Below are 72,089 nucleotides of genomic sequence, written 5' to 3' on the forward strand. Positions count from 1 at the left end.
ATTCGGGATTTGAACCGGTGACTTGGGACACCATAAATATCCCAAGTGGTGACTCTGAATCTTTAAATAAAAATAATCCCATTTTGATTGTCCTTTAATTGGAAAAACTCCCTTATACCCTTTTGGGGTAGGTAAAAGGAGGTGTGACAGCTCTGACGACTCTGCTGGGGATCGAACCCAGAATCTCTGGTTCAGGGTTCAGAATTCGAGCTTAGATGAATTGTTATATTTGGCTTTATTTATTATCTGATTTTATTACATGTTTGGGCCTAATGTGCTAAATATTGCTTTTTACCGCTTTGATATTATCTGAACTATATATATAAACTGCTACGAAACCCTCTCTTCTCTCTCCCGAGGAGTGCACGCTGATCGTGACTTCTTTCTGTTAGTGTCATGTCCCAATTAGAATGAGGTTCGAACAAGTTGCAAAGTCGGATGATCTTTTGGTTACCGGTACGCAGCCCCCCCTCGGCTCGAGTTGTCCACTCAGGTATGCCAGGTCTAGAACAATATACCCAGGTTTTAAATCTAGAATAACTCAGCCTCATGTCGAATCCCTAGTAGGAACGTTTGTTTGCATCATGTGCATTTGACTTTGGAGACTCAACACAGGGGTTGAGTCTGTCTAGGACAGGTGTACTCGAAATGAAAAGACCATCCTGATGCACCCTACTTGCTACTTGTGCATTTATTTGCTTCGGATTTGCATGTTGACCGTTTTATAGGGTAAAGATTGAGAGAAGGAAAGTCAATGTGAGGGCTAAGAGAGATAATTTCTTGTTTTTGAAAAACCGATGTCCCAAAATATACTGAAACTCTGCCAAACTACGCCAATTTTGTTTTGTCAAAATTGCCCGAACTACGCCAGTTTAATTCTCACATCGTGTGGGCTACGTAGGCAACCCTCATCGGGTCCAACTTCCCTTTTGCAAAAATAGCCCAAAAGAACAAAAATTTTACTTTTATTTGAAAATATTTAGGGTGATGTCATTCTTGTCAAAAATAGCCGAATGTCCCTAAAAGGGCGCCGGAAGGCTGCTTTTGCAAGAACAGCCGCCTATGGTCATTTTTCAAGGTTTTTGCCGGTTAGCCAACACAGCCTTAAAATCTTCGTCTTCGAGGTGCTGAAAGGCCGTATTTGCAAAACCAGATTTTAGTTTAAATTTGAAAAAAGTGTCAACTTTGTCTTTGAGTCAAATGAGTCTTGATTTTTGCATATGTGGTGGGAGGATCTGCGAAAATCAGAGCAAGATAAGGTCAGTCTACATTTGGGAGGTCTCACCAGGTTGTTAAAGATCAGACCTAGAGGAGATATCATAAAGGCTTTGGTTACGTTTTGGGATCCGGCCCATAACATATTTCACTTCTCGGATTTTGAACTCACCCCAACCTTGGAAGAGATAGCAGGTTATATGGAAAGTACTGAAGGGCTGAGGCATAAGTATCTGATCTTTCCAAGAGCCGTTAACTCTCACAAATTCATGGATTTGCTAAAGATAAGCAAGGGAGTCCCATACTCCGAGTTGGAGGGTGGTTTTTCCACTCTACGTTTTAAATACCAGAGGTACGGGCATGTAGAAGGGTTCAACGATCCGAAAAGCGGGGTTTGTAGCAAAGGAAACCAAACAAAATGGGATGAGCATAGGCGTTTCGCCTTCATGGTAGCTTTCTTAGGCCTTGTGGTGTTCCCCCGAAAAGACGGGAATATCGATTTGCGGGTGGCTGGAGTCGTCAAGGTCCTGATTACCAACGTCAAGAGCACTCTTGCCCTTATGATAGTGTCTGAGATATACCGAGCTATCATAGCTTGTAAAGCTAGGACAGATTTCTTCGAGGGATGCAATTTGCTATTACAGATGTGGATGATCGAGCACCTGTGTCATCGCCCTCAGTATATGAGTTACGGATCCACAGAGAAATGTTGCATTGAAGAGTTTGACACAAGGATTTTAGGGTTCAAGCTGCCAGAGGGGTTTGGAGATTGGGTATCCCGCCTTCGTTCCATCACTACGGGACAAATAGAATGGACACTGGGTTGGCTTCCTGTTGAAGAAATTGTGTATATGCCCGCCACTAGTCCTTACTTCCTCTTAATGGGTCTGCGATGTATTCAGCCCTACACTCCTAACCGGGTGATGAGACAGTTGGGAAGGTGTCAGGTGATGCACCCAGATGAAGATCTTAGTGTTTATACGATCGAGGTTAGTTCCGACGGCCAATTTCATGAAGAAACAATTCGTTCTATTTGGAACGAATGCCAGTATTTGACGGTGAACACTTGAGTGCGTGACCTATCTAGAGGCGAAGTCTCACCCGCCTATCTTGCCTGGTATAGAAAGAAGAACACTGCAAGGGCCGAACCAGAAAGACCAGCCAAAAAGTCTCACATTCAGGAATTCGTTGAGGCATCGCAAGAACAGTGGGCTTGGTTGGCCAAGGAGAATGAGTACAGGGCCACAATAGGAAAGTTGGAGAAACAAGTCAAAGAACTTCAATTCGAGAATAGATTGCAAGCCACGGCGGACGAAGGTGAAAAGAAAAAGCTAGCCAAAGAAAACGAGGCCCTTCGAGCCCAAATTCAGAAAATGAAAGTAGCGGTAGAAAATCCCGCCCGAAGTGCCAAAGATGAAAAACTTATAGATAACCTGAGGCAGAAAGTGAGCGAATACAATTTTGATCTCAACAAAGCAGAAAATGAACTAGTCAGGGCTCGAAAGCAATTGGCTAAGAACGCAGATGAACAAGCACGCCTGATTAAGCAATTAAAAGAAAAGTATGACAATGAGGTTGTGGGGTTAAAAAAGAAGGTCATTACCGCGGAGAACAGAATGATCAAACATGCGAAAGATTTCAAGGCTGAAAGAGAACACTGTTATACAGCATTGGCACAATTAGAAATAGATTTACAACAACTTCAGGAGCAGAATCATGTGGCCGAGCAAACTTTGGAAGCCAGGTCCCAACAGATCGGGCGTTTGTTGCAAGAAAAAGGTGTCATAAGAGAGAGAATTAGAACCATCGCCGATTACATTGTTGTGAAGTTCCAAGCCTGTGAGAATATGACCCGCACCACCTTCTTCGCGGCAGTAATGACATTTATTAAACAAATAATGAGTGACTTGGATAGACTTCAAAGGGATCTTGCATATAGGTCCGCGGCGAGACCGAATGATGTCCCGCGGGCACCAGGAGCATTAATGTATTCATGATTTTCAGTTGAGTCTGCATTTTCTTTTGTTGGATTATGATAGTTTATTTTTAGAGTCTGTATTGCGTCTTTTCATCAGAGTCTGTTAGTTGCTTTTGGAGTTTGTTAGTTTTGAGTCTTTGTAATCAAAACATTTGCTTTTTATGAAAATTGAAAATCCCAAAATATTTTGTTATTTATTTCTCTAGAACTACGCTCGGTCTGAGTAATGCGGGGTTATGATACGTAGGCAATGTCCATAGGATTCGACCATAACTCAAAAGAAATAAAAAAAGTGATAAGTAAAAAAGATGAAGAAGAGAAAATGAGAGAAAAATAAGTGCGAAAAGAAAAGGAAGAGAGAAAAAGAAATCGTGAGAAGGAAACAATGACAAAACAAGAGAGGGATATGAGTGAGTAAAAAGGAAATCAAGCAAAGGAAGGAAAGAGAGAAAAAGATAAAAAAAAGAGAAAAAGAAAAAGAGAAGAGAAAAAGAGAGAGAAAAGAGAAGTTGCAAATGGAAATAACGAAAAGCTGGAATGACGCAAGCAACCGATCAAATGCATAATAGAAACGGTTAACTGCTTAGGTGCATTCACTCCTCAAATGTATGGTTGCCTATCTGTTAAAGCCCTAATCGCTAACAAGTTTGTTATTGATGAGATTGTCAGTCAGGTAGGTAGTTAGTTTGATTGGCATTCTGGCAACTCACTCCTACAACACCCAGTCCAAAACAAGCTGAATATGGCCAACCAGGAACTCGAGGCAAGTATTGTCAATCCGTCAAAAGAGGTGGAAGAATCAGAGGTTAATCTGAAAGATGAGTTGTACAAACTGAAGTAGCAGATGACTGAAATGTACCAAGCATGGGCAAAAGGGCACCCACCGCCAGTTTACCCCGCCAACCCCGCTTTTATCCTGCCATTGGCTCAAACCCAGGAACCTCCCACTGTGAACTCATCTCCACCCTTTCCCCTCTACCAACAATGCTATGGCACCACTTCCCATACATCACAATCTCCACCACCCAAAAAAGTCCCGCACCCTCCTCCAACAATCACTCATGTTTTTGTGGCACCTCCACCTGCTGCATTATACTGATCCTCTAGTAAGCCTCTGTTCCAGACTCACGGCCCAGTATTACCCTCCGAAGCCCACTTTCAAGGTTCCCGAACCCTATTCCTACACTCTTCATTTTGACCTCCCTGCGGAAACTGAAAAACCATCTAAAAATCCCAAACAGGAGGAGATGTTCAGGAAAGTTAAAAGCCTGGAATAGTCATTCAGGGACATGCGGGGTTTGGGAGATCAAGTAAGTGTGGCTTACAAAGATCTATGTCTATTTCCAGATGAGCAATTGTCGGCAGGGTTTAAGATGCCCAAGTTTGATTTGTATGATGGGCACGGTGACCCAGTGGCGCATTTGAGAGGTTTCTGTAGCAAAATGAGGGGAGCTGGCAAAAAAGACGAGCTGCTAATGGCGTATTTCAGTCAAAGTCTGAGCGGATCAGCGCTAGAATGGTATACTCGGCAAGATCACGGGAGATGGTACACATGGGGTGATCTAACTCAGGCATTTGCTTGCCACTTCCAATACAATCTCGAGATTATTTCGGACCATCTATCTTGACAAAACTTGAGAAAAAGCACAATGAAAGTTTCAGGGAATATGGTTTTAGGTGGAGAGAGCAGGCAACAAGGGTTGACCCTCCAATGAAAGAAAGTGAATGGTGGATTATTTTCTGCATGCCTTAGAACCTACTTATTACGGTCATCTGGTATCAGCTATAGGCAAGTCCTTTAATGAAGTGGTAAAGATGGGAAATATGGTAGAAGAAGGGCTCAAGACAAACAAAATCATGAGTTACTTGGCTATTAAAGCAACCACCCAGGCCATTCAAAGCGGAACTAGGGGATTAATTGGAAAGAAGAAGAAAGAGGATGTAGCAACGATTGATTCAGGAGCTTGGTTCGGACCCAGGGGTCCATCACATTACTATAACCAACCTCTACCTCACCACCAAACCTACCCTCATACCCCATATAGCCCACCATGACACTACTACCCACCACCAGTCCCCCATTTTTCTGTCCACCATGCCTAAACATATAGCCAACCTCCGGCCCACGCACAATGGCATGCTCCAGTCCCACAAAATACATACCCAGCTCCACAAAATGACTATCCATCCCCAAGAGCATACCGAAATCCTCCTGAATCAGGTTTCTAGCCCAACCAAGCATTTAAGAACGAGAGGTTGCAGAAGAAGAAAACATTCACTCCATAGGGAGAATCCTATACCAGTTTGTTCCACAGGTTGAGACAATTAGGTATGCTGAGTCCGATCGAGCCGAAACTACCAAATACTCCCCCGAGGAATCTTGATCACTCTGTGAGTTGCGAATATTGTTCTGGTGCTCCAAGGCACGACATAGAGAAATGCTGGCAATTGAAAACAGCTATTCAAGAGCTCATTGATACTAATCGGATTGAGGTCCAAGCTTCGGAGGCACCTAATATTAACCAGAACCCATTGTCGGCCCATCATGAGACAAATATGATTGAGATAGTGCATAAGGAAGGGGAGCCTAACAAGCCTTCGCAAACTGTTATGATGATTCGAACCAGTGAAGCCAGGCCGTTCGAAAAGTCAACAAGTGAGAAGTTTGTGATCAAGTTTAATGGGGAAAATAGTGAACCATCTATGGTGGTCAAGAAGGGGTCCTCAAGTGACGTTGCAGGGAAACATGAAAGAGCGAAAGTGGTTGTGCCAGGAGCGGCGAAAAAGCCTGTTGTAATTGTGGAAGGTGCCCACATAGACCCTGTCATTATCAAGCCGGTAACTCAATTACCAATAGTCAACAGCAGGGCGGTCCTATGGAATTAAGAACGAGTGACAGTGACTTACAAGGGGAAAGAAGTTAAAGAAGAAGTATGTGAGACCCATGGTTTGACTCGATCAGGGAGATGCTTTGCCCCCGAAGAGTTGAGAAAAGCTAAAAGCTCCAAAGACAACCCAGTGCTAGTGAAGAAAGCTGTGACCGAAGAAGAAGCAGAAGAATTCTTGAGAAAGATGAAAGTGCAGGACTATTCCATTGTGGAGCAGTTGAGGAAGACACCGGCTCATATCTCACTATTGTCATTATTGATCCATTCAAATGAGCACCGTCGGGCTTTTATGAAGATCCTGAATGAGGCCCACATTCCTGACAAAATCTCAGTAAACCACCTGAAAAAGATAGCTAACAAGATATTTGAGGTAAAGAGAGTCACTTTTTCTGATGATAAGTTGCCCATGGAGGGTACTGAGCACAATAGAGCACTCTATCTCACGGTGAAATGCGAAGATTCTGTGGTTACCCGAGTACTGGTCGACAATGGTTCCAGTGCGAACATTTGCCCTCTCTCCACTTTGAACAAATTGAAGGTGGATGATGAAAGAATTCACAAGAATAGTATCTGCGTTCGGGGATTCGATGGTAGAGGGAAAGATTCAGTCGGGGACATAGTGCTTGAGCTTACAATAGGGCCTATTGAATTTACCATGGAGTTCCAGGTGCTCGATGTGGTTGTTTCTTACAATCTGCTGTTGGGTCGGCCATGGATTCATGCTGCAAAAGCGGTCCCGTCTACTCTGCATCAAATGGTCAAGTTTGAATGTGATAGACAGGAAATTGTTGTGCACGACGAGGATAATTTGTGTGCCCACAGTTGTGCCATTGTTCCGTTCATAGAGTTTGAAGACGATAAAGGGCCATGGGTTTATCAGGTTTTTGACACAGTATCAGTAGAGAAAATTCCAGAAGGGAAATGCTTTCTAGCGCCGAGGGTAGTCGTTGCAGCAGTCATGGTAGCCATTGAAATGTTGAAAAATGGTTTTGTACCAAGCAAGGGTTTGGGTGTATCTCTGCAAAGTATCGTACAGCCGGTGTCTCTCCCCAAAAACTTGGATACATTTGGTTTGGGATTCAAGCCCACAGTTGCGGACATAAAAAGAGACAGAAAGCTGAAACAGAGGGCATGGGTCCTTCCAAAGCCCATCCCACGTCTATCCAGATCATTTGTTAGGCCCGGCGCCAAAAAACGCCCAGCAACAACAGTTCCCAGTCCTATGGTTGTTCCTGATAAGGAGTTGCTTGAAAGGTTTAGAAATAATTCGACGAGGTGAACATGGTGGCAGCTGGAGAGGGTTATAGCAAGGCAGATGTGCAATTTGTTGGGCCCGGTGCAAATATTAACAATTGGGAAGCTACTCTTATCCCCACCAGGAAGGAGTTTTGGTAGTTTGCTTTGATTTTCTTTCAGTTTATCTGGATTATTCCAGAGTTGTAATTCAGATTCTATGTTCTGTCTGTTTGGATGTATAAACCTTGTTATCTTTTAATTTCAATGAAATACAATTTCCCTTTTCCTCATTCCTGACAGTTTTATTTTCTTTTCTTCCTTGTACAGCTCTTTTTATGCTGGTTTCAATAACATGACATGCATGAGGAATCTTCGGCCCAGTCTTAAAAGCAGGTCTAATTCGGAAATAGTAATTCAAGAAATAGAGTGTGATAATGAATCAGAATACGACGAGAATGAGGCCTTTGAAGAGATTAGTAAAGAATTAAGTCATTTTGAAGAAAAACCCAAGCCTAATCTGAGTGATACATAAGCAATCAATTTAGGGGACCCAGACAATATCAGAGAAACTAAGATAAGCGTCCATCTTGAACCTCAACTCAGGGAGGAGATAATTAAAGCATTGGTTGAATACAAAGATATCTTTGCATGGTCATATGACGACATGCCAGGTTTAAGCACTGATTTGGTGGTTCACAAATTGCCCACTGACCCAGCATTCCCTCATGTCAAGCAAAAGCTGAGGAAATTTAAAACTGATATGAGTGTGAAGATCAAAGAAGAGGTTACCAAGCAGTTCGATGCAAAAGTTATTCGGGTCACTCGGTATCCCACTTGGTTAGCCAATGTAGTACATGTGCCAAAGAAGGTTGGCAAGACCAGGGTATGTGTTGATTACCGTGATCTCAGTAAGGCGAGTCCCAAGGATAACTTTCCACTGCCAAATATCCACATTCTGATTGATAATTTTGCCAAACATGAGGTTGGGGTCTTTCGTGGATTGCTATGCGGGCTATCACCAAATCTTAATGGATGAGGAAGATGTAGAGAAGACGGCATTCATCACGCCATGGGGAACATACTACTATAGGGTCATGCCATTTGGTTTGAAAAATGTTGGGGCAACTTACATGAGGGCAATGACAACCATATTCCACAACATTATACACAGAGAGATCGAGGTCTGTGTGGATGATGTGATCATAAAGTCTAGAAAGCAGCCTAACCATGTCAGATATTTGAGAAAGTTCTTCCAAAGGCTTCACAGGTACAATCTTAAGCTCAATCCTGCAAAGTGCACATTCGGTGTGCCGTCTAGAAAATTGCTGGGATTCATAGTCAGCCGCTGAGTTATTGAATTGGACCTGTCAAAGATTAAAGCTATCCAAGAATTGCCACCTCCAAGGACCAAGACTGAAGTGATGAGTCTATTAGGGAGATTGAACTACATCAGCAGGTTCATTGCTCAGGTTACGACAACCTGTGAGCCTGTCTTTAAGCTGTTGAAGAAAGATGTCGTGGTCAAGTGGACAGACGAGTGTCAAGAAGCATTTGATAAGATAAAAGGGTATTTGTCAAACCCGCCTATGTTGGTGCCACCAGAACCGGAGAGACCTTTGATTCTGTATTTGACGGTCCTAGACAATTCCTTTGGTTGTGTATTGGGTCATCATGACATCATCGGTAGGAAGGAGCAAGTCATCTATTATCTCAGCAAGAAGTTCACGTCTTACAAAGTAAAGTACACTCACCTTGAGAAGACATGTTGCGCCCTAACTTGGGTTGCACAGAAGTTGAAGCACTATTTGTCCTCTTACACTACTTACCTCATCTCTCGTTTGGATCCGTTAAAGTATATATTTTAGAAGCCTATGCCTATAGGGAGGATCACAAAATGGCAGATCTTGCTCACAGAATTTGATATCGTCTATGTGACTAGGACTGCGATGAAAGCCTAGGCATTGGCCGATCATTTGGCTGAGAACCCAGTAGATGAGGAAGATGAGCCTTTGAAGACTTACTTCCCTGATGAAGATGTCATGCACATTGATGAGTGGGGACCAGTTGGGGAGCCAGGGTGGAAACTTTTCTTTGACGGAGCTGCTAACATGAAGGGCGTTGGGATAGGAGCCGTACTTATTTCTGAAGCGGGGCATCACTACCCTGTTATGGCTCAACTTCGTTTCTACTGTACTAACAACATGGCTGAGTACGAGGCGTGCATTTTGGGTTTGAGATTGGCTGCAGACATGGGTGTCTAGGAAGTCTTGGTCACTCGGACCTTCTGGTGCACCAGATCCAAGGGGAATGGGAAACACGGGATTTAAAACTCATACCGTACCGGCAATGTTTGCATGATCTTTGTCAGCGGTTTTAGTCAGTAGAGTTCAGGCATATTCCAAGGATCCATAATGAGGTTGTCGATGCTTTGGCTACTCAGGCGTCAATGTTACATCACCCAGATAAGGCTTATGTTGACCCTTTGCATATTCAGGTCCATGATCAGCATGCTTACTGTAATGTGGTGGAAGAAGAACTTGATGGTGAGCCTTTGTTTCATGATATCAAGGAATATATCAGGATGGCGTGTATCCAGTACAAGCCACAGGTGATCAAAAGAGAACAATTAGGCGGTTGGCAAGCAGCTTTTTCTTCAGCGGAGGGGTTTTGTACAAAAGGACTCCAGATCTTAGACTGTTGAGATGCATAGATGCAAGGCAGGCCACAACTATTATGACCGAAGTACATTCTGCAGTCTGTGGACCGCACATGAGTGAGTATGTACTGGCAAAAAAGATTCTCTGGGCAGGTTATTATTGGCCCACTATTGAGCGAGATTGTATCGGTTTCGTGCGTAAATGTCATCAGTGCCAAGTGCATGGAGGTTTGATTCATTCTCCACCATCTAAATTATACACAATGTCTGCACCATGGCCTTTTGTTGCGTGGGGCATAGATGTCATTAGGCCAATTGAGCCATCAACATCAAATGGGCACAGGTTCATTCTAGTGGCCATCAACTATTTCACCAAGTGGGTAGAGGCTAAAACATTCAAGTCCGTAACCAAGAAAGCGGTGGTTGATTTTGTGCACTCAAATATCATTTGTCGGTTTGGGATACCAAAGGTGATCATTACAGACAATGGGGCTAATCTCAATAGTCTTCTGATGAAAGAGGTATGTCAATAATTCAAGATTACGCATCGCAATTCCACCCCTTACCGTCCCAAGGCAAACGGAGCAGTTGAGGCGGCCAACAAGAATATAAAGAAGATACTTTGGAAAATGGTGGAAGGTTCCAGGCAATGGCATGAGAAACTGCCTTTTGCATTGTTGGGTTATCGCAAGTACGAACAACTCCTTATTTGTTGGTATATGGCACTGAGGCGGTGATACCTGTGGAAATTGAAATCTCGTCCCTTTGGATTGTTGTTGAGGCCGAAATTGATGATGATGAATGGGTCAAAACTCGCTTGGAACAGTTGAGTTTAATTGATGAGAAAAGATTAGCAACAGTGTGTCATGGCCAGTTGTATCAATAGAGAATGGCAAGAGCATATAATAATAAGGTGCGTCCACGGAGGTTTGAAGTGGGTCAGTTAGTATTGAAATGTATCCTTCCTCATCAGGCTGAAGCGAGAGGCAAGTTCGCCCCAAACTGGCAGGGGTCGTTCATCGTGACGAGAGTGTTATCCAATGGTGCTTTGTATTTAACAGATATAGAAGGCAAATGTGTAGAAATGTCCATCAATTCTGATACGGTCAAAATATATTATGTATGATCTCTTCGGTTAAATTGCGTTTGTTTGTAATTGGCATATTTTGAAGATTGGAATGATGAAGGCATTTTGTTCTGCTATCTAAACACTTTACCCTTTGTTACCCCTTTGAGCCTTATTTATTTTCTTTCACACCCCTCTTTTGGAATCAGTAGCAAAGATCAGAAACGCAAGCGTAAAAATAAGTAAAGGAAAAAGAGAAAAGTAAAAGAAGAAAAAGAAAAAAAAACAACAACAAAACAACAAAACAATAAAAAGAGAAAAAAAAACAAAAGAGGAGAAAGAGGAAGAAAAATAAAGAAAAATCATAACAACAAAGTAATTCCTATGACATGAACTACGTTCGACCTAATTCCTTTTAAGGATACGTAGGCAGCCTCATGGTTCGGTCTCATCAAAACAAAATCCAAAAGTCCCCGAGCAAGAAATTGGGGAAGAAGTTATGGTTGTTGTGAGAAATCTAATTCTGAAAGTTGTAATTTTTAACCTATTTGAATTGTTTCGAGCCTTTGATACCCTTTCTTTCTAACCCTATCCAAAATCCTACATTACGGTCCAAAGAAAGACTTTCTGATCAGTCTTCGAGAAATGCCAAGTCGAGCAGGTAGGGGTGATTCATATCAGGGGCAACACTCTGGTCCAAGCAGAAAAATAATGAAAATAAGAGAGTCTTATTGGTGAAAACTCTCATGGGCACCGTAAGGCGACGGGAGCTGAGAGAAATCAAAAATGAGAGAGTCTTATTGGTGAAAACCTTCACGGGCACCTTAAGGCAAAAGTGAGTTGAGAGATAAACAAATGAGAGAGGTCTATTGGTGAAAACCTTTCAGGGCACTGCAGAATGAACAAGGTCAAGGTTTGGGTGAAGAAATAAAGTTGTGGAGTTCCGGGGCAACAAAGTATGGAAACTAAAAGTTGATCGGTTAGACAGACTGGGCTGATTAATCCAAAATGCATGTCATGATCATTGGTACCAGCTGTTCTGCTCAGATAAGTCTCTTTTCTTTTTCCCTTTTTAGCAGTCACCCAGTTTTGGATTCTTCTTATCCTTAACTCTCAAAGTCATTGCATTTCATTTCTTTTGGGGTTTATTTTTTCTAAGATGTTTCAATGTCAGTCTTGTTCAAAGCAAATGAGAAAGGATTTCAAATCTCATTACCAACTTCCAAAATTGCGAAGCACATTTTGGCCAGAATATACCAAAGGCAGCATGATGTAAAGTGGGATACAAGGAATCACCGGAAGTTTCATTGGTGGAATGATTTGGTAATGTCATGGGAGATGCAAAGGTTCAGATAAAGGAACTAGAGGTGTAAAACAACAGTATGGGTATAGAACACTCGGGTTGTCAAAGGTCATGGGGTTTGAAAGTCAGACAGAAAGTCAAGCGGTTCAGGGCCAGTTAGGGAAAGCAGGTCAAAACAAAACATGGCAGCGGAGAGACCTTCAACAAGAATGCCATCAACTAACCACCATTTTAAACTGACAAGATTTTCCTTTGATTGAAACAGGGGTAGAAAAATTCGTTTGTTTCGGAGGAATTCTCTGTAAGGGAAGAGCAAGCACTAATCAGGTTTGACCGTAAACTCTCAGGACCTTCCTGGAAAATGTGGCTTAGTTAAAATTCAAAACAATCATGAATAGCATAGAGGAAGGTAAGTTTGTTTCAAAGTTTGCATGTTTTAGATAGGATTCAATTAGGAGTTTTCAGGACCCTCCTGGAAAATGGACCTAGTTTAAAATTCAAAACAATCATGAATAGCATAGAGGAAGGTAAGTTGGTTGCAAAGTTTGCATGTTTTAGATAGGATTCAATTAGGAGTTTTTAGGACCCTCCTGGAAAATGGGACCTAGTTTAAAATTCAAAACAATCATGAGTAGCATAATCTAGCATAAATGTACCCCAAAGGAATATAAGTTGGCTTCAAAGTTTGCATGTTTAAGATAGGATTCAATTAGGAGTTTTCAGGACGCTCCTGGATTATGGGATGTAGTTTTAAAATTTGCTTGGATAACAAGACTTAGCATAAGACATACCTTCAGAAGACATAATTTAGCTTTAAAATTGTCATTTAAATAGGAGTTGTCAGAATCCTCTTGGATAACGGGATCTAGCTTTCAAATTCTTGATAATGTTTGGTAACATGATTCAGTTTAACACTTACATATGTGCCCAGATACCAAACTGGGGCAGAAAATTTTCTTTGTTTTTGTCTATTTTGTTGAAGTCAGGAGCCCGCCTGGAGAACAAGGGAATACATTTCAAGTCAGCAGTCAGGAGCCCGCCTGGAGAACAAGGGAATACATTTCAAGTCAGCAGTTATGAGCCCGCCTGGAGAGCAGGGAATACATTTCAAGTCAACAGTCAAGAGCCCGCCTGGAGAACAAGGGAGTACAATTCAAGTTTTAGCTTTCAAGTTCTTATTGATATTTGGTAATATGATTCGTTTTATACTTAGATATATGCTCAGATACCAAACTAGGGCAGAAAATTTTCTTTGTTTTGTCTATTTTGTTGAAGTCAGGAGCCCGCCTGGAGAGCAGGGAATACATTTCAAGTTAGCAGTCAGGAGCCCGCCTGGAGAGCAGGGAATACATTCAAGTTTAGCAGTCAGGAACCCACCTGGAGAGCATGGGAATACATTTCCAGTTCAGCAATCAGGAGACCGCCTAGAGGGCATGGGAATACATTTCAGGTTTAGCAACCAGGAGCCCGCCTGGAGAGCATGGGAATACATTCAAGTTTAGCAATCAGGAGCCCGCTTGGAAAGCATGGGAATACATTTCAAGTTTAGCAATTAGGAGCCCGCCTGAAAAGCATGGGAATACATTCAAGTTCAGCAATCAGGAGCCCGCCTGGAGAACATGGGAATACATTTCAAGTTCAGCAATCAGGAGCCCGCCTGGAGAGCATGGGAATACATATCAAGTACAACAATCAAGAGCCCGCCTGGAGATCAGGGAATACATTCAAGTTCAGCAATCAGGCGTCCACTTGGAGAAAGGGAAAACATCTCAGATTACAATTCAAGGCGGCAACAAAGGGATCTCACCGGGAGAATACGAGTCAATAAGGCAACAAGAACCACAAGAGCAAGTTTGAAGATATAGATAGGATCTCTTGTAACTCATAGATCATAGTCTAGTCTAGCTTCTTTTTATTTTGACACGGTGTAATAAGGGGGTTCAGTAAGCAGTAGCAGCAGCAACAGCAACAGTGAAATCACAGCTTTATGGTAGTCCCAGCTACCAAACATTCCTGAACTACACTAACCTGATTCCTTTTTAGCCAAGGATATGTAGGCAACCTCGGAAGCTGGGTGCGGTCAAATCTTTCAAAAATGCTTCCCACGGAGTATTCAAATGGGCAAAAATCGCTCGTATCCGCTCACTTTATCTTTGCCCAAAAACTCTGCGTGTTTCCGAGCAAAGAGGAGCGGCTGTGAGCACGTGATTTTTGCCCTACATGAATTACTCCCAAAAATTCAAAACAAAATAATTTCTTTCTGTGTTTGCAATTTTGTGGATTTTTGTGACATTTTCTGTTAATTGTTTGCATTTTTGTCTAGGCATTTTAATTAATAAAAAATACAAAAATATATGTGCATTTGCTTTTAGGATTTAATTTAGCATTTTAGGATTAATTGAGTAATTAGGTTATTTTATAAAAAGAGAAAATCACAAAAGTAGTCATTTTGCACCTTTTAATTTTAATTTTTGATTTTTGAGTTAGTTCTTCTTTAATTTATTAATTGTGATAATTATCATTAGGTTTAATTATTATTTTTAGGTTAATTAGGTCCTAGGAATTATTTTAGATTTTGTTTAATTTGAGAAAAAATAAAAAGAAAAAGAGAAAGAAAAGGAAAAGGCACTAAAAAGAACTAATGGAAATGAAGAAAAAGAACTTGGACCAAATTAATTGAATCATCTCTAAGCCCAAACCCCTGCACCCCTGAAACCCGTACAAATTGCCCCAATACCCGGCCCAAAACCACCCTGACTCGGTCCACCTTATCCCTTCACCATCCAAATGACCTCGTTTCATTTAAGGGAGATCAGGACCGTCGAGGTCTTCCTCATCTAACGGTTGGGAAGCCGGGTCTCCCACATATAAAAGTGTCCAAACGCACCCCCTACCCCCTCATCGTCTCTTTCACAGAGACTCTAACATGCAAACCCTAATGACGCTGCCTCCATTTCCACCGCCTTAAGGTGGCGGCACCACTACCAAACAACCCCAAATTAACACCCTGAAGCCCCCATGACCTCCTCTCTCCAAATCCTTATCCCATACCCTTCGAATCCTTCCCGGCTCCATCGAATCTTGAATTTAGGGATAGGGTTCAGAGCCCCAAAAGTTCAAAGTGTTCCAATCCTGGATTCTATGGCTTGCATGGTTACCGACTCCAGTGTTCAAGTGTCAGGATGCCGATTTTTCTACAAAATAACATTAGTCGCCTGTTCTTGATAAAGAACAGGCGATTGGTATTATATTGTGGCTCTAATCGGAGAGGCATTCATGAGTGCAAGCAGAGTCGGTGAGTTTCTTTCTTTTCTTTGGTTCGTTCTCCTATTATTCTTCTTCTATTCTTCTTTTCTCCAAATAATTCAATTGAAAGACGAGCAAAATTTTGGCCAAGATAAAACCTGGTTTTTTATATAGTTTGATCTTTTCCAGGTTTTACCCTTGATGTCGTTTGGTCTTGCTTGATGAATTCTGTCTTTGTCCTCGTTAGTTAATCATTTATTTTAATCTAACTAGACCGAGGGTTTAATTTAGTTCAATTTCGCGTTAATTAGTATTTTAGCTCGGGTTTTAAATTGTGAGAAAATTGTTCATTTGTTTCTTTGCCATTCGCCTTAATTTGATTTGGGTTGGGGTCATCATGACATTTGGGCTTTGAATCATTTCAGAATCCATTCCCAAAGCTCGAATGGATTTTTTGGGCCCATGTTTGTGTAACCATTGAGCCGGTTAACCCATGACCCAACTGAGGTTGAGGGGTAATTTCAGGGTCCCCAAAGGGTAGTATAGGTAATCTAGCTAGGGAATCTCTTGGGTAACTGATTTAGAAGCTTCTAGTAGGGGTCTTCTATGGAATTTTAGACTTTAGCTTGGGTATCAAGTCAGAAAATGAGGGATTAATTGGGAAAAATAAAATTAAGGGGGGACTAGAAGTGCAAAACTAAACTCTCAGGTTTGCCCTATTTGCTTGCCTATAAAGGCATTTCATTCTTGCCTTGCAAGGCAGAGATCAAGAGCTGAAAATCCAGAAAAATGCAAAAACTGCAAAAAATTACTGTTTCATAGACTTTGAGTATTTTTTATTCCTTCAATTTCTGGATAACAATAGAAGGCTGAGTGCTTCAAATAGCCACTATTCCATTGAAACTCTCTCAATTTACTTTGATTTCTGAGTACTGAAAGTTGTTGGTTCGTCTGAGCATGAAAATGTTTTGATTTTGGTTGATTTTCAAGAGCTTTTGGTTCGATTTTGGTTGCTGAACATTGTTTGGGATTTCTGTTGATTTTAACCTGCCTCAAAGCTGGTTCCCCTTTTGATTATTTCTGGGCTAACGTTGCAACTAACACTGGTCTACTGCTGTTGATTCCTCCTTCTTCTTATTCTCTTTGCTGTTGTCAGGTACATTCTCTTGAAATTCTACTAGATGTATGTGTCATAATGAAGATGAAAGTGAAAGTTTTGGAACATGGCAGCTGAATCTGTTTTGTTTAGTTTCAGTTTTCTTCGTGGTGTTTATATACTGGATCAATTAATTCATTGTATTTTATCCACTCTTAGTACGATTAGCTAAATTTGTATGTTGTAGTTAAACCTTGGGACTATTGATGATATGCTACTGACAGAAATTTGGTGAATGCATAATTTTTGAGAGTTTTCTTTTTGAGCATTGTTGGCATTAAGATGTGTTAAGTTAAACATCCCTGTTACTTCGCTGGTTTCATTTTGTGTGTTAAAATCATTTAGAATGAGGATTCAAAACAAGAGAAATTGTTATAGAGGGAAACTTATTAATATGTGTACGTTGAATATGAGTGGATTATGATTAATACGCACATCGTGGAGTAAAATAGGTGTGTGTAAAAACTGAAATAGTAGAAAGTTGATTAGCATGTTCAAATGTGGGGCAGTTAGGGAAGGTGCATAATTTCTTAGCTTTCATGGTTCTCCGTAGTTGTAAGTTTTTTCATATTTTCTTTAATTAGCATCCGAAGGTATAGTCAATAAGAATGGTTTGAAAAAGGTTTCGTTTGGTTAGTCCCTGATGCTCCAAAGGGCGTGCGTTGTCAAAGACTCGAACTCGAATCGTGTTATGTATTGGTCTCAGCGATGGCTTTCTGAATTTGTGGCACTTCAGGCACTCATTTGTGCTTTGGATACTCGATACCGAGCCTCTCCCCAGCACAACGTATTTTCAGGAGCTTGGGGCTCACTATTGGGCCCAAAATAGGACAGGCCCTTCCTAATGAGACTTGTACCCCCTTTTCTAATAATTAATTCTCCATCGTGTAAGTTTCTCATTAACCTGAATAAAACCTTTGGTTACATTTAGTAGTAAAGAATCGAATTCCTTTAAATAATTGGGAGGCGAGCTATACTAGATAAGACATAGTCTATGGCCCTCCGAGCTTTAGTTTGAATATCCTTTTAAAATAGAATCGAGGTACGCCGTGCCAAATAAACTCAAATGCGCGGCCCTCATTTAACCCTTTCTTTTAAAATACTTAGAACTCGAGGCGTGCCATTTAACAAATTCACATGACCCTCGCAAAGTTAAAAACTCGTAGTTGCTTTAGGCGCGTTGTTTTAATAATATTACCTTCCTAAACTCGGGTGCGCATTTATGCGGCCCAAATTCAAATCTCAACAATGTCAAAATATGTCGAAGACCGTGGGTGCATTTATGTGACGTGGTTCAAGACGTATTTTGACAGCGTTGCAATATTCCTAAAAGTGAATAAAAGCGGTTAAAAGTTAAAATTTGCACATAGGTTTAAAATGTTTTTAAAATCAGATAATTAAGCCGAATATAGCAATTGAGCGACCGTTCTAGAACCACGGAACTCGGGAATGCCTAACACCTTCTCCCGGGTTAACAGAATTCCTTACCCAGATTTCTGGTTCGCGGACTGTAATACAGAGTCAATCTTTCCTCGATTCGGGATTTGAACCGGTGACTTGGGACACCATAAATCTCCCAAGTGGCGACTCTGAATCTTTAAATAAAAATAATCCCGTTTCGATTGTCCTTTAATTAAAAAAACTCCCTTATACCCTTTTTGGGGTAGGTAAAAAGGAGGTGTGACATTGTCTCTTCTTGTTTTCTTTCTGTCTTCCTGAACCGAGCGTCTATCGGAAACAACATCTCTGCCCCATCGGGATAGGGGTAAGGTCTGTGTACATACTACCCTCCTCAGATCCCACTTTGTGAGATTTTACTGGGTCGTCATTGCTGTTGTTGTAACCTTGTTTTTGGACCATTATGGTGAACTTCGACGGCAATAAATACATGAATCCATAGTTCTAACTTCCATTCTTCTTTTCCCTTTCCTTTCGTTCTTCAATTCATTTAGACTGGAAATCATATGCTCTTTCTTCTCCTCATCTTTGTTGTTTTCTTTACGAGTAAAATTAAATATTTTCTTTTGAATTTTTTTGTGATTTTTGTTTTTGTTCGTGTATCCTCTTAGAAATGTGAATTTGTTGAGATTGGGAAATTTTGTTCTATATCAAAGCAATTTTAACAAATAGAAAATACTAGAATCGTTGTAGAATTAAGAGAAGTATTCAATCCCAACTAGTAATCTTTAAAAATAAAATCTTGAGACCAGTTAAAATCATGGGTGATCGGAAGTTTGCAACAGAAGTTAAAAAATAGTTGTTTGCTATTGAAAAAAATATAAAATGAGTATTAGCATATGAGGAAGATCTTGGCCTTTACAACTTTGCAACAGACGTGGCAGTATCCTACAAGTCCATTGAGAAAAACTAGACTAAAGAATACTGGAAGGGATCTCAACCCTGGATGGATGGGAATCAGGGGAGCCACTTTCATTAATTCCAATTCGAATAAGAATAAGAGTTAGAGGTCGTCGTAAAGTTAAAGTGTTTAAATATTTTTTTTGGACAAGTTTAACGGACAACTTATGTATTTTTTTTTATTTATATACATTTGTTCTTACAACTTGACACTTAAACAACAGATTTATAGTTAATTAAGGAAAATAACTAATCAATAGCTAAAAAATGTAAATTGATTGTCTCAACATGGGATGTTAATATGCATTATACTCTTTTTCCCTTACAAAATATTGTCTCACTGAATTTTACTTGCAATATTTTTAACGATTCAACCAAAAGGTGTATTGTTAGATATGTGTACCCTTTTTCCTTCACTAGAATTTTTTTAACTGGGTTTTGTTTTAGTTAAGGTTTTAATGAGACATATTATCTGTTGAATAGACCGTCAAGCGGAATGTTATAAATAATATTCATTTATAGTGAATGTCTATCTTTTAGAGAGCTTTTAGAATTTGTTACTTTATGGCTAAGTAACCTTTTTCTTATAAATAGAGGGGTTCTATTATATTGTAATTCATTCCAAATCAATAAGAATTCTTTCTCTACTTTTCTCTGCAATACTCTTCTTCTTTTATTATATTATTTCAGCCAAATATTTATTTGCCTGTAAATTGTTTCATTAAGGTAAAAGAAATTTTTAAAATTAAATTATTTTTAAATATATAAAGTAATTTATTTAGACATACTAAAAAAGAAAAGTATGTCATATAAATTAAAAAATAGAGTATAAAATTATTTAATTTAACGTAAATATAGAGAATAAAGTTTTATCATTCCTTAAAAACGGAAAATAAGCGAAGTGGGCCAATATGTAAGGTAGCGTTGGGAAGCCCAGCTTCCCAAAAATAAATTTGGGGGCAAAAAGGAAAAAGAAAGACTTTGGGGAAGACTAATACCATTTCGAGATCCCTCTTTAGCAGTAACATATTAACAGTAGTTTCTAGAGAATCAGCAGAAGCGCAATGGAGAGACTTCGATGCCAGAGGATCGGTTGCAACGCCACCTTCACAGAAGATGATAACCCTGAAAACTCCTGCACTTATCACGAATCCGTCTGTCCCCTCCCTTTATTTAATCTCTCTGATTCAATTCCTTTCTATTTTACATTTAATTTATGTATTTACTTCAGTTTTAATCTCTTTAATTCATTATAATTCACTTGATAATTGAAGTCTCTAGTATTGAATTGTTCTATAATGTTTTTTTGAAGTGATCCTATCATTAGCAAGTACATCAATCTGATTGGTGTGGTCTTGTACTTTGAGTTAGTTTAGGAAGTTTTTATTTGAGAACTATAATGAGTGTTCAACTATACTATCCTTTTTAGTGTAGTTAACTAACTGTATGAGGGGATAAACAACACTTCATGCAATAATATAGATCTTCCACTTTTGCCCATATAAAAAAAAACCTATTTATAGCATCAATATCCAATTAGGTTAAGGGAAGTGAAAAAACTAGTTAAATCTACTTAATGCATGGTAAAATTTACCTAGTTCTACCTTTTGGAGATCGAAATCGGTTTCTTTTTCTTTGAATCTGTTGTAATGTGCAAAGGGACTGGAGCTTCTTTAAACTAGCAGAAACCAGGAAAGAAACATTTGCAGCATCTTAGTGTGGAATTTTCTGTAAGAAATTTGCTGATTTTTTATTCTTGAAACAGATTTAACTCTGGATAAAGAAAGGTCACTAGGTAAAAACTGAGGAGTGCTTACTAATAGCTCAAGTTCTAGCTCTTTTGTTATGTCGTTGTGAGCCCTGCGTAGCATGTAGGTGCACAATTGCGTGTACATGTAAAATCCTATTGCACATACATAGCTATAGAATGTAACAGTTAGTTAATATCCAAACGAACCTTGTCACCCTAAGAAACCCATGTTTATATTATCAAGAATCAGCAGAATGTCGTTTTGCTTACAGATAAAAAAAGATAGTCAATGGTATGTCTGGTGAAATTACTGCAAATACATGCAGGAATATGATTATCATTTGGAATGTAGAGACTATAGCAGGAACCTACAGATAACCTAAATTTTGCAAGAATCTTAATTTTGTATTTCCGTGGAATTGAACGTCATCTCTTATGAATTATGCATTACCTTCTAAACATCTGTTGATAATCTTGTTCTTCTTTTGCACGGACCGCATTGGACGTGAATGCACTTGCTGGATCCTTTGGCATCAGGGTGTAAGTGAAATCAATTTTCTGATTTCTTATCTTGCTTTGCGCATACCGTAGCTTCTAAAACATCAAGCTAATCATCTAAGTTCATATTTGCAGCCTTTATTTCATGATGGAATGAAGAAGTGGAGTTGTTGCAAGAAAAGCAGTCATGATTTCAGTTTATTTCTCGAAATTCCTGGGTGAGTACCTTATGCTTTTCCTTATTTTACTTCAGACTTTCATGCCAAATAGTGGTAACCTTTTTGTTTGTTAGGATCTGTTGAAACTGGTAAATTATAAAGCTTTGACCCAGGCATTGGTTCAATTAGTTAAGCTTTGACCCAAGCTTTGACCCAGGCATTGGTTCTTTATTTTCCATCCATATGTCTCATTATCTTCCTTTGAATAGTTTAATTACTGGACTTAATTGTTCTTTATGATAGCCCTGGAAACATTTCAGACACTTCTACTCTAAGATTACTCATTAATTTTCAAATATAACCTTGCACATCTCTTTGTTGTTTTTCGCAACGGAGAGGGGGGGGGGGGGTTGTTATTATAGTGTAATGTGCAGGGAGCTTTTGCCCGGCATTATCACTTTGAACAGTTTGAGGAGGTATATGCGGGGCCGTTTATTAATTGTATGCAAACCCTTTCCATTTCCTAATTTTCATTGCCTCCACTATGCTTGTTAATGATAAAAAAGAAACTCATTTCCGTCCATGTCACAGATTATTGGTTTCTTTTATCCCCTTCATATTCTTCCAAACAATGAGAAAAGAACATACCTTTTTTTTGTGTGTGTGTGGGGGGGGGGGGGGTAGGTAATAAGTGAACAACATACTTCTTTTATCAATCCTCCTCCTCCTCATCTTCTTATCTCTAGTGTAGGAAGAATTATGAAACACAGTCATAATTTGCTTGATTTGTTTGACTTGGAACCTATCCTTAGATTGCTGAGTATCGAGCTAAAACACATAATTTCTTCTGTGTCTGTCTGTAAAATCAAAGTTCATTTTATGCAGTTGTAAGACAGGAAAACACACAACAGAAAAACCAGTGATAGCAAAGCCAGCTGCTAACCGGAATAGAGCAATTTCCACACCGACTTCTATGGCCAATGTATCACCGAAGGATGCTTGTCCTAGATGCCGCCAGGGATTCTTTTGTTCTGATCACGGTAGTCTTCCATCTTCTTACTTCATCTAGCGCATTACTTTGGAAGACTAGGAAAATTCTAGTTTACCTAGTACCTGTTGCTGTTAATGAGGAAAAAGTGTTTTCAGTCTCAAGCTGCTTTTTGCTCTACTCCCAATATAGGGACTCTTTTTTACTTTTAGCCCAGACTCTGATCAGTGTTCTTGCTATTGCTTTCTAAGGTTCACAACCTAGAGAAGCAATTCCAAAAGCATCAAATACAGTAACATCTGTACCTTCTGAGAGCAATAGAGATGTACAGCAATGCCATCCTGCTCCGGTGAAGGAGAAAGTTGATATAAATGAGCCCCAAATTTGTAAAAACAAGGGCTGTGGTAAGACCTTTACAGAAAAGGAAAATCATGACACTGCTTGCAGTTACCATCCTGGCCCCGCTATCTTCCATGACCGGATGAGAGGAGTAAGTTGATAAAGAAACACTCATCTTGTTTAGTTTCTTTCAAGGGTGCTAAGCATTGCTTTTGTGATATTTCGCTATGTTTGTACAATATCTCCCTACTTGTATTTAGTAGGTAATGTTCAAAGAATTATCGGAAAAACTCATGTTTTCTGGTTGTCCTTTGAATTTGCAGTGGAAATGCTGTGATATTCATGTCAAAGAATTTGATGAGTTCATGAGCATCTCGCCATGCACCACAGGATGGCACAATGCCAACCCAGCATCCTAACTGGCTGACAGATGAGCCCTGTTTGTTTCACCATTTATTGATCAAACTAAGGTTGCTAGTATGGACATTGGTACAATTTTACTTTCAGTCCTTCTGTAAGGTGCCGAAGGACAATTGATAATGGACAATCTATAATGTCTGAAGTTTTGGCAGAGTTTGGAGTAAGAGCTCATTTAATTATCGCAGATGCGCTTTAGGCCTTTGTCATGCATGGTTGGTGTCATTGTTCTTGTGTGATGCTGTGAGATTGTGATCTTATAACCAAAATGTTGAACAGGTTTACCTGCTTCTGTTGCACTTTTATCTTATTGGTTACCTTTTATGGACTTCTAAGCAATTCTACAAAATTGCAACAGTTAACTAGATGTTGAAACACTATCATCTTGTGAATGTTTTTTTAGTTTGCTCAAAAACAGAGTAAATTTTCAAGTGCTGAAACCCCTCATGTGGAATATGTGTAACCCAAGAATATGACTAGTTATATTTCTTAGTTGAATGGTGGCCAAATTAAAAAGTTTTGCGCTACTTGTTTGTATAATTGTAGCTTTTTAAGATATGTGATTTTCCAACTATAATATTGCGACTCTAATCAAGCTAAAAGCTACTAAATTAACCGTATTGAGAAAAGAAAGCCACCTCGGCGGGACGCGAAATTAGAATTTAAGCAGGCATAATTGAAATACTAAAGTGAATTATGAATATATATTTTCAACAAATAACTATGTTAAAAATATTTTATATATGCAAACTACAAAATGGTATACGCATCGTCGATTTGGTTAAAGTTTTCATACATGAAGAGCGTTGGGCAAACCTGGAAGTGTTGCTCTCATTGTACTCTTTGAAATACTTTACTCTCTCCGGTCTTTATTGGAGTTATCATTTAAGGTCTTGATATACAACAACAACAACAAATCCAGTAGTTTCCCACAAGTGAGGTCTGGGGAAGGTAAGATGTATGCAGCCTTACCCCTACCCCTGGAAGGGCAAAGAGACTGTTTTCGATAGACTCTCGACTAGAGAACGACTGGAAAAAAAAGGTAATTGCAACAAGTAGAATAACAACAAGAGGAAATAAGATCGAATCTAAGAATGCATTCAAACCCTAGGTAGTAATAGGCATCTATGAATAAAAGATATCATACTAACACAAATGCTAGCGAACTGAGTAAGACAAAGAGAAACGCTCAACTACCTACGAACCTTCTACCCTAATATTTGACCTCCACACCCTCCTGTCTAGGGCCATGTCCTCAGTCAGCTCCAGCTGCGCCATGTCCCGCCTAATAACCTCTCCCCAAGACTTCTTAGGCCTACCTTTACCCCTCATGCTGCCCACCGAGACTAACCGCTCGCACCTTCTAACTGGGCTTCTATACTTCTCTTCTTAACATGCCTGAATCATCTCAACCTCGCCTCCCGCATCTTATCCTCCACAGGGGCCACTCTCACCTTTTCCCGAATAACTATATTCCTATTCTTCTCCAACCGGGTATGCCCACACATCTACCTCAACATCCTCATCTTAGCTAATTTTAGTTTCTGGGTATGAGAGTTCTTTACCGGCCAACACTCTGCTCCATACAACAAAGTTGGTCTAATTACAACCTTGTAGAACTTGCCTTTAAGTCTCAGAGGCACATTCTTATCACATAAGACACCGAAAATGAGCCTCCACTTCATCCATCCTGCTCTGATACGATGCGTGACTTCTTCATCAATCTCCTTGTTACCTTGTATTATAGATCCAAGATACTTGAAACTACCTCTCTTGGGGACGACTTGCGTATCAAGCTTCACCTCCATATCCCCTTCCTGGGTACCGTTGCTGAACTTGCACTCCATGTATTCCGTCTTGGTCCTGCTCAATTTGAAACCGTTAGACTTTAGGGTCTGCCTCCAAACCTCCAGCCTCTCGTTAACACCACCCTGCATCTTGTCAGTTAAAATTATGTCATCCGGCATATAACATACAGTATCGGACCTCACCTTGAATGTGTCTCGTCAAAAAGTCCATAGCCAATGAAAATAGTAATGGACTAAGAGATGATCCTTGGTGCAACCCCATCATAACCGAAAAGTATTTTGAGTCTCCTCCCACCATCCTAACCCGAGTCTTAGCTTCATCATACATGTCCTTAATCACCCTAATGTAGGCTACTAGGACCCCTTTAGCCTCCAAGCATCGCCGGAGCACCTCTCTCGGGAATTTGTCATATGTTTTTTCTAAGTTAATGAACACCATGTGTAAGTCCTTCTTCATCTCCCTATATCGCTCCACCAATCTCCTCACAATGTGAATAGCTTCCATAGTCGAAAGCTCCGGCATGAAACCGAATTGGTTTTCAGAAATGGACACACTGGTCTTTACCCTTTCCCAAACTTTCATAGTATGACTTAGCAACTTATCTCCCTATAATTATTGCAACTTTGGATACCGCCCTTATTTTTATATAGAGGAATCATCGTACTCTACCTCCATTCATCGGGCATTTTCTTCGTCCTAAAAATGATATTGAACAACCTAGTGAGCCACTCCAAACCTGCCCTACCTGCATTCTTCCAAAATTCCATCGGCATTTCATCTGGCCCGGTAGCTCTACCCTTGTGCATCTTACGTATAGCCCCCTCGAACTCCTCTATCTTATGCGTCTACATTACCTGAAATCCTGACGGGGCATCACGGAGTGCTCCAAGTTGCCCAACAAAATGTCTCTATCACCCCCTTCGTTCAGGAGTTTATGAAAATATATTTGCCATCTTCGTCTAATCCAAGCGTCTTCCATCAAAACTCTACCTTCCTCATCTTTGATACACTTAACTTGATCCAGATCACTGGCCTTCCTCTCTCTCTCTCACCTTGGCTAGCTTGTATAGCTTCTTGTCCCTACCTTTGGCCCCAAGCTCTTCACAAACGCCTAAACGCTGCATTCTTAGCCGCAGTAAATGCTAACTTCGCCTCCTTCTTAGCCCTCCTATGCCCCTCCTTGTTCATACTTTTCGCCTCTTTGTCCATGCTCTCTATAAGCGTCAAGTACACCGCTTGCTTGGATTCTACTTTCTCTTGTACCTCTTCGCTCTACCACCAGTCACCTTCGTGATCGCTAGAGAAATGCTTCGAGACTCCTAACACTTCTCTCGCAGCTACTCTAATAGACTCCGCTATCGTGGTCCACATACAGCTCGCATCTCTACTGCTCCTCCAGGCTCCCATAACCAATAATTTCCCCCCAACTCCTACGTTTTGTCACTAGTCAAAACACCCCGCATGATCCTGAGTTGACCATACATGGACCTCTTCCTCCTCTTCCTCACGATCTCTAAGTCCATCACTAATAATTTATGCTGAGTCGTGAGATTCTCGCTTGGTATAACCTTGCAATCCATGCACAAACTCCTATCACACTTTCGGAGGAGTAGATAATCAATTTGAGTCTTGGCCAACGAACTCCGAAATGTAACCAAGTGCTCCTCCTTTTTCGGAAAACATAAGTTGGCAATCACCAAATCAAAGGCTTTAGCACAGTCCAACAACAAAGTACCTCCTCCTTTCCTAACACTAAAGTCAAAAACTCCATGCACACCGTCATACCCCCAGATGTCTCCCAAATGTGACTATTGAAGTCACCTCATATGAATAACTTCTCGGTGAGCGGAATGTCACGTACCAACCCGTCAAATTTTTCCTAGAAACGCCTTTTAATCTCCTCGTCCAAACTCACTTGAGGCGTGTAAGCACTAATCACATTTAAAGTTGATCCTCCCACAACCAGCTTAATAACCATCAGCCCGTCGTTCATCTTCCTAACTTCCACCACTAGCTCCCTAAGATCCGTATCAACCAAGATACCTAGCCCATTTTTACCCCTCGCATCCTGAGACCCAAAATTTAAACCCGTCAGTATAATTTATCTTTAGCATATAAAGGGTCGTTTGGTATGAAGTATAAGAAGGTATAACAGTGGTATAAAAATTTAATACCACCTTAATACTCTGTTTGGTTAGCTAACCAGGTATAAGTTATCTCGGTGTTAATTTTAACACTGGGATAACTTATACCTTATAGAAGGTGGGGGTAATTAGCACCGGTATAATTTATACCTTCTTCTTAGAAATTATGCAATTGTCATTCTTAATACAACATACCACACTCTCTTCCCTTGGTAAAGAGGAATTTCAAATCTAAATCAATCATTTGATCAAACAAAGAAAGTACTTGGGCCTTAGAGGCAGCGGTTGGGAAAGCGAAGGGAATAGGAAGACCAGGAACGAAGTCACTCAACCAAAAGAAGGTCTTATTTGAGTTCAAAGCGAATTGGAACAATAATCGGGTGACTATCAAGAGGGGGTACCACTGGATCATCAAATTCATTCAAGAAAAGCCAAACGCGTAGTGATTTTTACTGCCAACAACTAGAATAACGATCCTGATACCAAAGATACTGATACCGCAGATCAAGATCAAACAAAAGAAGTGGCTTTAATACGCTATTCGCAACAACCAGATTTTCGGCGAGGTATAATCAAAGGCTCTATGCGGGCTCAAAGGCGCATAACAGTTATTTGGAAACTCTTTCCAGCAAATGTGCATTCCCCCCTTTTCTTGACAGAATAACCCCCCCCCTTCTTAGTGGTGCTGCTCTAACCACGTTGTGGAGTTGAACCACAGTTCTTCCTTACCTTTCGTGGTGAAATTCCACTTCCCTTTTTCATAGCTATTATGGAGGAACCGCTCTAAAGAAATGCGTTGAGAAAGGGCAGATATATAGAACCTTTCAACGAGATAGTGCTCTCTGGTTCACAATAAGTGACCAATTTGCTTTTAGCACGCCCATTAAGAAAATACTAAATTCTATACAAAAATAACCTGCTATGACTAAACTACCCCTAATTAAACATTTAATGTGAGGAGTAAGAAAACTTTTTAGGGATATGTACATAGGGGTTATTTTGTAAAAATAAATTGAATTCTTTCTTGATTACATAACTAGACACTTATTTTGAACCAAAATGAAAAAGCAAATTGGTCACTTATTGTGAACCGGAGGGAGTACCAAACAATGAATAAACAACAATCTCAACATAACTTATCCCAATATAACTTATACCGGCATAACTTATACCGATATAAATCGTATTCCAACCATGCCTTAGCTTATATCCATTAAGACATCATTTAGCCCCTCCCATTTTCGTATAACTTATCTTTAGCATCTAAGTCTTAATTTCTTGATTTTTTAAACTTTATTTCCTAGTTTTGAGAGAGTGGTAGAAATGAGAGTGCGAAAGACGGTGTCTATTTCAGACAACCAGTTCAGGTTTATGCCGGGGCGATCTACCATAGAAGCTATCCACCTAATTAGGAGGATGGTGGAACAATACAGGGATAAGAAGAAGGATCTTCACATGGTGTTTATTGATCTAGAGAAAGCGTACGACATGGTTCCTAGGGAGGTCTTATGAAGCTGCTTAGAGGTTAAAGGGGTCCTGGTGGCCTACATTAGGGTGATTAAAGACATGTATGATGGAGCTAAGACTCGGGTTAGGACAGTAGGAGGCGACTCTAAGCATTTTCCGGTTGTTACAGGGTTACACCAAGGGTCTGCGTTCAGCCCTTTCCTATTTGCCCTGGTGATGGATGCACTAACTTATCATATTCAAGGAGAGGTGCCATGGTGCATGCTATTTGCTGATGACATAGTTTTAATTGACGAGACACGAGGCAGCGTCAACGAGAGGCTAGAGGTTTGGAGACAGGCCTTTGAGTCTAAAGGCTTCAGGTTGAGCAGGACGAAGACGGAATACCTCGAGTGCAAATTTGGGGCTGAGCCGACGGAAGCGGGAGTAGAAATGAGGCTTGACTCTCAAGTCATTCCTAAGAGGAGTAGTTTCAAGTACCTTGGGTCAGTTATTCAGGGATCGGGGAGATCGACAAGGATGTCACACATCGTATAGGGGTGGGGTGGATGAAGTGAAGGTTAGCGTCGGGAGTCCTGTGTGACAAAAAAGTGCCAACGTTACTAAAAGGTAATTTTTATAGAGCATTGGTTAGGCCTGCCATATTGTATGGGATTGAGTATTGGCCGGTTAAGAACTCACACAACCAGAAGATGAAAGTAGCAGAGATAGGATGTTGAGGTGTATGTGCGGGCATACAAGGATGAATAAGATTAGGAATGAAGATATTCGAGAGAAGGTGGGTGTGGCCCCCATGGAGGACAAGATGCGGGAAGCAAAACTCAGATGGTTCGGGCACATTCAGAGGAGGAGCACTGATGCACCGGTGATGAGGTGTGAACGACTGGCTGTGGTGGGCACGAGGAGAGGTAGAGGGAGACCTAAGAAGTATTGGGGAGAGGTGATCAGGCAGGACATGACGCGACTTAGGATTACTGAGGACATGGCCCTTGACAGGGAATTGTGGAGGTCGAACATTAAGGTTGCAGGCTAGGGGAAGTTGTGAGTATTTCTATAGTGCACTAGAGTGAGACTAGCCAGTTAGGAGTTAGTCTTAGGATGCTACTGGTCAGCTACTGATGCAGGGCTTTATCTGCTGGATATTCTTATATCTTCCATCTTTTTTGTACTTCCTATATTTCTTATATTGTTGTTATTTTTTATTTTATGTTATGTTATGTTATTTTATGTTATTATTTTATTATGAGTCTATTGATAGTACTAATATATCGTCTCTTGTCGCTTTCTTGAGCCGAGGGTCTCCTGGAAACAGCCTCTTTACCCCTCGGGGTAGGGGTAAGGTCTGCGTACATATTACCCTCCCCAAACCCCACTTGTGGGATTATACTGGGATGTTGTTGTTATTGTTGTTGTTGTATTTCCTAGTTTTTCAATTTTAGCTAATTTCGCGTTTGAAAAAAAAAAAATTGAACTGACACAGGCTTGGCTCGATTGCAACTTGATTATACAGTTAAGAGAGATCTCTGTAACAACTAACCTCTATAACAATGTTTTAGAATAACAAGCAAGTTTTCTTTGAAAATATCTTTTATGTTATATTATATCTCTATGACAGTCTTTATCTTTTACGGCGACATCCATCATCGTTATTACTATCTTTTATAACATAAGCAAACCGGAAAAATTATTTTTAATATTTCTTGTTTATAACAGACAATAAGATATAAAAGTCAAATATCTGTATAAGTGTATAACAGTCAATAGCTATAAAATGCAACAAAAGGCCCGTACCCATGAGGATGTTATCGAAAGGTTTGACTGTATAAGCTAAGTCGCTCATTAGCGTAGAAATTCAATTGGGCTCGGGTCGGCCCAGTTTCAAGGAATGCATTTTGGACTTGTTTTTCTGACTGACAAGCCCAGATCCACAATATCCGTTATTTATTTATTTCACTTTTAATATAATGGACGCCAAATCAGGAAACCCCCATATTTCAAATTTCAAATTATTTGCTGGGACAAGCTGACCTCTCTTCTCTCTTCTCCATCTCTCGCTGCTGCAGTGCCAACTCTCGCAATTTCTCTTTCTCCGCCCAAATTCACAGTCGTAAGTTTTCCTCTTTCTCCCTTCTCTTCAATCGTTTTCAATTGAGCAGCAGTTTATACGCATTTTTAATTTGTTACGATGTGTTAATGGCCTACTAATATGCATTTTCAATTAAGAAAAGGACAAAAAGTTGTAATGCTATTATTTTTAACGAGCTTTTAGTACTTGGGATGAAATTCGTAAATTTCAAGTCTTTTAAAATATCATTATGATTATCTAAACGGCTAGTTTGAAATTTTGACAATCTCAAATATAAGTAATTGAAATCACCTAAAACACCCCTTTTAATCTAATCCAGTTTGTTCAAGTGAGCACTTAATTAAGATGTAATAAGTTAGAAAATAGATATTTTATATCCTAGCAGCACCTAAGGTGTGACCTAGTGGTCAATGAAGTGGGAGGTGAACCATGAAGTCTCAGTTTTAAATCCCCAACAAAGGAAAAATATTTGGTGATTTTTTCCCATCTGCCTAAGCTTTGGAGTAGAGTTACACTTATGTGTGTTGAAGGTAGAAGGTATCCAGTGGAATAGCCGAAGTGCGCGCAAACTGGCATATACACCACTGCCATAAAATAAAATTAAAAAAAAGAAGATATTTGTATCCTAGGACTTAAGAATTCTACAGATTATTAGATTATAGAGTTGATTATAGCTTAAAACTTGAACTGTTAATTGTGGGTATGAGAAACAGTGGGTATAAGTTAAATTTGTATCTTATGTGCAAAACAGTGGGGGACTAGGACTGCTCATTTTTAAGCATAGATGTTAGAAGGACATTAAAAATTTGTTACTTTCTTGATCGCTTATTTCTCAGAATAATTCTTACTGTTTATGACCAATGTTATGGTTGATAACTGGTGAAACTGCTAGCTCTGATTTATGATTATACAACATTTATTCGAATATAGTCTTGTAAGAATTATTCTTAATTGGCAGTTGAAATATCTCCGAGATGTCAACTCCTCAAAATGATCCGCTTCAGCAAACGGAAACAACGTGTGGGTTGTTGCTGCATGAACTGCAGGTAGTATTATTATGGATATATTGCCTGCTAACATATTCATAATTTATTTACTCTTTACATATTTATTATCTTCTTGATCATTATGGAAGTTCTTGCTCCTTTTTCCATCTTTTTTAAAAAGATTATATGGGATGAAGTTGGGGAGTGTGATACTGAGAGAGACAAAATGCTATTTGAGATTGAACGAGAATGCTTGGAAGTGTATAGAAGAAAAGTAGATCAAGCGAATAGGAGCAGGGCTCAGCTAAGGCAGGCTATTGCTGATTCAGAAGCGGAGCTTGCAGCTATCTGTTCTGCTATAGGGGAGTGCCCCGTGCACATTAAGCAGGTTAGGAATGACATAGCCAATTTATTACCTTTACGGTTTCAATATATGGCTTGTTGTATGAAATGACCACATCACAGTTGCCTTATTTGTAGATACCAAATTAAATTGTATCAAGCTAGTGCAGGTTTGTATTGTTCTTGGAACTGTATTAAGATGAAGCGCAGCCTCCGTGCTCCTCTTATATTCTAGCAAAAAAATTGTAAATGGATACCCTATATATTGATTTAGAGTAAGATTTACATGTTTTTTTTCCCTCCTTTCACAAGATCAGGTATGGAAATTTTATAGTGAATTTCTTGTATTCAGTCTGATCAGAACAAAGGAGGTTTAAAGGCTGAACTTAGAGCCATTGTTCCAGCACTGGAGGAGATGCGGAAGAGGAAATCTGACAGAAAGAATCAATTTATTGAAGTTACGGAGCAGATACAGAAGATTAAGAATGAAATCTTTAGGTTTACTTCTACAAGCATGGTAGTGGATGAAAGTGATTTATCATTACGAAAGCTCGAAGAATTGCATTCAGAACTGCATTCACTTCAAAAAGAAAAGGTTAACAGTTGCTCTACACCACCAAGGCCAATTGTTCTATGTCCCTGCCGTTTGACTTAAACTATTACTCTTTTTTGGCAGAGTGAACGCTTGAAGCAGGTTCTGGATCACCTCGGTACTTTGAACTCATTATGCTCGGTTCTTGGCATGGATTTCAAACATACTGTCAGTGAGGTGGATCCAAGTCTAGGCGAATCAGAAGAAATTAAGAACATTAGTAATGATACCATACAAAATTTAGCAGCTGCAATACATAGACTACAAGAAGTTAAGTTACAAAGGATGCAACAGGTATGCAGATGAGTAAATTATTCTTGTGTTACCTGCCATTTTTGTTTCACTCTGTAGACATTGATGACCTTCTGGTTTTTGCAGCTACAAGATCTTACTACATCCATGTTGGAACTATGGAATTTGATGGATACACCCATTGAAGAGCAAAAGATATTTCAGAATGTCACTTGTAAGATAGCTGCCAAAGAACATGAGATAACAGAGCCTGACATGTTGTCTGTGGAATTCATTGCTCATGTAAGTTATAGAATCTTTGAGATTACTGTAACTGTTAGTTTCCATTGTTGCTGGTGCTTCTTCTGCTTGACTTCGAAATTGTACTTCGGGCATGATAATAATGTCCCTTTAACTATCAAGGTTGAGGGAGAAGTGTCCCGTTTGGAAGAACTGAAAGCAAGCAAAATGAAGGAGCTTGTTTTGAAGAAGAGGTCAGAACTAGAGGAGATCTACAGAAAAACACATATCGTTGCTGATTCGGACAGTGCAATGAGTATAGCTATTGAGGCTATTGAATCTGGTATTTAAGTTGTACTCAAGTAGAAAGAAACCCAATTGATTACTATGTCTTTGTTACGAGATTAATTTTTATGCTCTTCTTTGTTCATATCTCTGAAAAGGCGCTGTCAATGCTGCTTCTGTCCTTGAGCAAATTGAGCTCCAAATAGCTCAAGCTAAAGAGGAAGCTTTTAGCAGAAAAGACATTCTAGACAAAGTCGAGAAATGGATTGCTGCTTGTGAGGAGGAGTGTTGGCTTGAGGAGTATAACAGGGTTGGTTTTGATTTCAACTAGCATTGACATGTTTCATGAAGTATGTCTAAAATGCTTATTCATTCTCTTGATTTCTTGTCTAGGATGAAAATCGCTATAATGCTGGACGAGGCACCCACCTTACCCTGAAGCGTGCTGAGAAAGCTCGTGCATTGGTTAATAAGCTTCCAGGTTTTTCTTACATACCTTGTCCTTGTTAATGCTTATTTGTTTCACATAAAGGTTAGATGACAATATCTCAGTGGTGAAAGATGACCTTCTCTTTGTCGAGCAATGTTAATAACCATCAAATCCATTAAAATGGTGTTCAACAGCAATGGTGGAGGCATTGGCGTCAAAAACAAAAGCATGGGAGAATGAGAGAGGAACTTTATTCACATACGATGGTGTATGCATTCCCAAGCTTGCTCTTTATGATATCAAAATATTCAGGTCTAAGGTTTCATACTTGTAACTCTCCCTAAATTGTTTGTTTCTTTTTGTTAGATTCGTGTTCTGTCTATGCTTGAAGAGTATACCATCTTGCGGGAAGAAAAGGAGCTGGAACGCAAGAGGCAGAGGGTATGAACTCTCAACTGGCCTTATGTTGACTTTAAATCTATGCTATCATAGAAAGTTAACCTGCATGTGATTCATCTTATCTCAGGACCAGAAGAAGCTTCAGGGACAGTTGATGGCAGAACAAGAGGCTCGTTATGGATCAAAACCCAGCCCTATGAAGAACCAAAGTGCCAAAAAAGGTCCTAAATTGTCATGTGGTGGTACTCCAAGCAATAGAAGGCTTTCGCTTGGAGGAACAATGCAGCAAACTTGTAAAACTGAATTCCCTCATTCCACTAAAGCTACCCCAAACACACGTCAAGCAAAGAAGTCTGAGCTCTTTCATCAGCTCGACCAATTTAATCATTCTAAGGATGATGGATTTGCAGAAAGATCAGCAGGTAACCAAACATTGTTTGTGAATTCTAATTAGCTGTCTTATATCTTATTAAAGAATTCTTGGTGTACTGACCCTTTATCAATTTAATTTGGTTATGCTTCTTTGCTTAGGGGGAAGAGGAGGTTTGGGTATTGATGAACTTCCTTCAAAAAAGCACCCCATCAGTGCATTGAATGGTTCAGAAGTAGAGACAACAATGATGCGGAAGCCTTTCTCACCCATTTCTACCACAGATTCTTCGAAGACCAATGCAACAAATATATTGGGAGATGTGAACAGAAAACAGAATGAGACGGTGATGAAAACCCTGCTAAGTAACCATACTACACCGTTCTCCACTCCTGTAAAGACAATTTCTACTGTTGAAGAAGAGAACAGAACTCCTGCTAGAGCAATGCCAATTCCTGTGCCTTCTACTCCATCAACTGTTTCTGTTCCGATGCAGACAGCAACACCTGATCCAGCTGTTGTTCGACCGTATGATTCGAAGCTAGCTGAAAAGATTCCTGTGGAGGAGGAGATAGAGTATAGCTTTGAGGAGAGGAGGCTTACATTTGTCCTTCAGAGAACACATTTGTAGAAGTGTCATACAAGTTTGATGCCAACTATAGACGAAATTGATTGTTAATTAAAAGCTTTCAGTATATGTAGAGCAATCATTAGTCTGTTGGTATGCTTGAGAAGTCAATTCAATTCTATTGGCTTTTTCTATGTAGATACAAAAATTAACTGAATTTTGATAATACTTGTCCTTGATAAGTAGTGCAAGCAGATGGACTCCAATACTACTATTATTCAACCTCTGTTGGAATTGTAAACCTAACTATGGCTTTTTACCTCTAAGAAAGCTCATGTAGTTACAAATGTTTGTTGCCCTTTCTACGATGGAAGTTTCTCTATAATGGCTGTTCTATATCATGCAAATGTTTTGACTTTGCATTTCGCTTCCAGGGAAAATGTTTTATTTTCCTTCCACCTACTGTCTATATTTTGTGCACGAAGTCACATTTAATTACAAGATTGAATGCTTTGGCTTTTGCATTATGTTTTCAAGATTTTAATCTTTTTAGTATTGATATAATATCTTTAATTTCATGAAAAGATCTTGATCCGTCAAAAAGAAGCATTTCCCACAGCTTGACTTGAATAAAAGGTCATTCTCCAATACAGGAACGTGAAAATAAACAAACCAATATCATACCAGTTGTTATAAAATAAAGACTATAAAGTAAAGACAGGTATAGAGAAAAACTGATATATTATTCGAATTCAAACTTACGTACATAATGAACTGAAATCTCTTCTATTTATAGAAGAAAGGAAGTTGTTGTGTAAACTGCTACTATACTAGATATGGATAATCTTCCACTGAGAGCAATATTTATCCATAACGGAGTACTGAAAGGATAAGCTTATTATACCCGATATGGATAATCTTCTACCGGGGGTAATGTTTATCCATAACTGGGTACTGAAAGGATAAGCTTATTATACCCGGTATGGATAATCTTCTACCGGGGATAATATTTATCCATAACTGGGTACTGAAAGGATAAGCTTATTATACCCGGTATGGATAATCTTCTACCGGGGGTAATGTTTATCCATAACTAGGTACTGAAAGGATAAGCTTATTATACCCGGTATGGATAATCTTCTACCGGGGGTAATGTTTATCCATAACCGGGTATCGAAGTGATAAGCTTCTTCAGGAAGCTTATTTCCAATAGAGTACTTAAATAGATAAACATATTTACGGTGGAGTCCCATATGGATAAGCTTCTTCAGGAAGCTTATTTACAACGGAGTACTAAATGAACATCCATAATATAATATATTTATAACACTCCCCCTTGGATGTTCATTAAAAGATAATGTGCCTCATTAAAACCTTACTAGGAAAAACCACGTGGGAAAAAATCCTAGTGAAGGAAAAAGAGTACACATATTTAGTAATACGCATTGCTGGCTGCCTCATTAAAAACCTTATAAGGAAAACCCTGTGGGAAAAACCTTAGTAAGGGAAAAAGAGTACATCGCGCATTTTACTCCCCCTGAAGAAAACCTTATTTCAAATATTTGAGTCTCCGCATTCCAATCTTGTATACCATATTCTCAAAAATTGATGTTGGTAAAGACAATCTGTTGGATTGTCACTTGAACTAATTTGATGCACATCAATGTCACAATTTTCCTGAAGATCATGTATGTAGAATAATTCTGGTGAAATGTTCTTCGTTCTATCTCCTTTTATAAATCCTCCCTTTAATAGTGCTATGCATGAAACATTGTCTCCGTATAATATTGTGAGTCTTTTATCACATTCCAACTCACATGTTTCTCGAATAAATCACTGATCTTAATCATGTGCACTCCCTGCTTGCCGGTTTGAAATCGAGCTTTATGGGTATTGGATAAATAACCTGCATCTGCATTACCAATACGATCTGCACCACTTTTGTTAGCATTAGCAAGATAAATAAGTGCACCATCTACACCGAGATAGAGTATTTCAAGACCAAGGAGCTCCTCATCCTCTTCTAGAGGCTGGAACGGATCCTTATTCACTTCAAGTGATTGAATATTTATTGGTGTACTTAATGGGTACACTTTGTCCATGTAAAAGTATTTTTAAGACCCTCTTGGAGCTCTTCCGGAGTTCCAATAAGATTTATGTCACCAACATAAACAACAAGTGTAACAAATTTTGATGACATTTTCTTTATAAAAATACATGGACAAATAACATAATTTATGTAACTTTCTTTCAGCAAATATTTACTGAGGCGATTATACCACACGCGCACAGATTGCTTTAAACCGTACAAAGATCTTTATAATTTTATCGAGTACATTTCTCAAGACTTTGAATTATATGCTTCGGGCATTTTCAATCCTTCAAGGATCTTCATATAGATTTAGCCAAATAAGTCATATAGGTTAAGACTTGTATCTAAATGGTATGACATCTTCAAGTGTCTGGACTGCTAGTCCGATCCTCACAATCTTTTACAATATTGTGCACTATATTGTATTAAATATATCGTCGACGATCATTTTGTGTCAGTTCCAAAGCGACATAACTTGTGGAGATCTCATCACTTTCTTTATTTTCAGGTACCTGAACTTTTTCGGGAGTTTCATGAAATGTTATGTCGTGGGCTCTTCTAGAGCTTATTTCCTCCTCATTATGATCATTTTGATCATTAGCTCCTACTATTTTTCAAGGATTGTTACCTTTGGAACCGATTGGTCTACCACGCTTCATGCGTACAATAAACTCTATCCTTCAGGGACTTTAATTTTAATAGGAGCATTTGCAGCTGAAATATGATATTTAATTTTGGATCAGCAAATGCTTCTGGCATTCGACTTGAATTATCTTCTAAGTGAGAATCATGATAATTCGATTCATATAGCATATTTTTCAAATGTTTATTCCATCCCCCAAATGTTATAAAAACTAACATATATCCTCAATCATCTTTGAGAAACATATCTTTGTGTATTATGGTAGATAAATTAATCATATACCACGCAACAAAAGATAGTAAAAATATTTGGTTTCTGATCTTAAACCAATTGTGAAGGGAGGACTTATCATATATTGTTGATCTGATGCATACAAGTGCTGCTATATGCAATTTAGAAAATCTTAGACCAACACATGAAGCTTTGTTCTCATAAGCAATGGTTTAGCCATTAATAGGAGATATTCAATGCTAAACCAGCTTGGATATAAACTAGCATTATCAAGATGAACTGTCTTGATTTAATAATCTGAAAATTATGCTCTTAATCGAGAAAAGCAATTTCAAATGCCAAACTGCAGGTTGACAATAATTACACATGTAACCATCTCATATATGCACCTATAAGTGGTTCACATGATAGGTGAACGGGCCCATATTCACCTTTTATATATTTCAGAATCAGGGGTCTTAGTCCCAACTTTAGCTGGTATAATCAATTCATTATGAGAACAAGCAACACATGAGAATTCTTGAAGAATCTTCTAGTTCTTTAGTATATGCTTATCTGAATTCTCAAATAGCTTATTTAAAAATGGCAAATGAAAACTTCAAGTTTATCATGTCATGTGCTATCTCTTAGTAAACTTCTGGTTTACTATGACATAAACTTTTGCTTTAGTAAACTTCTAGTTTACTGTGATACATGATATAGTACAAATTAAAGAATAAGGCAGGTAACTTCTCACATACATATTATTTTACCCCCTATGATTGTGGAAACATGAAGATTATCAATCTTCCAATCATTTGTAGTCTCAATATGATAGTCATTTGTATTAGTAAACTTCAGGTTTACTACAACATATGTTTTGACCATAATCATATAATATGAATGACATATCTGTATATAAGCTCTTCGAGAGCCTTCATTTATTAGCCACAATCTAATATTTATCTGGCACTACTGGTGTCATGTATTCTTTAGGCAAACATTTAGCTCTTCAGGAGTTGTTGATACATTTTGTACTATCAAATATTGCTCAGATACTGCTGGTGTCATGAGAGAAAATCACAATCAAATAAACAATGTAAAACAATTGTTTAAGCACACGAAAACTCCTCTTCATAATATTTTTCCACTTCAGGAGGCAATTTCAATTGTGTTACTTCTTCAGGAGCAAATTTAAAATACGAAATATTGAGTATATATTCTTTCAATTATATTAACTCTTCTGGAGGTGAATTGTAATGTATTCACATCAAGATCGCGTTCATATTTACCCGACTTATTAGTATTGTCACATTTACTTCAGGGAATGGATTAATATTATCAAAAGTTCTCATCCTTCAGGAAATCGAACATAATTATCTGAATGCGCATTAATCACATCAAATTGTGATGCCTCAACCTCTTTTAAAATATTTACTATTTCAGGAGCAAATCGAGACGTGCATTTAATATAGAGAATATTTAGGTAGCTTATCTTCAATTGTAACCATAAAACGCCTAAATTATCACTTCTGGTGATCATATGCATATACCACTTCTGGTAGTTAACAAAATATAATTACAATGAGATATACGAAATATAACCACTTCTTGTGGTTGTATATTTCTTGCAAACTCTGCTAGAGTTTAAGTTGATCTAATAATGTTATCCATATTCTTCAAAATGACATAAACAAGATATATTATAGTAAACATCATTATCAAATCATAATTTTTCTTTACGTACAACAATTACATAACCATACTATCTATTACAAATAACAAAAATTAAAATATTTACATTTCTACAGATTCACCACCGATTACATGGCTTATTTCTCCTTCTGGGAGTGCAAGGTAATCAGTTACATCCAAATGCATGAAGTCTAAATTATCTTCAGAAATAAAATTTGCTTCAACATTTTTCTCTGTCTTCTTTAGGGAGGCTTGATAAAGCTCAACCAGGTGCTTTGGCGTACGACATGTACATGACCAGTGCCCTTTTTCTCCACATCTATAGCATGCATTTTCTGCATTTGGTGCTTGCACCACTTCATGCTTTTGTTCCTTCCTTTTCCACTGATGGTGGTTAGGAGTGTTCTTTGGTGCATTATTATTACCATGATTAGAGTTTCTTTCCCGACCACGACCATGACCACGACTGGGGCCACGACCTTTTCCACATTTAGCCTGGTGGAAGTTTGTCTCATTCACTTCAGGGAATGGACAAGAACCAGTAGGTCGGCTTTCATGATTTTTCATTAATAGCCCATTATGTTGCTCGGCTATAAGAAGATGTGAGATAAGTTCAGAATACTTTTTAAATCCCATCTCTCGATATTGCTGCTGCAGGAGCATATTCGAGGTATGAAAAGTGGTGAAAGTTTTCTCCAACATATCATGATCAGTAATATTATACTTAAATTGGGAAATAATTCTGAACATAGCAGAATTATACTCATTAATAGATTTAAAATCTTGTAGCCTTAGATGAGTCCAATTATATCGTGCCTGTGGAAGAACGACCATCTTCAGGTGGTCATATCTATCATTCAAATTATTCCACAGTAAGATATTCCATTTTCAGGCCCTCATCAAGGTGATGGCGTAGGAATACCATTGCTTTGGCACGGTCTTGGTTTGATGCCTGATTTTTGTCTTTGATGGTGTCTGCCAGACCCATCGCATCAAGATGAATTTCAGCATTAAGCACCCAAGGCATGTAGCTTTTGCCCGATATATCCAGGGCTACAAATTCAAGTTTAGAAAGATTTGACATTATCTAGGAAAAGAAAGTTCTTACCTCAGATACTTTCAAAATATTTGCTCGAGATGGCAGAGTCTCGTGCCGATAACATGTTATAAAATAAAGATTATAAAGTAAAGACAAGTATAGAGAGAAACTGATATATTATTCGAATTCAAAGTTATGTACATAATGAACTGAAATCTCTTCTATTTATAGAAGAACGGAAGCTGTTGTGTAAGCTGTTACTATACCAGATATGGATAGTCTTCTACTGAGAGCAATGTTTATCCATAACGGAGTACTGAAATGATAAGCTTATCATACCCGATATGGATAATCTTCTACCGGGGTAATGTTTATCCATAAATGGGTACTGAAAGGATAAACTTATTATACCCGATATGGATAATCTTCTGTTGGGGATAATATTTATCCATAACTGGGTACTGAAAGGATAAGTTTGTTATACCCGGTATGGATAATCTTCTACCGGGGTAATGTTTATCCATAACTGGGTACTGAAAGGATAAGCTTATTATACCCGGTATGGATAATCTTCTACCGGGGATAATGTTTATCCATAACCAGGTATCGAAGTGATAAGCTTTTTCAGGAAGCTTATTTCCAATAGAGTACTTAAATAGATAAACATATTTTCGGTGGAGTCCCATATAGATAAACTTTTTCAGAAAACTTATTTACAACGAATTACTAAATGAATATCCATAATATAATATATTTATAACACCAGTAATATTTTTACCGGTTACTGCTACTCCTCGGAATTATTTTATACTAACTTTCAAAAATGAGTGAAACGCCCCTCAAGTTTTATGTAACCACAAATTTGAATTCCCATTTCCTCAGACAAAATCAATAGTGGAAGAGAAATACACGAGGAGAGAGAAGGCGGATTGCAATGGTGAAAGATCTGAGCAACGATCAAATATCCTCCATGAAGGAGGCTTTCACTCTCTTTGACACCGACGGCGACGGCAAAATCGCTCCATCGGAGCTAGGGATCCTCATGAGATCACTCGGTGGTAACCCGACCCAAGCCCAACTCAAATCAATAATCGCCGAGGAAAAACTCACCACGCCGTTCGATTTCAACCGATTTTTAGACCTCATGTCAAAACACCTCAAACCGGAGCCATTTGATCGCCAATTGCGCGACGCGTTCAAGGTCCTTGATAAAGACGGCACTGGTTTCGTCGTCGTTTCGGATCTAAAGCATATTTTAACGAGTATTGGGGAGAAGCTTGAGCCTGCGGAATTTGATGAGTGGATCCGAGAAGTTGTTGTTGGATCCGATGGGAAGATCCGGTATGAGGATTTCATTGCTAGGATGGTTGCCAAGTGATTTTTGCATGTGAGTCCTTCTATCTTTTAGCATTTGATGAAAACCCCCCGGAAAGTTTTTGTTTAAGCTTGGTATTCATGTTGTTTGCGTGGGTTATGTATTACAGTTTGTGTAAATTCAACAATTATAGTGCTCGTTAAGGTTCGTGCTTCACGTTGTTGTATCTGAAGAAATACAAAACATAATAATGATATCTTCGATGATTAGAATCGATGTTATATTCGCATAATTAAGACCTTTGTTGTTGTGTTGGTACCTACTCCGCACTTTCATATCCGGAAAGCAAAAAGATAGAGGAAATAAGTGTTACCGTACTTGTGCTGGCTAGAGGATGCATGTACTTGGTAGAATAGTCTAGAAGCACACAAGCTAGCTCCGAGACTACCCGTATCCTGAAAGAAAAAAAAAAAAAAACTCCCCTTTTTTCTCCTATATCCATCTTTCCCCTTATAGGATTGCTTGTCAATGGCCACTTGTTTAGTATTAATATTTCATGTTGAAACATATTTTGTGTCAAAAATCTTTGGCAGCCAAAGTTAGTAGTTGATTGCTTAAGTATGGAGCCAAACTTATTAGTTAATTCCTTAAGTATTCCTTTCTAATATTGGGCATTGTTTAAAATGAAAGAGGTGGATAGATGGGTGATTTTGGGATAGCCTTGTGCACTTAGAGCGAATGAGAATTTGGCTAACTTTTAATGATAAGCATCAATTTGGATCTCTCGAGGTTATGCATTTTAGTCAAGTTGGAAAATGGAGAGATGAGCTTCATCTTAAGAGTTGCATCGTTATCTTTCTGCTCATGTGATGTTGTGAAATGAAGCTAGAATGACGTTCTCCTTAATACATATGCAGCTTCTTTTGTTGTGCGTGAACATTAAGAGAACAACTTTAGATAGTATGCATCTGTTTTTTTTTTTTTTTTTAAAGTTTTACATATTAGTGAAGAGGGAAAAGTTAGCATGTGAGGAGGCTTCATCCTATGAGCTGCATGGTTGTCCTGCAACTCATGTGTCTTAGTTATATGAAGCTAGAGTGACGTTCTCCTTGATACATTTGCAATTTAATATGTTGTATGTGGACGTTAAGGGAACTACAACTTTTTTTTTAAAAAAAGAAGAAGAACAATAACTTTAAATGGCATCTACTTGAATCTTTTAAGGTTATGCATTTTAGTAAAGAGGGAATATGGTGAATGTTGAAGCTTCACTTGTGAGTTGCATGGTTCTCCATAGTATTTTTGCAAGTTCATTTTTTACTTGTGAATGCTAAGGAAACGTCAAGAGTGCAACCTACTTGCGATGCACTTTACTGCCACAGGTTTTAGAGGTCTTTGGTCTTCCAGATCAGTAACTTCAAAGGAAATCATAATACTAGTTTCTGTTGCACAGTGAAGTGGAGATTCTTAGAAGATGGAAAGAATTGTGTCTTGTTCAGCATCTCTCTGTTTTCCTTCTGGAACTAGTGATTTCTTTTAGATCTGTATCTAGGATTTGGAGCAAAATGGTAGCACTTGGTTGATTGAACTAGAACATGGATTTGAAGTGACAGTAAAGGTGCAAGGCTTTATTTTTTCGGACTTTGTTAGCTCTCTGATCCTAGCATAGCTTATTTTTTTTTCTATTAACAGATTTAACAGTCATCTCTCTTTGTAACCTTTGTTCCCTTATGCATCTTCTTGATACCCTTTTAATGATAACACCTTACTTCATTAGACAAAAAGGGCACAAGGCTTGTGCCCCTTTGTATGGTGGAATGGTTTTCTCTTATGGTGGAATGATTTTGATTTTGGTGAGTTAGAGAAGGTGTATCTATATGGGTCTTGCAAGATAGTAGCTGATCAGGTTTAGGTTGAAGAGGCTCATAAGTTTTCTGATATAACTTCCTTTTGATATGCCATAAATTTTAAAAAACATCAAAGATGGTCTTGCTTGGGAAGTTTTTAGTTTATTATGAAGAGATTCACACCTCTAGGTGCATAGACTTCTTGATATTTTCAGGAGAGCAGAATGGTTAAATTTGAGGGTTTCTACATTCAATGGAGAGAGGGGGGTGGGGGTGGGGGGTGGGGGGGTGGGGGGGAGCTACCTGATACAGGTTAGGGAAGGAGAGAATTTGAGAAAGTGTTTTTCTCTAAATATGTATGTATCCTCGGTAGTAGGCTGAGACTCTGAGAGAGTAAATATGATACTTGAGTTGGTTTTTCCAATGAAACTAAATGCGAATCTAGAGGTTGTTGGTGAACTTACAATCCTTTGGTCTTGTTTTATTAAGTCACAACCTTATCAATTTTTTTTAATCAAGTAACAACCGTGAGAAGTAACTCATTTAAGTGATTAATAATCGGCTTGCTAACCACTCACTGGGGTTGGGCGCATTAATGATGTTTGGTTTAGCTTTGATGAGTCGAAAAAATGCATTTGAAATAACAAAAATATAAGAAGTAGGGATAAGGATCAAAACTGAAATTAGAAGGACATAACCACTGTTCTGTACTTCTGTATAAGATCCCTTAAATTGCACTTTTAAAAAGAAAAGTTATTAGAGGCTCTATGATTGGCCAATTGAGTTACACGTAAACACTATTGGTAATCCTTTATAATTTGCATAGATTATAGTCGAGGTGCTCACAAGTTAGTCCGAACTCCACAATAAAACAAACTGTATAGATTATACTCAAGTCAAATATAACTTTTAAGCACATAAAAGTATGTTCTAGTGGTCGATGAAGTGGGATGAAAACCACGGTATACTAGGGTTCAAATCCTAGCAAAGCAGAGAATGCTTGATGATTTCGTTCCATCTGCATGCATTGGTAGCACAATTATCCGTTAGAGATAGCAAGTACCTTGCGGAATAGTCGAGGTATGATCGGACATCACCACTATAAAAAAGGTCTAAGATAAAATGTAAGACATACAACTAATTACATAGTTATAAGTTATAACTGAGTAGATGCTGCCTCCAAATTGCTTAACGTAACCACCATATTTGGTGTTGGGAGGTTGGATAGGAATCATGACCTTTATTTACTGTAGCCTAATACATTTTACAATAAGAATAAACTCAAGGGGGAAAGGAAATGAGTTCTTTGCTGATGTTAAGACGCATGAGTAAGACATTAATAGTGATGGCATTTATTTGTTTGTGTTGTGTTGTCAAATCGCATTGCCATGTTTTGGAAAACCACAAGATTCATCTTGCTAGGATAAGAAATATTTTGTGGTTGAGATTATAATCCCACCTTTAATTTAGGGTATCTCCTGTAAGAGAATTGATTTTCCTCCCAGTGTGTGGGACACTTAACCATCCCTACAGGATTAAACATGGTTCAAACTATGTTCAAGTTTCAACAGTTTCCAGGAGGAGCCTAGAGAATTTTTCCCTAAAACTTGAAAAGCTTTTCAAGATCACTTGGTTAACCCTCATTGTAATATTTGCTTTCTGGTGGGTCATAATTATCACAATTTCAATTGATACAATTAATATCATATTTAATTTTGATCGCTATAAATTGAGTGAAATATTTTAACTTTGCTGATTTTGCTTATTTTTCATATGCAGGTGATTTGCATCTCAGGCTATATTATTCATAGCATGAAAGAAGAGCTGACTTTTTCCCTTTGTAGCTTAACCTTTTTATTTACATGTTTCATTGTACTCCATTAGCCATTTTCCTAATTGTTGATTTTACTGTTTTCTTCCCTTGCACTATCAACCATTAGCCATTAGCCATTTGCTTCTTGCTCATTATTAAAATGCTAGACTTCAGCCATGATCAGTTATGTGTTTATTGATGCAGCAATCTACTTGTAACATTAAGAAAAAAGAATATCTGTTTGAGACTAATCATCCCTTGTTTGTGGTTGTACGCTTTATCCACTCGTTTTTTGACAAAAAGAGCTCTCCTACTTGCGAAAAAATCAGTGAGTACAGAGTAATTGGGTCATTTATCTGGTGCATGATCTATCTTAACAAATAGCCAAGGTGGAGATGTTGAAACCTGGAGAATTCAGGTCCACTGAAGTCTATGCCAAAGGGTGTCAATTTGCACCAAATGGTGTTATGTAAATATGATAAGTATCTTATTACTACTTGAACAAAAACAAAACTGTCGGAATAGGAATCTCAATTCTGGATATATACTATATATAGTTGACTCGCAAGCAATTCAATCTGTCAAATACAAGTTTTATCATATATTATTCTCAGTTTACGTACTGGATGACTCCTAAAATTTTATCGTGCTCAATATACAACAATCCAAGCCCAGTTCCCGGGCATATTGGAGGGGCAAGTGCACAAGCAGCAAATTCGTGACCCCAAATTAAAGAATAACCGAAATTTATGAACTTATTAAAGTTTAATCACCTTAGAATCGATTTTAGACTCACGAGATTGAAGTTGAAAATCCCGAATCTAAAGTTGAAGACTGTCACGCCTAACTTCAAATCTAAATGTCTGAAGTTGACATATTACATGTACAGTCCGAACTTTAGACATTTAGGTATAAAATTTGATGTGACAATCCCCAACGGCAGACGTGTATTTATGAAGTTTGAAACTTCAAGATCAAATGTCTAAGGTTGAGAACTCTTCACATCCTACAAAAAATACAAATAGGAAAGATCGTAGCCAAATTTGGTCGATAACGATTTGTTAGCAATTACTTTCTAATTAACATCAAGTCATCAAGGATGTTCAAGTTTAACTAAGTGGTACAGAAGCGATGATAATAGACTACTTTTCAGAAAGGTGCTTATGTAATATAAGGAAGTTCGAGAATACTACTGAACTAAACTCGTGTTTTGGGGGCAAATTAAGAAAAGAGAAGTTTTATATTAATGGGCAATGCCTTATCGAGCAATCGTTCATGGTATGACGTGAGACATAGTTGTTTACCCGTAAGATGGTACAATTGAATTTATAGCGTGGTTTATAGACAAGCAAATCGATTTGATCCAAAAATGATAAAGAAATAGAAAAAAGTAAGACTAACGAACTGAAATTAAAGAAGATAACAAGCCTGGCTCCAAACTCGATCTTTCAGAGAGCAGAAAATAAAAGCCCTGATAAAGCGAAGATAAAACTATTTAGATTGAGCGTAAAATAAAAAAATAAAGCTTTGTATGCCGAATGTCTCCTATGTTACAATAGTTATTAACCCTCCTATTTATAGCCCTATCGAGGGAAACAAGATCCCCAAATCATGTTTCTTCTTGAATGAGAATAAAAGTGTCACTGATGGGTGCATAACGACTGGCTTTGAATGTAAACATTCTCTGTAACGGCTACTCATTAAATGCTTTCCGATGTCAAACCTTTGAATCTCTATTATCGGTTATGCTTCTATCGAAATTTGACCTGCACCGGCTACATACTTCGCACCCGGTGTCAGTTATCTTCTAACTCATCTTTTGCATGTCTTCGGTTCCACGTGTCATCTCATCATTCGATCACCTGTTGTCAACCAATTACACCCCATAGATAGTCCCCCTACTTTCTGGTAGCGCAATTCGGTGTTATCGAGAAGTAGATAAGAATTCTTTTCTTGGAGGAAAAGTTCCTGAACGGTCTCTGACATTTGAAGGAATGCACGTCTTCTCGCATATAATACCTCGAACACGTGTTGCCCCGTGATTCAACATGTATTTTTGCCTATTCTCGAGGTAATTATGACCACGATTTTTGCCGTTTATAACTTCTCTGCTACTCAAATTTTTTTACTTCTTTACTTTTACTACTTTCACAAGCCTTTATCCATCTCTGAATTGGCATAGAACTTATCTAAAACTTTCAACTTTCTCGGCAGGAACTTATTCACTGACATTTTACCATCATGTTTTCTTACACTACTATCTTCGGAAGCACTAGTCTTCTCTTCGGTGGAGGCCGAAAGAAAAACAAGAACAAGGAGGTTGACGCTGAGTCTAAGCCTCCAACTGTTAACACCATCATACCATTGCATCTCAGCACCGCATCCGGTCTCCAAGAACAAATCGCATCTGCAAATTCCCAAAGCAGCATGTTTTGGCCAGTTAGAGCTGTCAATATGGGCTGGGCCGGGCTAGCCCAGCCCAGCCCACGTGGGCTTTAGCAATTGACGGGCTGGGCTAGCCCACCATTTTGATGGGCCTTATAATGGTCAGCCCACCCCAGCCCTATGTGGGCCGCAGGCCCCCACGGGCCGGCCCATCATTTTTAAAAATATAATTTTATATTTTTTCTTTAAGTTCTGACCTAAAAAAAGATAATTATTTGAAAGTTAAAAAATATCTTATTGGAAAAAATTCGCAAAACTTAATAACTTTTTATATTGTTCCAATATATCACAATAAATACTAAAAAAAGTAAAAGAAAAGACTATATTTCATTCACTAAAAGTCAAAACTTAAAACAAACTATTCAAGAGAACGTTCATGATGCTTATGATATCCAACACATCATCTTCATCAAACACATTTGAATCCATTTGTGACAAGGTTGTCTTAACATCTTCACTTTCATCTACAATTCATATGCAATATTAATTAGTTAAATATTAAAAATAATCAAATTTTTAAAATTAATAATATTTAAATTCACATAAAAAAATATTACCAGTTTGAGTTCGGGAAAACCTGTGCAGCCAATTTCAAGTAGTAACAAGTGTTTGGACATTTTCATAATAAATGCAACTTCTGTACTTTGTAAGAACACACCACCAATGCTAAATGTTGATTCCGATGGTACAATGGTAATAAGAATGCTAAGTACATCACGCACCATCATTGAAAGATCGGGATATTTTTTAGAATGGTCCTTCCAATACATGACAGCATTGTCTCTTGAAACTTCTCAAGATCAAGTTTTGGTTCCTCTTAGTAAAGATCCAATTCTGACTTTCCATCTCTAAAGGCAGTATACTTTTTATTTTTTATATATTTTAAATAAATATTTTGTTAGGCCCACGGGTCGGCCCGACCCAGCCTCAGTCAAGCTTCACGGGCCACGGGCTTACTCGGTCGGGCATAAAAGCCTTATTTTTAAACGGGCTCCAAAAATTCTAGCCCAGCCCTGCTAAATCACGGGTTGGGCTGGGCTGGCCCAACGGGCCAAGCCCATATTGACGGCTCTATGGCCAGTTCATAGATAACCCTCCTCTATTTGACCCTTTAGTACCCCTATAGTGAAGGAGGACTGCAACTGTTCCAATGTTGAAAACTCGAAATCCATGCCCTAGATGAGGTAGAACGAGTTACCTACTCCAGAGAGGGTTTTATGTATGTCTATGCATATTCCTTTACGTTAGGTCCCTTTTACTTGGGGTCGAGTGAAGGACTTGACCCAATAATGCTGAAATTTTGCCACTGGTACCAGATCTGCTTGGCACAAGTAGGCCCATCGATATGGTGTACGGTAGCCTGCCTCCGTTAATTGTGCACTGAGACGGGGAAAATCTTAACTCTCGCACATATGATGTATCTCTACTCTCCTAAGATTTTCCACAAGGGAGTGTTAAGCTTTATCGAGCGTGGTCATCGCGTCCTTCTCTCCAGCGTAGAGGACGACAACGACCGCGAATAGATGGAACGGTTTGTTGTTATTGCTATACGGGGACATCATCCCAACCACAACTCCAGCTTTCCCTGAGTTGTGGAATCTTTTTCGTAAGTCTTCGTTATTCATTTCCTTTCTTCGTAAAAAAATAATTTCTTGTTTTACTAATTTCTTTTTAATTTTCTTCATTTTAGCTACCTGTTGGGAACTACCACGGGTTCACGGTCTGGACCGATGGGTTCATAAAATTCTGGATATCACAACTCCAGAATCCCGTCTGTGGAAAGAAATGGCTCCCAAATACGGGTGGAGAGCTAAGAACCACGGTAAGCAAAATTCCTTTTTTTTATCTCAGTAGTTTAAGAGTAATTTACTTAATCATCTTTTTGCTTGTATAGGGATTTCGAGGGGTTCTGTTGTGTGCCCCGATGTCGATGTTCTCGATGACCCTGAGGAGGCCAGGAAAGTGTTGTAGGATGCCCTCAAGCGAAGCAGGGCTCATGGATCTACCCGAGCCTCCAATGAGGGTGCCTACTCTCGGAGTCCCCAGTCCAAGAATAAGAAGTCGAAGAGGAGATGTTCCTCCTGTTGAAATGTGAAAATAATAAACTTGTTTTTCATTTGTTCACATTAGTTCATGAACTAGAATATTAAGTTAGTACACGTATTAGAGTATGAACACATTGATGTACTTTGAAAAATACAATATCTAGTAGTGTCATCCATGTACCTTGAAAGATGTGAGGTATGGACTTAGTTATTATATTTACATGTATTGTTGGCTAGATACATGAAAGGTTTTTCCTATAAATAACCATGTATTCCTAGCCATTTGGAGCAAGTCAAGTTAATAGAAATCATCCTTTTCGCCACTTTCTTCTTTGTGAGTTTTGAGTGTGCTTTTGTTTTGTCTTGCTCTCCCAAATTTTCTAACATTGTGGTATTAGAGGTGGTGTGTTTGAGAGACAACCAAACTTGGAGATAAAATGACAAATAGTAATGGAACTCCATTTCAAGTTCCTATGCTTACAAAAGAGAACTATAGAAATTGATGTAACCGGATGAATGCCTTGCTTGGTGCCTATGATGTTTGGAAACCGGTGGAAGTTGGAGGTGATGAAGTGGAAGATGATGCCACTTTTAAAAAGAAAGATCAAAAGGCTCTCACTCTCATCCATCAAAGTTTGGATAACAAGATGTTTGAGACGGTTGCAAATGCAACCACCTCAAAGCAAGCATGTGAGATTCTTCAAACTTCCTTTAAAGGTTTGGATAAAGTGAAAAAAATTCATCTCCAAACCTTAAGAGGAGAGTTTGAATCATTGCATATGAAGGAATCCGAATCCGTTTCAGATTATATTTCAAGAGTTTTTGCTATTGTCAATCAAGTGAAGAGATATGGTGAAGACTTGAGTGATGATAGAGTCGTTGCAAACATACTACGATCCCTTGATTCAAAATTTAATTATATTGTTGTGGATATTGAAGAATCCAAAGATAGATACCATGACCATTGAAGAACTCAAGGGTTCTTTACAAGAACATGAAGAAAAGTTGAAGAAACCAAAAGAGAATCAGTTGAACAAGCGTTGCAAGCAAAACTTTTTTTCAAGAAGAAAGATGAAAGGCGTAACTTGCAACAAAGAGGTCGTGGACGTGGACAAGGTTGTGGTGGAAAAGGAAGAGATGGTAGCCAACCACCACATAAAGAAAATAGGAGCCAAGACTCTAATCAAGGAAGAGGTAGAGGATGGAGGAAATATCAAGGAAAGTATGATAAGTCTAATATTGAATATTATACTTGTCATGAATTTGGTCATTTTTTCTGGGAATGTAAAATAATATGGAAGAAAAAAATAATTTTGTGGAGAGAAAAAATGAAGATGGAGATGGTATTTTAATTCTCGTTTGCAAAAGAGAAGAAAGTATAGAGAGAAATCAATGGTACCTTGACTCCGGTGCAAATAGCAATATTTGTGGAAAAAAGAATTTATTTGTGGAGCTTGAAGAATTGAGTGGTGACAACATCACTTTTGGAGACTCTTCTCGGGTTAAAATCAAAGGAAAATGTACAATTTTAATTCGCTTGAAAGATGGTAATCACCAATTAATTTCTAATGTTTTGTAGGTACAGGAGATGAAAAGTAATATTTTAAGTTTGGAACAACTTTTGGAGAAAATTATGATATTCATTTAAAAGATAAAAAAATTATTCTTGAGAGATGTAAATGGGAGATTGTTAGCCAAAGTTTTATGGCTAATAATAAAATATTTATTTTGAGCCTTCAATGTGATGTTCCAAGGTATTTCTTTCATGTACCAAAGATTCATCTTGGCTTTGGCATATGAGATTTGGTCATGTGAATTTTGATAGTCTAAGATTAATTAAGAAAGAAAGCATGGTGAATGGATTGCCAACTATTAATCATCAGAGCCAACTCTGCGAAGGATGTATTTTTGGAAAGAAAGCAAGAAAAAGCTTTCCTAAAGAATATTTGACTAGAGCCGGATGCCCATTGGAGTTGATTCACATGGATGTGGGCAGGCCAATCAAGCCATCTTCACTTGGTAAAAATAATTATTTTTTACTTTTCGTTGATGATTTTTCTAGGAAAACCTGGGGTATTTTTTATGGTGAAATCAAAGGTGTTTGATACTTTAAATAAATTCAAGAGCATAGTGGAGAAACAAAGTGGCTATCAAGTTAAGTTATTGTGGTCCGATAATGGTGGAGAATTCACTTCAAATGAATTCAAGGTTTTTTGTGAAAATAGTGGAATTCATCATTTTTGACTGTTCCAAGATCACCACAACAAAATGGTGCCATGGAAAGAAAGAATCGGACTATTCTCAATATGGCACAGAGTATGTTGAAGAGCAAAAATATGTCAAAGGAGTTTTGGGTTGCTTGTGCAGTGTATTTGTCAAATCAGTGTCACACCAAGAGTTTCGTGATAAAACACCTCAAGAGGCTTGGAGTGATTTCAAATCAAAAGTTACTCATTTGCAAATTTTTGAAAGCATTGCCTAGGCACATGTGCCAGATGAGAATAGGTCCAAGCTTCATGATAAAAGTGAGAGGTATATTTTTATTGGCTATGATCAAAGTTCTAAAGGTTATAAATTATATAACCCAAGAAATGGCAGGGTCAACATAAGTAGAGATGTTGAGTTTGACGAAGATAATGCTTGGGAATGGAAAACTAAAGAGCAAGATTACTCTTTTAGTCCTTTCTTAGATGAAGATGATGGTGAAGAAGTTGTGGAACAGCCTATCACACCACCTTCAACACCTTCAGCACAAGTTCAAGAAGAAGATGAGTCAAGTTTAAGTTCTTCAAGTGTAGTGCCTAAGAAAACTAAAAGTTTTTGTGAGTTGTATAAAAATACGGAAGTGGTAAGAAAAGATTTATATGATTTGACACACTTTTGTTTGTTGGTGGATAGTGAGTCTTTAACATATGAAGATGCTGCACAAATGCCAAATGGAGAGATGCCATAGATGAAGAAATCAAGGCAATCAAGAAGAATGATACTTGGAAATTAGCCAAACTTCCAAAAGGCAAAAGCACCATTGGTGTCAAATGGGTGTACAAGTTAAAGAAAAATTTCAAGGCTCTAAATCAATGGAAAATTCATCAAATGTATGTGAAGTCGGCTTTCTTGAATGGTGTTTTGGAGGAAGAGGTTTATATTGATCAACCTTTGGGCTACAAGGTTGAAGGACATGAAAATAAAGTTATGGATCTTGAGCACGTGAAGTCACAAGACCGAATTGCGGATATTTTCATCAAGCCATTGAATATTGAGCTTTTTCAAAAGCTAAGGAAGGCTATTGGAGTGATGAAACAAGTTTAAGGGGGATGTTGAAATGTGAAAATAATAAACTTATTTTTCATTTATTCATATTTGTTTACATTAGTTCATGAACTAGAATATTAAGTTCGTACATGTATTAGAGTATGAACACATTGATGTACTTTGGAAAACACAATGTCTAGTAGTATCATCCATGTACCTTGAAAGATGTGAGGTCTGGACTTAGTTATTATGTTTACATATAGTGTAGGCTAGATACATGAAAGATTTCTCCTATAAATATCCATATATTCCTAGCCATTTAGAGCAAGTCAAGTTGAATAGAAATCATCCTTTCCTCTACTTTCTTATTTGTGAGTTTTGAGTGTTCTTATGTGTTGTCTTGCTCTTCCAAATTTTCTAACACCTCCTCGGTAGGGAATCAAGAAAATAGAATGAATAAAATACTAATCGAGACAACCACATTGATCCTTGATGACAAAGGGGAAGCCAGTAATGAAGAGGCTTCCCTTCAAAGGAGAAAAGAATCTTCATCGGCTCAATCGGATGCTTAGCCGGGGGAGCTCCAAAATCATTTGTCATAGGAAATTCAGGCGCTTTGGGGGGAGATGAGTTTAGTTGAAAATGTTGATTCTTGTTTTTCGATTTCTGCCAATGCTCTCGGTTTGAGGAGCTCGGCTCCTGACCTCTCTCTGTCACCGACTCCTGAGCTGGCCACAAATGCCTCCCCCTTCATACCAGCTGCCTCTTCGCCATTCACACCAACAACTTCTTACCCATCAACAACGGCTATTCCTTCGCCACCAACACCAACTGCATCTCCTTCACCGACATCAGTTGAACAAGCGGGGGATTTTTCTCATCCACAGTCTCCTGACCAAGGAAACTTGGGGAACACTTATACGATACCTTCCCAAGATCCTCAAGGAAGGCGAAGCGCCACCCTTTTGGTTTCGAAGGAGTGCCGTGTTCTCTCCAAGTCAGTGGAGCTTGCCAATTATATGAAGCCGCTGGCTTCAGCGAAGGATTGGAAAAAGATGGGCTCCTTTTCTGGGGAGTGCCTGATAAACAATAGCATGCATTGTTCGGCGCAGACATCCTTCTAACTTTCTCATATCTTCTTTTCCACTTATATGTTGCAACGACAACCTTAAGTCTAACTTTTTAGGCTAACCTCCTTGCTTTTAAGGGCCTGCAAAGGTTGTTCCTGGATAAACAAGGACTTGCTTTCGAGCGGGATCAACTTTTGGCTGAAAGGAATAAGCTTACCAAGTGCCTCCCGGTGTTGGAAGCAAACGTTACACAAATGGAAGATCTTGAGGCTCGGTTACATCAAACCGAGCAAGATAGAATGGCCCACGGCCAAGAAGCTACCCAATTGTACGAAGACCTCAAAGAGACGAAGGCTAAGTGGGTCGAACTTTAGGATGCTGTAACCGGTGTTGCCGAGTGCAACTCTATCTTCGAGGAGCAAATTAATAATTTGAAGGTGTTTACCGTGAAAATGGTAATAACAATTAAATTTGATTTAGTGGTTCTAAAAATAGGTGATCTATTTTTATGCTAGTTGTTAGGCAGTTGATGCTATGTGAAAGACTTAGAAACAAAATAAGAGCTTAAGAATGAGGTGTTAATCAAACCGAATCGCTGTCAATCGGAGCCTCGAGCTTGCCTATTCGAGGGCCTCGGGGTCGAGTTTGAAGCTCGGCTAGGAGCTATAGAAGGCGGTCGATGGTGAATAACTGTTATAAATAGATAAAAGGCGGCTCTTTATGGAAAATAATAAGCAATAAATGATGAAAAATAAATGGAACACAATAAATATGAGCAATAAATAAGGTAACGAAACCAAGAGAATATGTTAGAGAGCAGAGAGAATGTTCTTGTATATTTAGTATGGATCAACAGATCCTTACAAAATGACAAGGATTCCCTTTATATAGGAGGGGAAATCCCAACATAGTACAAATACATTAATTACAAAGACATGGGCTGGTACAGCCATTTAATGCTTTGATTCGCTTTTCCGACTAGACCACTAGACTTAGCCAGCTATATGTGCGTGCCTTGGAACCTCACCCTGATCTGCCGAGACCCTTAATTTCATTACCTCAAGTCCAGTCATTACTCATACTGTTTCTAAGTGGAACTGTAGAGAATTCTTGGAATCGATTACTAGAGACCCTCTAGATGCCATGAAATCGAGCCGTCAATTTCCACTGTATATAAATAGTCCTCGCATTTACTAGAACAAAGAGATAGGAAACGATCATAAGCCCCCACTCCGTAAGCATCGTCGCTATGATGTCAATCTATCAGAGCATTAAATGCCATACTCCAAAAGCCGCGCAACAATCGCCGGCAAACACGACTATCGAGGATTCCACGAACCGCTATTGGTTCATCCTTTCCTCTGCCCAAACGGTTCCTATAAATGCATCAACCGTTTGAAAATCCATACTTTGACAATATCTTTAAATTCTCAAGGCTAAATCCATTCCCTTTGGCACTCTTTCTTCCTCCGTTCGTGATCTTTGCCTGCTTTCTCAGAAAAGTTTTGCCACTATCATGGCTAGAACTTCCAAGATAGTTCCTTGGAAATCATCCCGAACATCCAAAGTAAAGCCCAAAGTGATACCCACCGTCGAACAATGTACTCCCATCAGGTTCGACATGATAAAGGATTTTACCATCGAAAAACCTTCATCTATACCGGGCCGGTGCAAACACGTGTCCCGATACATTAGCGTTGTGACCGACATAGAGAAGTTGAAAAATTACTATCAATGGGAGAAGGCAAAACTGGTTGAGATTCCCCATACTAACGAGAGCATAACGGAACACAAAGATGGTTTCCTTTATGTGTATACTTACCCGTTCACTCTGGGTCCGGCCGAATCTTCTAACCCCTCTTCCTTGGAGATAGATTTGGTTATTCTTGATATCTGCAACAAGTACCAAGTGACGCTCGGTCAAATCTATTCGTCTTTCTGGAGGATAGTCTGTATGCTCCGCTATTTTTCCGATAGGGTCGAGGGCAAGACCTTTACCCTCGACCATCTGATCAGATTATATAGCCCTTGATTTTATCGAGGTTTGATTAAGCTTCACCACCGGTACAAAAAATCATTTTTCTCGAGCACCGATAAGGAAAAGGACCGAGGGTGGATAAGTAGGTTCGTCTGAGTGAGGACCTCAGACATCATCCCGACAGGAAGGATGCTGTTACAACCCATATCCACATGTGTTAGTTCATGCCATATTTTAGTTAACATAAATCCAAGAAGGAATTATCTTTGAGATGATAAGAAGTCAATCCTATTTGTCTTAAGTGATACAAGAGTGTATAAGGGTGATTAACAAGTATTAGAAGTTAAATGAATCAAGGATGTTGTAACTCGTATTTTTAGGTAAATCTAGCGGTTCTTAATACACTCAAGAGGTCATATATTAAGGTATTTTAATCATATAATATCCATATCATAAGTCTTGTAGTCAAACGAGTTATGAAACAAAAGTCGACAAAAGTTGTCTCAACTTAGGTTCATAATTTTACTTAAACATTAGGTCAAATGTTTCTAATTTTTTCTCCTAATTTACTAGGAATTACGGGGCAATATACCAACAAAATTAAAGATCTATGAGTTTAGTTTCCAATGCATTAAACCATTCATCGATACGATCTCGGAGTAGAGAGATATTTGTATTTTCGCGAGACTGCGCCAAACACCTCTCTAAGGGGCCCACTAAGGCGGTTTAAGATATTTGGACCTATATAGGATGCCTCCAACCCATTTTAAGTCATTTAGTCTCACTATTTTCAGACCTTAGAACCCTAGGAACATCCTATCAAGGTTCTCTCAAGATTCAAGACCCAAAAAAGGGCAAACAACACAAATCAAGTGTCGGGAATTCCGTGGCGCTAGTAAGTCTCTTGTTCTTCTTGTTGTTGCTCATTTTTGTGTCGTTCCAGCTCGTGTGGGAGGTTGTTTTAAATAGGTTATGTTCTGTAAATACTCCATCATGTTCTTAATATCAATCCTAGGTGATTTCAAGCCTTCTAAAGTGATTCTAGTGCCAAAAAACACTAATTGATCGCTAGTTTCGCTTTTTTGTTGTTGTGGCAGCATTGGAGGGATATTTCATGGAAATTTAAGATCAAATTGGAGTTGTTATTTCTGTATAAAGGTAAGGAACCTCTTACTCTATATGTATTTAAGATTATCCAAGTTGCGGCTAAGCCATTGAAGCTAGAACTTGTGAAATATATATCGAAAGGCTTGGTAGTAATGTTATTGTTTTGTAGACTGTTTTGCGTTGCTGTTGGGCTGCGTATTTTACTACTATTTTGTGGAGTTTTGGAGGAGTAAGGGTGTGTAGAAACACCATATATATGTAGGGTTGTCGGATGATAGTTATTCGTAACATTTCCGGGTCGTTTGACACGACTACGATGGTCGTCGTATGTATGGAGTGATTAGGTTGTGCGTGGACTATTTTGAGAGGCTCAATATGTTTATTATTGATGTTGTTTGGGCTGTTTGGTGACTTTTTTGAATGGTGTGAAGTCATATATATAGGGGAGGTTCTGTCCGTTTCATCGTAAAATAGGTTGTGGTCGATACATAATAGTTATGACGCTTAAATGATAACGATAGTATCGTTTCTCTTATTGTAGACTAAGGAGTTTTGACAATTGCATAGCTTGAGATTGGGGAAATATATACAAGGTATGTGAGGCTATCCCTTTCCATCTTTTGCACGCCTCCGATTGTACATAATGTAATGAACGAGCTTCCAAGATACTCTACTCTTAGAAGCTAGCAGTACTTACATTGTTTTCCCTCTTATGGAACGATTGATGTTAATGTTGCTTCTATTATTCTTATGTTATCAATGTTGTTGGTACTTCCTGATTCTTATAAGGTTCATAGTGAAGAGTTAGTCCTAATAACGTGTACAGAGGATACCGACCTTACGTCACTCCGAAAGGTTTAGAATGTGATTCCATGAGTCGAGCATGCATTATATATATGTATCTATTTTACTCTACCGAGCCACGCTATAGTTGGCCGGGTACGACACCTATTGTGCAACCACTGATTAGTTGGGTTTTACTGAGCTCCACGTGGCCGGGTACGATTCTACCGAGCCTTATGATGGTCGGGTACGTTTTTTACCGAGCCTATTATGGCCGGGTACGATATGATGATGATGATGCCCACAAAGGCAAATGTTTTAAAAGTTTATGTATTTATACATATGTATCATGCATTTCATGTCAGTAGCCCTCAGAGGTACTAAGATGTTACAGGTTGTATATTCTCTATCCTTGCTTACATTACTGATCGTATTTATGGTTCCCTGCCTTACATACTCAGTACTTTATTCGTACTGATGTCCTTTTATTTGTGGACACTGCATGTCGTGCTGCAGGTCCTGATAGACAGGCAGGTGCAGCCCCCCACCACAGTAGGCTGTCCAGTTCAGCGGTGATTGGCGAGATCCCTTCTCCGGACTTGCCTTGGTCTTGGTATGCATTTTTGTTATAGACATTATGGGTATGTCGTGGCCCTGTTCCGGCTATGCTGCAGCACTTATGTTCATTTAGAGGCTCATAGACAAGTGTCGACTCATGTATAGTTTGGTATGCCTTGTCGGCTGGTTTTTGTTATATAGTCTTTCATAGTAGCGTAGTAGCTCATACCTTATATGTAGTTTCTTGATTGTCTGGTCATCCCCTGCTATGTATGTTCATGCCATCATATTTTATTGCTGGTTGTCCATGATCCAGGTCTACCATTTATATTGATCTCGTCAGCCCTAAAAGATAATAATGAAGGTTAGATGAAATGTACGTTGGTGCTCGACAAGTATGGTCGGGTGCTAGTCATGGCCCTCCAGTTTGGGTCGTGAGAAACTTGGTATCAGAGAAAGTCTGTCCTAGGGATTGTTTATGAGCCATGTCTAGTAGAGTCTTGATTATGGATGTGTAGCGCGCCACATTTATAATCAGGAGGCTACATGACATCTAGGGTTGTTACCTTCTTCCTGAATCTAGATCGTGCGTAGAGTTGAGTCGTAAGTGTTTATCTCTAATATTCACCTTGTTTTCTTTCAGTGATGCCTTCGACTAGGAAGCAAACAATTAGTAGACGGCTTGATATAGCTACGGGAGAGGGTACCAGTCAGGTGCCCCAAGCCAGAGCAGGCCAAAGTGAGGCTCAGAGTGAGATGCCATCTCATACCTCATCTACCCCGTCTCCTCCAGAGGATATTAGGAGGCACCCAACACCTCCAGTTCCTCCGTCTGGCACTACAGACCAGGATATGTGGAGTGCTTTGCAGTTATTAACTAGCTTGGTAGTTGCTCAGGCTCAGAGGCAGAATACAGGTGCTGCTGAGAAACCAGTTAGTACGAGAGTTCGTGATTTTATTAATTTAGACCCTCCAGTGTTTACCAGATCAGACCCCAAGGAGGACCCGCAGACTTTTATTGACCAGGTTCATCGTACACTTCGGGTTATGCATGTTAGTGATACAGAGGCAGTAGAGTTGGCTTCTTATCGGCTACGGGATTTAGCAGTTTCTGGTATGATATTTGGGAGAGATCCAGGGGTCCGAACGCTCCTCCAGCTATGTGGAAGGAATTTTCTGAGGCCTTTCTTCGTCACTACTTGCCAGTTGAGATACGACGAGCTAGAGCTGATAAGTTCTTGAACCTTAGACAAGGTAATATGAGTGTGCAAGAGTATAGTATGCAGTTTGATTCTTTGGCAAGGTATGCTCCCCATATGGTGGCCGAGATGAGTGATAGGGTGCATATATTCGTGAATGGGTTGGGACCACATCTGATAAATGAGTGTACGACAGCCTCCTTAGTGGAGGGCATGGATATTTCCCGTATTCAAGCTTATGCCCAGACCCTAGAGGATCGTAAGTGCCAACAGAGGGCAGTTAGGGAGCAGGATAGGGGCCAGCATAAGAGGGCGAGATTTGCAGGGTATTCTGATGACTTCAGAGGCAGCGTCAGGCCACAGTTTTCGAGGAGTTTGACGCCACATATAGCAAGTGCTCCTCCATAGTTTCAGAGGCCTCGATATGATCGATCCTATTCTGGTCCAGGTCAGAGTTCGCGGGCATATGACTCACAACATCACAAGGAAACTAGTCAGATGAGACCCCCAACACCACATTATGATCAGTGCGGCAAGGCCCACTTTGGACTGTGCCGTTGAGGTTCTGATGCGTGCTATTCGTGCGGACAGCCTGGCCATATGATGCGGGATTGTCCTAATAGAGGAGGTGATGGTATGGCTCAGCCGACTGGATCTGTGTCTGGTTCTTCCTCATCAGTTCGACCTCCAGCACGGGGTTTTCAGCAGTCGACAGGTCGTGGTAGGGGTAGAGGTGCAGTGCCGAGTTCGAGTGGTGCTCAAAATTGAACCTATGCTCTAGTAGGTCGACAGGATCTCGAGTCGTCTCCAGATGTTGTTACAGGTATTATATCTGTGTTTTCTTATGATGTATATGCGCTGATTGATCCGGGATCTACATTATCATATGTTACACCCTTTGTGGCTAATAAGTTTGGCATTGAACCTGAATTGATAAGTAAACCCCTTGCGATATATACTCCGATAGGAGATTCTGTGATTGATAGAAAGGTATATAGAGGTTTCACTGTGATGATTTGTAGTCGTCAAACCTCGGCAATTTATTTGAGTTAGAAATGGTTGATTTTGATGTGATAATGGGAATGGACTGGTTGGCCTCATGCTATGCAAATGTTGACTGCCGTACGAAGACGGTTAGGTTCCAATTTCCAGGTGAACCCGTCATTGAATGGAAAGGGAACATTGCTACACCGAAAGGTAGGTTTATTTCCTATCTTAAGGCAAGGAAAATGATCTCAAAATGTTACATTTATCATCTCGTTCACGTTAGGGATGCGGAGGCGAAGCCGCCTACTCTACAATCAATCCCCATGGTCAAAAAATTTCCATATGTTTTCCCAGATGAACTCCCAGGCCTTCCTCCTGAAAGGGAGATTGAGTTTAGCATTGATGTGCTGCCTGACACTCAACCGATCTCTATCCCTCCATACAGAATGGCCCCGACAGAGTTGCGAGAGTTGAAGGTGCAGTTGAAGGACTTGCTGGATAAGGGCTTCATTAGGCCTAGCACCTCACCTTGGGGTGCGCCAGTCCTATTCGTGCGGAAGAAAGACAGGTCGTTACGGATGTGTATCGACTATCGACAGTTGAATAAGTCTACTATAAAGAACAAGTATCCACTTCCAAGAATTGATGACCTATTTGACCAACTCCAGGGTGCCAAGTATTTCTCCAAGATTGATTTACGTTCAGGGTATCATCAGGTGAGGGTTAAGGAGAAGGATATTCCAAAGACGACCTTCCGGACAAGATACGGGCACTTTGAGTTCTTGGTGATGTCGTTCGGGCTAACAAATGCCCCAGCAGCTTTTATGGATCTCATGAATACTATATTTAGGCCCTATCTTGATGTGTTCGTGATTGTATTCATTGATGACATTCTAGTATATTCTCGTTCGGAGGCGGAACATGCGGGCCACTTGCGGATAGTATTACAGACGCTTCAGGATCGTAAGTTATATGCTAAGCTCTCCAAATGTGAATTTTGGCTGAACTCAGTAGCGTTCCTTGGCCATGTGATATCTGACGAGGGTATTAGTGTCGACACTCAGAAGATCGATGCAGTAAAGAATTGGCCGAGACCTACAACACCATCAGAAGTCCGCAGCTTCCTAGGGCTAGCAGGATATTATAGGCGGTTTGTGGAAGGGTTTTCCTCTATATCATCACCATTGACTAAGTTAACACAGAAAGCTACCAAGTTCTAGTGGTCTGACACTTGTGAACGTAGTTTTCAGGAGCTGAAGAATCGATTGACATCCGCACCAGTGCTCACTTTTCCTGAAGGAACATAAGGTTATGTGGTATATTATGATGCCTCAGGTATAGGTTTGGGGTGCGTATTGATGCAGCATGGGAAGGTGATTGCTTATGCATCAAGACAATTGAAGAAGCATGAAAAGAATTATCCAACCCATGATTTGGAATTGGCTGCAGTAATATATGCTTTGAAGATATGGCGGCACTACTTATACGACGTCCATGTTGACATCTACACAGATCACAAGAGTTTACAATACATCTTCAAGCAGAAAGAGTTGAATTTGAGGCAGCGTAGGTGGCTTGAATTATTGAAAGACTACGACGTCGAGATATTGTATCATCCCGGTAAAGCCAATGTTGTGGCAGACGCTCTCAGTCGTAAATCAATGGGAAGCTTAGTACATATTGAGGCAGGTAGATGGGGGTTGATTAAAGAGCTTCATCAGCCAGCCAATATGAGAATCAGATTGTTAGACTCTGATGACGGAGGTGTTACTGTACAGAATACATCAGAATCATCTTTGGTAGCCGAGGTAAAAGCACGACAATATGAAGATCCTATCTTAGTACGATTAAGAGAGAGCATTCAGCAGTGTAAAAGTATGGCTTTTGAGATCGGAAGAGATGGGGCACTGAGATACCAGGGCCGATTATGTGTGCCTAATGTGGCAGGGTTGCGAGAGAAGATTATGAATGAGATTCATCAATCCCGATATTCCATCCATCCCGGCTCGACAAAGATGTATCATGATGTCAAGGAGCAGTATTGGTGGGATAACATGAAGAAGTCTATTGCAGAATTTGTAGCCCAGTGTCCCAATTGTCAACAAGTAAAGATAGAAAATCAGAAACCCGGTGGATTGCTTCAGAATATAGAGATTCCGACCTGGAAATGGGAGGTGATTAATATGGACTTCATTATTGGATTACCTCGCTCTTATCATAAGTTTGACTCCATTTGGGTGATAATTGACCGACTTACAAAATGTGTCCATTTTCTGCCAGTTAAGACAACTTACACGGCTGAAGATTATGCGAAGTTGTATATCAAGGAGATTGTTAGGCTTCATGGTGTGCCAATATCTATTATATCAGACCGAGGAGCTCAATTTACAGCTAACTTTGGAGGTCTTTTCAGAAGGGTTTAGGCACACAAGTGAATCTCAGCACTGCATTTCATCCGCAGACTAACGGACAGGCTGAACGTACCATTCAGACACTGGAAGATACGCTACGAGCATGTGTTCTAGATTTTAAGGGAAATTGGGATGACCATCTTCCACTCATAGAATTCGCCTACAATAATAGCTACCATTCCAGTATTAAAATGGACCCATACGAGGCACTATATGGGAGAAGATGTAGATCACCAGTTGGATGGTTCGAAGTCGGTGAAACAGAATTATATGGGCCAGATTTGATTCACCAAGCTATTCAGAAGGTGAAAGTGACACAAGAGTGATTGAGGACGGCACAAAGCAGGCAAAAATCTTATTCTGATGTCCGACGTCGTGATCTGGAGTTTGAGGTTGGTGATTGGGTTTTCCTGAGGATCTCACCAATGAAGGGTATTATGCGTTTTGGGAAGAAAGGTAAGCTGAGTCCAAGGTATATCGGGCCATATAAAATTCTTCGACGGTTGGATAGGTTGCTTATGAGTTAGAATTGCCATCCGAATTGGAATTTGTCCACCCGGTATTCCATGTATCTATGTTGAGGAAATGTATTGGAGACCCTTCTCGAGTCGTCCCTATCAAAGATGTACAAGTTACAGAGGACCTATCATATGAAGAAGTGCCAGTGGCGATATTAGATCGACAAGTCCGCAAGCTGAGAACAAAAGATGCAGCTTCCGTCAAAGTATTGTGGAGGAACAAAAATATGGAAGAAATGACATGGGAAGCAGAAGAGGAGATGAAGTCTAAATACCCTAACCTATTCCAAAATGAAGATAACAAGGATGCTGGTGGAAGACATGATACATTGGAAGGTGAAACGGCTCTATGAGGTAAGCAATAATTTGAGAATACTCCTCCTTAATACAAAATGGTGATATGTAGATAATGTAAATATGCATAATGCTTTGTGTAGCCTTGTGAAGCCATATGTTGGGCTTAATTACTTGCAAGTTTTGCTAGTGACCATTTTATAGGGGAAAATTGATCAGAAATTTTCATTGGAATCCACGATAATTTAAACTCCCCATGAACCCTTACATTCGAGGACGAATGCTCCTAAGGGGGGGAGGGTGTTACAACCCATATTCACATGTGTTAGTTCATGCCATATATTAGTTAACATAAATCCAAGAAGGAATTATCTTTGAGATGATACGAAGTCAATCCTATTGGTCTTAAGTGATACAAGAGTGTATAAGGGTGATTAACAAGTATTAGAAGTTAAATGAATCAAGGATGTTGTAACTCGTATTTTCAGGTAAATCTAGCGGTGCTTAATACACTCAAGAGGTCATATATTAAGGTATTTTAATCATATAATATCCGTATCATAAGTCTTGAAGTCAAACGAGTTATGAAACAAAAGTCGACAAAAGTTGTCTCAACTTAGGTACATAATTTTACTTAAACATTAGGTCAAATGTTTCTAATTTTTTGTCCTAATTTACAAGGAATTATGGGGTGATATACCAACCAAATTAAATATCTATGAGTCTAGTTTCCAACGTATTAAACCGTTCATCGATACGATCTCGGAGTAGAGAGATATTTGCATTTTCGCGAGACTGCGCCAAGCACCTCTCTATGGGGCCCATTAAGGCGGTTTAAGATATTTGGACCTATATAGGATGCCTCCAACCCGTTTTAAGTCATTTTTTCTCACTATTTCTAGACCTTAGAACCCTAGTAACATCCTCTCAAGGTTCTCTCAAGATTCAACACCCAAAAAAGGGAAAACAACACAAATCAAGTGTCGGGAATTCCGTGGCGCTAGTAAGTCCCTTGTTCTTCTTGTTGTTGCTCATTTTTGTGTCGTTCCAGCTCATTTGGGAGGTTATTTTAAAGGTTTTATGTTCTGTAAATACTCCCTCATGTTCTTAATATCAATCCTAGGTGATTTCAAGCCTTCCAAAGTGATTCTAGTGCCGAAAAACACTAATTGATCGCTAGTTTTGCTTTTTTGTTGTTGTGGCAGCATTGGAGGGATATTTCATGGAAATTTAAGGTCAAATTGGAGTTATTATTTATTTATAAAGTTAAGGAACCTATTACTCTATATGTATTTAAGATTATCCAAGTTGCGGCTAAGCCATTGAAGCTAGAACTTGTGAAATATATATCGAAAGGCTTGGTAGTAATGTTATTGTTTTGTGGACTGTTTTGCGTTGCTGTTGGGCTGCGTATTTTACTACTGTTTTGTGGAGTTTTGGAGGAGGAAGGGTTTGGAGAAACACCATATATATTTAAGGTTGTGTGATGATAGTTATTCGTAACATTTCCGGGTCGTTTGACACGACTACGGTGCTCGTCGTATGTATGGAGTGATTAGGTTGTGCGTGGACTATTTTGGATGTTTATTATTGATGTTGTTTGGGCTGTTTGGTGACTGTTTTGAATGGTGTGAAGTCATATATATAGGGGAGGTGCTGTCCGTTTCATCGTAAAATAGGTTGTGGTCGATACATAATAGTTATGACGCTTAAATGATAACGATAGTATCGTTTCTCTTATTGTAGACTAAGGAGTTTTGACAATTGCATAGCTTGAGATTGGGGCAGTATATACAAGGTATGTGAGGCTATCCCTTTCCTTCTTTTACACGACTTCGATTGTACATAATGTAATGAACGAGCTTCCAAGATACTCTACTCTTAGAAGCTAGCAGTACTTACGTTGTTTTCCCTCTTATGGAACGATTGATGTTAATGTTGCTTCTCTTATTCTTATGTTATCAATATTGTTGGTACTTCTTGATTCTTATAAGGTTCATAGTGAAGAGTTAGTCCTAATAACGTGTACAGAGGATACAAAGGTCACTCCGAAAGGTTTAGAATGTGATTCCATGAGTCGAGCATGCATTATATATATGTATCTATTTTACTCTACCGAGTCATGCTATAGTTGGACGGGTACGACACCTATTATGCAACCACTGATCAGTTGGGTTTTATCGAGCTCCACGTGGCCGGGTACGATTCTACCGAGCCTTATGATGGCCGGGTACGTTTTTTACCGAGCCTATTATGGCCGGGTACGATATGATGATGATGATGCCCACAAAGGCGAATGTTTTAAAGGTTTATGTATTTATACATATGTATCATGCATTTCATGTCAGTAGCCCTCAGAGGTACTAAGATTTACAGGTTGTATATTCTCTATCCTTGCTTACATTACTAATCGTATTTATGGTTCCCTGCCTTACATACTCAGTACTTTATTCGTACTGATGTCCTTTTATTTGTGGATGATGCATGTCGTGCTGCAGGTCCTGATAGACAGACAGGTGCAGCTCCCCCACCACAGTAGGCTGTCCAGTTCAGCGGTGATTGGCGAGATCCTTTCTCCAGACTTGCCTTGGTCTTGGTATGCATTTTTGTTATAGACATTATGGGTATGTCGGGGCCCTCTTCCGGCTATGTTGCAGCACTTATGTTCATTTAGAGGCTCATAGACAAGTGTCGACTCATGTATAGTTTGGTATGCCTTGTCGGCTGGTTTTTGTTATATAGTCTTTCATGGTAGCGTGGTAGCTCATACCTTATATGTAATTTCTTGATTGTCTGGTCATCCCCTGCTATGTATGTTCATGCCATCATATTTTATTGTTGGTTGTCCATGATCTAGGTCTACCATTTATATTGATCTCGTCTGCCCTAAAAGATAATAATGAAGGTTAGATGAAATGTACGTTGGTGCTCGGCAAGTATGGTCGGGTGCTAGTCATGGCCCTCCAGTTTGGGTCGTGACAGATGCCATTCCCAGAGAAGTGGAATACATAGCGTAAGTATTTTTCCTTCGAACGTGCTTTGTGGTTCTCTTACCCCTCTTCCGAAAAATGATTTCCCCTTGGTCTTTGCAGTTACTGCTTGGTATCCCGAAGCAGTTTAGGATCTGCCGAGATGTATCGGGCGGTTGGATACTTCGTTCCCGTATCTCATCTAGTCTTGGCCCGACCTGTCTAAAACGCGGTAGGTGGCCAAGAATCATGGTAAAGTTCTTCTTAACACTTGTATCTTAATCTTATGCTTCTCCTCGATATCCCTTGTGCTAATAAACTTCAGCCGTTGTGTTTGTGCAGGCCTCGACGAAGGTGTGCAGATAAGACCACCTCCTAGTGGCGAGGCATAGACTTTTTAGCTCGCTAAGGGTAAGAAAAGGAAGAATAAGGCGACTGCTGACTCCCCCGAGGCAAATAAACCTAAACCACGTAGGCCTCGAGCTGCCGTCGGGACCTCGACTTCAGCTTCTGGAGCAAGTCCCAGTACTGGGGATGATGATAATGATGAGGGCCAGTACCATTTGGTATAGAGAACAAAGTAGGGCGTAGGAGTCCCGTAGGAGCCCCGACTGGAGGCCACTGAATTTGGGACGACTTATTCGGATCGGTCCCATAAGGTGGGGACCCTCGAGGAGGGTGTGAATGTGGTCACTGATCCCGTGACTGAATTTGGTGCAGCCCCTACTGCGGAGACCATTGCGACTGGTACCGAAGGGTCTGGGTTCAAAGCTTTCCGGGGGTAGGAGTTGCCCCTTGGTGATATTGATTCCCTGGGCGGTCTTAATTTGGGCCCTCAGTTCTCTTCCGGGGAGTTAAGGGATGCTCAGGACCCGATGCTGCCAACGTGGGAGTTCTTCTCAAGGGGGAGGTGCGCTTGGCAACATTCTCGATGATATTGACGATGTGAGTGAGGACATCGATCTTGATGCCTCCAGCATCATCAAGGCAACAGAGAGGTTCCAGCGGCAGGTGATAGCTGTTTATGTATATTTCCTTAGTCTCAAGCATTATTCCTCGTTTGTCTAACTCTTCTGTTTTGTCGTAGTCTAAGGAGATGTATGACCATGCCCTTTCTAGGCTCCAAGAGGAGCTTTCATGCCATGAAAAGGAGATCGAGAGTCTTACCTCAGGACTGCAGGAGTCGGAGGCCTTTTCTGCCAGAAAAGAGAAGGAGCTGGGCGAACTTCGGACGAGTTTGGAGGGAGTGCTCAGAGAAAACGCTGGCCTTGTGGAATAGGTATATCGTTACTCGTAAACCCGTTTGTTGTTCCTACAATTCAAGGTTTGCTGATTTACCTTTTCTTTTGTAGATCGGATAGAAGAATGGGGAGATCCTCGAGCTTAGGAAGCGAAACGAGGAAGTGACCTCAGAATTGATGTCAACTCAGGGTCTTCTCGAAAATGCTCAAAAAGAGACTCTGTGCTATCCGTGGCCAAGTCCGAGGTCGAAGGAAAAGTTGCCACTTATCTGAAGAACGCCGCTACTGCGAATCAAATAGCCTGACAAAAACTGATTCGGGCAGTTGCTCATGCCGGCACAAAGGCGAGGAGGCAAGCCTTAGAGGAAGCCAGTGCCAAAGGTGTCGATAAAGGTGTCGATCTCTCAACCGAGGTCGAGAAGGCCCGAGAATTGGAGGAGAACTGGGAGCTTTTTGTTGCTTTGGACGAAGGTCCTGGAGAAGGTTCGGAGGGTAGTGGCGATGAAGAGTAGGCATACGTCGTCTTTGCTTTTCTTCTTTCTTTTTGTGTATGTGCTCCCGGGGAAATGAGTCTTATAAAGACGCCCCATGTAAATATATTTTTTGGCAATGCAAGAGAATCTTTCTGCTTCAAGTTTTTCCATTTTTTATATTCCATCATTCTTGAGGAGTTAGCATTCGAATTTCGATGTTAGCTGTTTGGAGCTCGTGCTCGGAGTAATTGGGCTCCTGAGATCGGATTTTGTCTTGAAATTAGATCGACAGCTCCTTTAGGGCCGATGCTTATGATAGCAGGAAAACCTTCGGGGTCTCGATATCTCCTGAACTTCGCGCGACAGCAACGTTCATGTGACCTGATAATGGGAACCCAGGGTGGTCCTGCCAGTACATTTCCCTAAAAAGGTGACGCTGCCATGGCCAGAATTAATTGGTTTTCTAGGTAGGTGAGCAGTCGTTGCCTGCCTTTATATATTCACTCGCTTACTTCTAAAATGGAGATTCTGCTATTCAGAGTAATTATTTCTTCCATAGAACTTTGTTCTTTGTGCTAGTTCTCTTGCCGTTTCGACTTAAAGCTTTGTCCCAAACCTTCATCCTCCTCTTCCTATTTTACTATAGCCATGGATGCTACATCAACATCCACCCATCAAAGAGAGGGGAGTTCTGCCTCTATTCTGTGTCCCGTCAGTGGTACACCGCCGGTACCCGGCGAGTGAGCCTCGAGGAGAGACTTTACGTTAGAGAGACCCCCCAACGTTCAAGGGCATCGGGAGCATGTATCGAGGTTCATCTCCTCAATAAGGGTGGAACACCTCGAGATGATTAGAAAAGATCACGGATGGGGAGAAGGAGTGGCATTATAGGTACCTTCCCCGGAGGACAATATCATGACCCATGTCGAGGGATTTTTGAGTGTGTATATGCATCCTTTTATGTCGGGCCCCCCTAACAGGGTCGTGCTTGAGTTTTGTAGGAGCTATCAGGTTACCCTGGCTCAGGCGCATCCATTCCTGTAGAAGATAGTGCTGATGATAAGGTACTTCGCGGATAAGGCCGGGCTTGAATTCACCCTCATCCATCTCGTTAGGTTATATCAGCCGCTACATTATCGGGGCTTGATTACCCTGCAATGTTGATCCACTCGCCACCATGCCATTAACAATGAAGAGGACGAGGACCAGGGGTGGATGAGGCGGTTCGTTCGAGCACGAACAATTGACATTATCCTTGGAGAGTTCTTGCCATTTCATGAGAAATGGAATTTCACACGTAACTGGCGTACCTGTATTTTTATCGCTTTGTCCATAGCGGGCGGACTCCGTAAAGGCATCTTTCTATCTTATTCTTTGTAGCGATTCCTTGGTTGCCAAATGAGATCCCTGATCTGGCTGAATGGTTCCGCAAGATGGCATCTTGTTTGACCTCTGATAAGCATAGGTGGCGAGACCTGTCCAAGGGGAGATGGGAGGCAAAGCATCACGGTAGGCATTTAGTGGCTTATTTCCTCAGAAAGGTACCTTTCTTTTTAACGCATTAACTCTGTCGCCGCAGGTGTTGGAGATTTTTTCGAGATGAGACCGTGCCCCCTAGAGGAGAAGGAGAGACTGCCGATCTCGGGGTCGAGTGCTGACAATAAACGGAAAGAATCTCCAAGGCGTGAGGATGCTCATGGCGGGGCGAGTCCTTTTCTGAAGTTCAAAAGAGGCAATTCGGCCGATCTTCCGACTTCGGATGCCTCTATTTTTGAAAGATCATTTCCCGTTCCCGTCGAAGGTATTTCGAGGAGCGAGGTTCATATGGCGCCTTCCTCTTTTTCTACCAAAAGCACTTCGGGGGATACTGGGCCATCGAACATTGGCTCGGCCTTTGGTGAGTCTCAGTGGCTTGGATTTATGGTAAGATTTGGTAGCTGGTATATGCTTATCTCGATTTTGTTCCCTTCCTTTCTTATTGAATTTTCCTTTGCAGGCCTTTGACAAGCTTAAGTCCGAGCTGCTTCGCCATAAGCCCAGGTTGCGGAAAGCTTTGGATAGGGAGATATCCCTTAGGCTCCTTTGTGAGAGAAAGAAAAGTGTGCTGGTATACCTGTGGTGTGAGGTGGATAAAAGTCGGAACTGCGAAAGCCATCTCGAAATACAGGTAACCTATATTTTAGGTTGATGTATGCCCCCCTTTCATTTTCGGAGATTAATGTTTCGATATTTCAGTTGGAGAGCAAAATGGAGGAGCTGGAATGTCTTTGGGGCGAAGTTGGTCGGACCAAACGTGAGCTTAACGAGTTGAAGGCTCGAGTGGATGCCCAAATTGTGGCCAAGGAGGATTCTTTGGCTAAGGCTTCTGCCCTCGAGGTGCAAATTCGGACTGCTCATGCGAATGATTCTGTCCGAGCGAATATGATCACAAGGCTCGAGTCCGAGATTTTGAAGGTGAAGGCTGAGGTGGTGAATGCCCGAGCCGAGGCCGTAATGAGCCGCACTAGGGCTGACCAGAAAGTGGCAGCCTATTTGAAGGGTGTTTCCTATGCTAGAGTTGAGCCGGGGTAAGCTCTTGATCATGATAACAGTAGTAAAGAGTAAGTGAAGTGTAAATCTCGGAGGGAGACCCTCGAGGAAATTCATACCAGGGGCTTCGACCTCTCGGAAGAGATCAAGCAAGCCAAGGGGGAAGAACACGATGCTAAATTCCTTCTGTCCGATGTCGAGGATGAGGCCAACGAGCCATAGTCCCCAAGGGGGACGTAGATTTCCTTTTCTGATTCTATACATAGTACTTTCGAAGTATGTTGTAAATGGAGCTTGTATTTTTTCGCGTGTATGTATAAAGAGGAAAACCTCACGGTTTTGTTTCTCCTGCATTTCTTTTTGTTTTGATTTTAG

At 39.7% G+C, this 72,089-nt stretch overlaps 3 protein-coding genes and 1 long non-coding RNA gene across 5 annotated transcripts; 3 read left to right on the top strand and 1 right to left on the bottom strand.

The window, feature by feature from the left end:
- The first annotated feature begins 20,069 nt into the window (after positions 1-20,069).
- On the top strand, positions 20,070-23,619 carry LOC107784690 (cysteine and histidine-rich domain-containing protein RAR1). 2 transcript variants are annotated; one of them, XM_016605853.2, is made up of 6 exons: positions 20,070-20,256; positions 21,390-21,392; positions 21,486-21,568; positions 22,394-22,548; positions 22,748-22,986; positions 23,159-23,619. In XM_016605853.2, exons 1-6 carry the CDS (start codon positions 20,167-20,169, stop codon positions 23,252-23,254), a joined length of 666 nt encoding a protein of 221 aa, XP_016461339.1. In that variant the 5' UTR covers positions 20,070-20,166; the 3' UTR covers positions 23,255-23,619. The 2 variants fall into 2 exon arrangements, with proteins under 2 accessions (XP_016461339.1, XP_075093232.1); XM_075237131.1 differs by having other exon boundaries at positions 20,086-21,392.
- Positions 23,620-24,760: 1,141 nt separating this feature from the next.
- Positions 24,761-25,219, bottom strand: LOC107784688 (uncharacterized). Its single transcript, XM_016605852.1, has one exon. The coding sequence runs from the start codon at positions 25,217-25,219 to the stop codon at positions 24,761-24,763; it is 459 nt and encodes a 152-aa protein (XP_016461338.1).
- Positions 25,220-30,658: 5,439 nt separating this feature from the next.
- On the top strand, positions 30,659-35,548 carry LOC107784691 (65-kDa microtubule-associated protein 3-like). Its single transcript, XM_016605854.2, has 13 exons — positions 30,659-30,779; positions 31,717-31,804; positions 31,926-32,132; positions 32,439-32,681; positions 32,763-32,972; positions 33,057-33,212; positions 33,333-33,492; positions 33,593-33,744; positions 33,828-33,915; positions 34,059-34,132; positions 34,231-34,305; positions 34,391-34,685; positions 34,795-35,548. The coding sequence occupies exons 2-13, from the start codon at positions 31,733-31,735 to the stop codon at positions 35,262-35,264; spliced, it is 2,202 nt and encodes a 733-aa protein (XP_016461340.2). The 5' UTR covers positions 30,659-30,779; positions 31,717-31,732; the 3' UTR covers positions 35,265-35,548.
- Positions 35,549-41,760: 6,212 nt separating this feature from the next.
- LOC107784692 (uncharacterized) lies at positions 41,761-46,106 on the top strand. The gene is made up of 2 exons (XR_012702225.1): positions 41,761-42,267; positions 45,822-46,106. It is a non-coding gene; the product is annotated as an uncharacterized LOC107784692 (long non-coding RNA).
- The last annotated feature ends 25,983 nt before the right edge of the window (positions 46,107-72,089 follow it).

Source organism: Nicotiana tabacum, chromosome 18 (genome assembly GCF_000715075.1).
Source record: "Nicotiana tabacum cultivar K326 chromosome 18, ASM71507v2, whole genome shotgun sequence".
Lineage (NCBI taxonomy): Eukaryota > Viridiplantae > Streptophyta > Magnoliopsida > Solanales > Solanaceae > Nicotiana > Nicotiana tabacum.

What these genes read in the sequence shown, in the direction of transcription:
- LOC107784690 (XM_075237131.1), top strand. Translation starts at nt 21,288, where the DNA reads ATGAATTATGCATTACCTTCTAAACATCTGTTGATAATCTTGTTCTTC. An exon ending in TTATTTCTCGAAATTCCTGG is followed by an intron (nt 21,569 to 22,393) that starts GTGAGTACCTTA and finishes CATTTTATGCAG; the next exon opens with TTGTAAGACAGGAAAACACA. An exon ending in TCCATGACCGGATGAGAGGA is followed by an intron (nt 22,987 to 23,158) that starts GTAAGTTGATAA and finishes TTGAATTTGCAG; the next exon opens with TGGAAATGCTGTGATATTCA.
- LOC107784688 (XM_016605852.1), bottom strand. Translation starts at nt 25,219, where the DNA reads ATGCCGGATGACATAATTTTAACTGACAAGATGCAGGGTGGTGTTAAC.
- LOC107784691 (XM_016605854.2), top strand. Translation starts at nt 31,733, where the DNA reads ATGTCAACTCCTCAAAATGATCCGCTTCAGCAAACGGAAACAACGTGT. An exon ending in ATTCACTTCAAAAAGAAAAG is followed by an intron (nt 32,682 to 32,762) that starts GTTAACAGTTGC and finishes CTTTTTTGGCAG; the next exon opens with AGTGAACGCTTGAAGCAGGT. An exon ending in CTGTGGAATTCATTGCTCAT is followed by an intron (nt 33,213 to 33,332) that starts GTAAGTTATAGA and finishes TTAACTATCAAG; the next exon opens with GTTGAGGGAGAAGTGTCCCG.